The sequence below is a fragment of the Papaver somniferum genome, chromosome 9, assembly GCF_003573695.1.
Source record: "Papaver somniferum cultivar HN1 chromosome 9, ASM357369v1, whole genome shotgun sequence".
NCBI classification, from domain to species: Eukaryota; Viridiplantae; Streptophyta; class Magnoliopsida; order Ranunculales; family Papaveraceae; genus Papaver; species Papaver somniferum.
Genome location: NC_039366.1, coordinates 115617835 through 115689438, shown reverse-complemented (window position 1 = coordinate 115689438; position 71604 = coordinate 115617835). Strand labels below are relative to the sequence as shown.

Here is a 71604-nt window from a genome sequence, read left to right as displayed (position 1 = left end):
TGTTCTAGGGCATATCGTATCTTCAAAGGGTATAGAGGTAGATAGAGCCAAAGTTGACCTTATTAAAACTTTACCGGTCCCAAAAACCGTAAAAGGTATTAGGTCATTCTTAGGGCATGCTGGTTTTTATCGTCGATTCATTAAGGATTTTAGCTTGATTTCTAGACCTCTTTGCAATTTGCTTGCAAAAGATGTTAAGTTTGTCTTTGATGATGCTTGTTTAGAGGCTTTCGAGAAGCTTAAAACTTTACTCACTACCGCCCCCATAGTCCAGGCACCCAACTGGAACCTACCCTTTGAAATCATGTGCGATGCTTCAGATTATGCTATTGGTGTTGTGCTAGGTCAGCGAGAAAACAAGTTACTTCATGTAATTTACTATGCTAGCAAAACTCTGAATGATGCCCAGTTGAACTATACCACTACGGAGAAGGAACTGTTAGCCATTGTGTTTGCCTTAGACAAGTTTAGACCCTATCTCTTAGGTTCTAAGATCGTAATATATACTGATCATGCTGCTTTGAAATATCTTTTGTCTAAGAAGGATACGAAACCTAGATTGATTAGGTGGATCCTGTTGTTACAAGAGTTTTCTCTTCTCTTCGGACATTAGAGACAAAAAGGGTGCAGAAAATGTAGTAGCAGACCACTTGTCTAGACTTGTTGTGGATACCCTTAATGATTCCCTTCCTATAAGGGACAGCTTTCCTAATGAACAATTGTTCTTTGTTACCCAATTACCTTGGTATGCGAATATAGTGAACTATCTTGTTACTGGTCAAATGCCCCAACATTGGGGTAAACAAGAGCGTTCTAGATTTTTAGCTGAGGTTAAGCACTTCTTTTGGGATGATCCTTATTTGTTTAAGTATTGTCCAAACCATATTATTAGGAGATGTATACCTGAGAGTGACCAGTCCAGTATTATTTCCTTTTGTCATGATCATGCGTGTGGGGGTCACTTTAGTGCTAAGAAGACTGCTGCTAAGATATTACAGTGTGGATTCTATTGGCCTTCGTTGTTTAAAGACTCCCACAGTTACTGTGTTACTTGTGAACGTTGCCAGAAATTAGGAACCATTTCCCGTAGGAACATGATGCCCTTGAACCCTATTTTAGTTGTCGAGGTCTTTGATGTGTGGGGTATGGACTTTATGGGTCCGTTTCCTAATTCTTTTGGTAACCTATACATCCTTGTCGTTGTAGACTATGTCTCTAAGCGGATTGAGGCGATTGCGTGTAAAACCAATGACCATAGGGTTGTGATTGATTTCTTGAAAAATAATATTCTTACACGTTTTGGTACACCGCGAGCTATAATTAGTGATGGTGGGTCGCACTTTTGTAATGGACCTTTTAGGTTTTTGATGAAGAAATATGGTATTACACATAAGATAGCTACCCCATATCATCCACAGACTAGTGGTCAGGTTGAGGTTTCCAATAGGGAGATAAAACGTATATTAGAGAAAACAGTTATTCCTAATCGGAAAGACTGGTCGACTAGGCTTACTGATGCCTTATGGGATTACCGTACTGCATTTAAGACCCCCATTGGAATGTCGCCTTATCGGATTGTGTATGGAAAGGAATGTCATTTACCTGTCGAGTTAGAACATAGAGCTTATTGGGTTGTTAAGCAGCTAAACTTTTCTCTTGACAAGGCAGGAGCCCATAGGAAACTCCAGCTCAATGAGTTGGACGAGATTCGTATTGATGCTTACGATAGTGCGAAGGAGTATAAGAACAAAATGAAACTTGTTCATGATAGAAATATTTTAAGGAAGTCATTTTCTCCAGGTCAAAAAGTTATTCTATATGATACCCGCTTGCATCTTTTCCCTGGGAAGTTACGTTCTCGGTGGACGGGTCCTTTTATTGTTCGCACTGTCTTTCCTCATGGAGCTGTTGAGATCGAGACACCGGATGGTAGTAGTTCTTCGAAGGTTAATGGTCAGAGATTGAAACCCTTTTTAGATCCCTTTCCTACAGGTGATGTTGAGGAGGTCCCTCTGGAGGACCCTGTTTACCCTTGATTGACCATCGAGGAAGTTGTATGTTGTATATTAGTTTTTGATTTTCTTCACCCAGGTACTATCTTTCCAACTTCTCCTCGTGTTATTTTACTTTTGTATTGCTCTTTCATTAGAAACATTGAGGACAATGTTAGATTTAAGTTTGGGGGTGGGGAAGAACTTTTTAGTTGCACTTTTGAAACTTCTAGCGTCACATGGTATCCGGTTAGCTAAGTTTACATACTGTTTCTCACCGAAAAGATAGAAATTGGAATGCTAAGGATAACAACCTTTTGAGACATTAGAGAAAAAGACATTGAGATCCTTGAAATTCAGGAGAGAACTTGTTCCGTTTAGAGGGTAACCGTGATGGACCTAACCATACATGATGGAAAGGCAAGTAGGTCAGGAAATACCAGAAAGACAAAGCAACCTCACAATGTAGTCTTAGTTACTGGATTGCGACTCTCTCTCAGTAGAAACTTATCATCATCAACAAGCGGAGCGACATCAAAATCTATGAAGAAAGTTGAAGACGTTTTAGGTTTAGAAGCAACAATAGAAGAGAATAATTCAAAAATCAAAGTTGAAGTTATAAGAGCAAATGATATAATTTGTTAGAATCCATGATACCAAGACATCACAAGTTGCGAAGATCCAAGTTTTGAAAGTCCTTCTCTCATGGCCATGAAATTTTTTGTCTTGTATGTTTCCAAAAAAAAAAAAAAAAGTCATTACGTTCTTTTTGTTCTATAGTTAGTTTTTTTAATAAGGCCATAGGGAAGTAGAAATTTATAAGTCAAGGAAGAAATCGAAGAGATGAGTTAATTGTCAAGGTTCTATGAGGTTCGATAGTTTATCATCAACAGTTGAAGACCGAAGAAGACGTTGTTTCTACTGAGCACTATGAGAGAGTCGAAGAAAGATACATTTGGTTGCTTTGTTAGTCCGCTTTCAATCTGGCACAAGATCTTTCTAGCGCTGGTTTAACTCATCACACGTAATTAGTCCAGCTGTGTAGCAGATGTCCCTCTCATCTTTATCTCTCTCCTAATCTTATCCAGTTGTAAAGCAGCGGACGCATCTTACAATGTTTATCTAGCTGTGTAGCGGAGATCTCTTTATCTAGCAGTGTTGCGGATGTGTCTCCCCTTTTATTCAGTCAGCTTTAGAGCTGACACCTTTTATTTCTCTGGCATTCTAGTTACTTGGAGATAGGTTGAGAATTTGTATGTCCTCATAGCTCTTTGGATACTTGTGACCAATTAGAAGTAATGGTTTTGTGGGTACACCTCTGGTAAACCCTCCCGAGATTAACTCGGTTTTATTTATTTTTTATTAGTTTTGCTCGAGGACTAGCAAATAATAAGTTTGGGGGTATTTGATAGACGCATTTATGTGTCTAATTTGTCCTCAATGTTTCGTATTGTTGGTACTCGTTTTCGTCCTTATTATGGTGTTTTGTGTATTTTTAGGTATTTTTGGAAAATAAATATTGTTGGAAAAATCGGCTCGAAAAATCACTCAGAACACCCCCGGAGGACACTTGCTATACGGAGCCCAGATTTGGTAAGGGGCACCTCAATTACTAAGGGGTACCCCAAAAAGGCAGCTGCTATTCGCACCCTACAGCTGGTTAGGGGGACACCATCTTCTTCGTTTGAAACTTAAAAATTGGCGGGAAAAATGTGGCAGCTCTCTGAGAATTTTCGATTGAAATTTGAAGATGTTATAGTGTGATTCAATGGCTAAAACTTCATGGGAACACTTGACTGAGATATACAGGCGTGGTATGGGTTTCAAAATCATCCGGATTTGGTTGGATAATCGGCAGTGAAGAAAACAGGGTTGCTCGGGTTTTGGGTTCTCCATCATGATTTCTGTGTAGTTGGCGTGTGGATTGATAGAGTTTTACTTCTAGTGGAACGTGAAAACAATGCCCTGAGAGTATATCGACATCAGCAGGCGTGTGAAGAGGCGATAAAGGAAAGAAAATTTCCTTTATTATTTTTTCTTTACTGTCGAGATATGGAAAGATTTTCTGGAGTAATGAGCGAAGATTCTTAGTCCAAAGGTGTATAAATAGGCTACTGGGGTCGAGCAGAAGCGGGACGGAGAGATTGGGAGAAGTTTAGAGCGCCACAAAGTCAAAAAAATCGAATTTGCAGAGAGACCACCTGCTGCTGCTTCCATTGAAGAACACTGAAGAACACGAAGAACAGACTCACCACAACCGTCGTTTTTAAACAGTGACAGCGACTCATTTTGTTGGTCGCAGTTTACAGGCAGACTTAAAAACGCAACAGCAACAGTAACGGCTCTTTGTAACGGCTCTTTGTAACAGTTATAAGCATTGCAAACCCGATTTTTATTATAATTCTCCCTTATTCATCATTTGTAACCCTTTTGAGCATAAATGAAATCAACTTTTGAGCATGTTTCCAACATGATGAGCGGCTAATTCTGTCGTAACCAAGGCAATGGATGAAGCTATTCACACATGAACAATGGGTAACTATTTCATTTTCTCTAATATTTAATTATAATTCACTCAATCACTGCTTTTGCAGAGTTCTAAAAAGTTTACATAATTTTCTTCATTAGTTGTGATTCAATTAGATAGGTTATGCTTTGGTTAGATAATCTATGCTTAGGGGATACAATTAATTTTTGAGAATATGTTTGATTATTTGTGCATTAAGAAATAAAGGATTAAAAGAATAATTAGAGTTATGAAATATTTGACATCATTCATGTGTAATAGTGGATTCTAGTGTCTTGGTTATTTTCCAATCACTTGAAATCAATTTTGAGTTAAGTTTTCTATATTTTTAAGTTCTATTAAGTCTAGAATTCATTGCCTTCACAAGCCTCAACGAACTCTTTACTACAACATCATTGAAAATACCATCACTAGCTTCACACAAATATTTGTAACATAAAACAGAAACGAAGCTATTAACCGATAAAAGCTTCCCCCACACTTATTCTTGTACACACATGGAAGTGTATAAAGAATATAGAAGTCGGGTACTTCCACGGTTTCTTGTCCCAAAATCTGCATAGTTTGAGAATCAAGTATTTCTAATGGCGGAAATCGAGAAACAAAGTCATTCAACAATATTCTCGAAGCACATACATTCAAACCATTAAGAGGTAAAGGAGAAGAAACAATATGCAAAGGGTTAGACAAACGTATCACAATCTCTTGTATCACGGAATCCTCTTCATCCTTGAAAAACTCAAGTGAATTATTCACCTCTTGTATATCATGGTCCTCTATCAAACCGTGCAACCATTCTTCATATGTTTCTACCTTAACTAAAGTCTCGGCATCAACTCTTCATTACAATCATTTGCAAGCTCAATTGGGTCTTCCACAATATTGGTCATATCAGTTTCATTCTCAACACACTCCTCTTTGTTGCAAGGTACATACTCCACTGCGGATTCAAGTCTCACCATAAGGAAATTTTTTAGAACACTCATTGCATCATCCTCAAGCTCTACCTTTTGAATAGGTTCTTGATCGTTGTAAAGATCAATGCTCGAGTAAGCTACACTAGTGTCATCATATTCATTTTCATCTTCACCTTGATCGCAAAAAAGACTCCATTGTACACTCCTCGGGGATGTCACCATAAATTGGTTCAAGCGATGTACTTTCATAGTCATCGTCACTATCATAGTTAACATAAGATTGGATACCACTTCCCAAAGATTGGTCTTTCGCAGAATTTTGCATGTCCTCTTTGTATTCTTCAATGCCTTGTCTTAACATGGAAACACCTTTTTGAAGCTCTTGGAGTGATCCATCCAAATTTTGAAAATAGTGTTCCATTTGTTGGTAGAGCTCGTTCGACAAGAAAAAAGTAGAATCACTTACCTCAGTATTGCTGGGCCAATTATCTTCCCTTTGAATGGTTGAATGATCATAACTACGATCAAAAATTGGGCCAAACATACTATGAGCATATTCGGTCGATGAAATTGGTTCCACGCTCGGTTGTCTACAAACTGACTCCATGTTGACCACAAATTGTTGCATCTCATCTACCAAACTCGAAGAAATATGAATAGGAGTACAACTAGTCTCCCCTCCTTGTGGTTGCTCACTTACATACCTACCATAAGAAGGTTGATATGTATGAGAATAACTCAAAGGGTACGTAGAATATTGACCATAAACAAAGGATTGGTTGTGATTGTATTCCCTGTAACGGTGATAGTTGTCATGTTATTGAGGTTGACAGCCGTATTGTTGTTGAGGTTGTTGAAAACCGTATCCATTGCTCCAATATGCTCCTTCCATAATAGGTACCTGAAACAAGAGTTCTCAAACTATGTTAAGAACCAAAAATAAGAAACTAAAAACAAACAAAAAATAAGAAACCAAAACAAGTGACAACCGCTGCCTCCCCGGCAGCGGCACCAAACTTTGATCGCTGTCGTAGGCGTCAAAAATAATTACACTTTCTTACTACTCAAAATATATAATGAAGCAAGGGCAAGAAATGATCGTTCCCACAGAGAGGACTTAGGTTGTCAACATGTTATGGTTTCCTATATAAAAAAATGGGGGTTTTCTGATTTTTATATAAACTAAACTAAAATAAAAGAAAAAGAATGAAAAGTAAACACGCAAATCAAGGATGTGAAAGTATTGGTCAAGGATTTCGTTTTCATTCACTAACACGTTCTTGTCTTAATAACTAGAATTGATATTTAATCTCTCATTATCAAAAGCCCTAAGATACCTAGTCGAAAGGATATCCCGCAATTTCCTCTTATCATCACACATACATGTAAAACGATGCAAGTATGAATTCTACCAACGCCTTGTGCTAATCAAGTTCAATTCTCATGGATCATTAAGATTCATGAAATTAGGCTAATCAATGCAATTGAAATACATTGCGCAAACAATTCGAACAAAGGTCATGATTCTCATATGATTACAAGGATATATCACTATAACCTACAATCATATTTATGCTACTTGTGTTCAAGGATTATCGCTTGACGATTAATCCTAAACTAGCTATAGATATGAATATGAGTTCTACCAATTTGCAACTTGACAAAACAAATACTCAATCATGTTGTAATACGTCAACCATACAACTATATTTTCAGAGAATCATGAACGATAAATATGAGACAAAACTAATTCATTAAACCCAAAATCATGTTATGTGAAATCAACTTAATCCATAAACAATAATAAAATTAACTACTCATGTTCAAGGAGTTCATAACAAGAAGGAAGAGAAAACCTATCATGTTTCTAAACCCTAGAATAAAAGTAGAAGCAAAAGATATCCTAATAGACTAGAGTTTTTTCTTTTTTTATAGGTGTCCAAATAGTCAAAATCCCATGCACACAATCTCCTGCCAATCTGATGCCACAACTTACCCAAGTCTGACCGTGAAGTTGAGCCCACAAGTGAAGCCCAGTCAAAAATAGTCTATTTGAGTCAGCTCACTTAAATCGTCGGGTTAACTCGCCTGACTCCGATTCAAGCAGAGTTCTGTCTATTTCTGTGTGATTCCCGGCCATTTCAGGCTATTCTTCTCTTATCTTCAATTGCATCCATAGTTACATCTCTGATTCTTTGTTCTACTAACCAATTCCAGCACCACCAGCATTTTCCTTTTCCTGCTCCAGTTCAAATGCAATTCAGCCAATGGATCTGCAATGCTCATTACTTAGCAATTGCAGCTGAATTCCGTACCACCTGTCCATTCCGCTCACTCATTGCGGCATCAACTCATCCTTCTTGTGCACCACCAATTCAACATCAATCTCAGCTTAAACAAGCCAACCATCTGCAATATTTCTGAACACCACTCAACAGCACAGCTCATTACTTCCTGCACAGTTTCCATACACACATCCTAGCATTCATCTAAATCAATTCAGGCATTCTCACATCTCAAACCTTCAATCCATTGGCTATTTCAGCTACAACTTCAATTCTGTATCTCCAGCTGAACTTTTGAGTTTAAGCAGCTTATAATCTTCAACATTTCTCTCACACCTTGTCCATTCATATCACCTGCAATTATAAGCTGCTTCATGAACCAACCAGATACAGTTCACAAGAGCCACCTGTAATCATCCACAACTCCTACAATCATATTTCTACATCTCAAAACCAGCTCCAACTTCAAACACCTGCAATGTCTATCTAAGTCCACACTGTACACAACACTGCCACGGCTACATACTCGCACAACCCCATTTTAGCACCACAGTCGATCCCTTTTTAGCTTCATAATTCCCTGTAGTTCCGAGCTCTCTCCAATCTCGATGCCAAACTCCAGATCCTTGCGCTTCCAGTTCTAACCATCTCCTTCATTCTGTAGCTCTTTCCTGTCTCATTCTTCTCAGATCACTGCCACAAATCAGCTGCACCAATGCCATCTCCTGCAGCTTCATTATCTCATACCTTGGCCTGTCTGTAGCTTGAACCCTAACATACATCTATATCAGCTTCATTTGCAGTGGTTCAACACTCATTGTGCATCTGTTGCGGGACTTCAACTCCAGCTTATGCTCATCTCGCAGCTGCCAAACCATTTGAATCCATTACCACCAGAATCCACAACACCACCTGCATCACTAACATTCTGCTCCCACCAGCTCAAACCATCTCTTTTAAGTAGCAGCACATCTCCATGTCAGGTTCTAAACACATGGAAACAACTCATCTCCATCTTCTTCAACTGAATATATATATCTCAGCCAACAACATCACCAATGCCATATGCGGCTGAGCTCAAATATCTACATATGCAGCTCATCAACAACAAATTCAGAAACCCTTTTTCTTCTTTATTACCTCCTGAGTCTCTCTTCTCAATTCAATGGCAGCAACAGGTTCATCATCTCAAATCCATTTAAACCAATCCCAACTTTCTTGTTCTTCGATTGCAAACCCATATTGAACACCAACAACAACAGAACCTTCAAATCTCTACAAATTATCTCAAATTCGAACAACAATCCGAACCCATGTCTCCAAATGTCCACAACTTCATAACCAGCACCTTTAATCAGTCCTTGCAACCCATTCAAACTCATGAATTCACTGAAACAGCAAGAACATCATCTCCTCCATTACAAACCCTGAATCTCCATTTTCAATTTCCTCAGATTCAATTCTTCGATCTCCTTCTCATAGTCTCTATTTAACAGCAACAACTCCAATTTCTTTTCTTAATTCTTCCCTGGGACTAAAACATCATCAACATGAAGTAGCAACCACCTCTTCCCTTCTTATCTTCTATTGAATTCGAACTCAGTAATTTCTTCCATCATCACTCAATTCCTCTATGAAGAGCCGCAGCCGTTCTGTTTCTCCTTTTCAGGTAAACAAATGATAAGAGTGAGGATAATACTTCTCTGACTTTTAGGGTTGTGTAGGAATCAAAATAGACACAGGAACCCACTGATGGATACGGGTCACCTGATTGCAGTCCCTTATTCCTCTATTGTGCTCCCGATAGTGCTTGCTTGTGTAACAATGATTTTGTCTTCCTTCTCCAAATGAACACTCTTTTCTTCTTTTGAATTCTTTCGTTAACAACAACCGTATTTTACTTCTCAAATCCACTTCTTCTCTTCAATTTCTTTTCATCACTAAAGCAGTCGTGCTTTTCAAACAGATATTTGCATCACTAAAGCCGACATGCTTTTCAGATAGGAATTGAGAAATAGAAGCAAATAATGAGAAATAGTTCGTCCCCAACCGCAACTGCACATGAGATGAGACTTTTCCGTTGTTTCTTCTTCTTTTGTTCCAAATGACTCCAAAGTACCTAAACACTCAAAAGCAAACATAAGATACACAATTTACAAGAAAACTTAGCAAATAAAGCATAAACAATAGATAAATATCAAGGTGTTTTAGACACCTATCAGCCAACCGCACCCTGTCGCGCCACCATACTAACTGACAAGCCAAACGCGCCCTGCCACAACAACATATTGATTGGCATGCCAACATGCCACGCTGTAACGTGCCAACATGCCACTCTGCCGCGGTAACATACCAACATGCCACTTCGTGGCAACCTGCCATAAATAGCGCCCTATGTGCTAACCTACCTCCTGTTCGTGGCCAACGCCATGAAAAGCTTAAAATTAGGGTTTTCGGGTCAAAAGCACGCCTATGAATTTACCAATACCCTAATTTCCGGCCGTGGCATAAATCATGTCACTTCGACCCCACAAAATGCCATGAGACGTGTGGGACCTGGGAAGCCCTGGGGTTGGCGCTATATCATAGCCACCCATGGTAATCCCTACTCCAGCGGCCGTTTCCACACTATGGCCTTGCCATAACTCCTTTGGCATAGCTATGGCGCCATTTACACAAAAGTATCGCCATGTCGCGGTCGCATGCCACACGCACTAGTTAGGGTTTCGACATGCCAAAGACTAATTTGGGCAAAGTTGCTACGCCAACCAAAGCCAAATAATGTTCCCAAAGCGATGGGATTGATGTGGCAACAGGGACAATGTTGCCACGCCACATGTGGGTCCAACACCATGGCGCCAAACCCTAGCCTTGGCCATGCCGCCAAGCCCTAACTTTGGCCACGGAGCCGAATTAGCTTTGGCCATGCTACAACGCCACAGGCGTGGCCATGCCACAACGCCACTGGCATGCCGCTATGCCACGACTACTAGCATGCCACCATGCCACGGCTATGCTACAGGCATGCCGCTATGCCATGACCACGCCATTGGAATGTCGTTATGCCATGGCTATGCCACTGACATGCCACTAGCATGCCGCCATGCCATGGCTCCACCAGGCACCACTATGTTAATGGCGCCACTCCGCTATACGACAAGATGCGACCATAATCCATGGTCATCCTTCCTCATGAGATGCAATCTCGGCCATCCAAGTTCGCCACTGAAGTAACAGACTTGTGGCAAGTTTCTGGCGACCAGCTGCCTAAATCTAGCATGCGCCACTTGCACCACCGTGCCACCGGCATGCACGAGCCATGCCAGCCATGCCACATTGCCACTGGCATATACCACCGCGCCATTATCAGGCGCCAACACAAGGTAGTAATAATCAACGGCTACCCTCCTTCATGATATGCGATCTCATCCATCGAAGTTCGCCACCGAACTGAAAAACCCGTGGCAAGTTTTAGGCGACCAGTCAAAACGAGCCTAATAGCATTACATGATGTTTTCTTGCGGTAAGTCCCTTGACTTTGACTTGCCACACGTAGCGAAGTGCTACATGTTTTCCACGAAAACACTCGAGATATCAAACATGTCGCAAACTGGGGGATACTCATCAGGGTATTGGTCTGGCGGTTTACAGCGTGCGACGTGCAATGCGCCCGTTACAAGAAAGTGTCATGAAGTGGGACAATTAGTGGTGGTGAAAAGTAACGGTGTAAACAAATTCATTTCCTTCATCATGGAAGCATAATGTCTGACGGTTACACGAATTCACTTCCTTCATCTTGGAAGCATAACGCGTGATGGTTACACGTTACTCTTTTCTTCCACCACTCAATCGTTTCCACTTCCTACGAGACCAGGGTACGTTTCAATATGACTTGTATGAATAGGCTTCACCTATTTTCACCAAATAACAAGTTTTGGTCGGCAACAACACAGTATCTAGAAATCACCTGGTAGCTTTCTATTCTAGTAGCCAATTCTACTTTCAGATACAAGTCATAAACAACCACACCTTCAGAATAAACTATTCTGGTCTCAACACTCTCTTCGCTTCCCTCCCTAAGACCAACCCTTCTCCTTCACTTTGTGACCGAAGCAAGCCTGGAACAACCATTTCTTGGTTTAGGATAGGATTATACAGATTGATCTCTCGAATCAAAAGTACTCTCGTGCAGTGCATTGTTTAGGGTTTAGATTCGTTTCTCATCCACACACCCGAAATTACCAAAATCAGCAGAAACAGTTTTCACCCACAAACAATTAGCGACCACAGTGGGAGATTAATCTCTTGGTTGCAAATTCAACTCTCAATTCCATTATCCTACCAGTAAAATGCAATGCTTCGAAGCACATCGTCCAAGAAAAGATGGATCCAGGAGAATTACGTCTGGGGACTAAAGATTCTCCGCCTTACCGTGGATCGACATGAAGATGTTCCACAGACAATAAAGAATGACTGGGGAATTCTCGCGGCAAGGAAAGCGTCACATAAAGACTCGGATTCACTCCCTGAATATTCAATTTTGGTGAAAGACCCTAAAGTGAGTAAGTTTTGTCAGACAATGTTTACACGATCTGTTGTTTGGGTTTTCACATTTGCAATAGAATCCGATAACCCAATCATCCCAATATTTCATATCTTTCCTTTTCTCATACAATATTCACGATTTCGCAATTTTCCCGGATGATTTTTCTACTTACATTCTAAATACAGATTTTGACATATTGATTGATCAAAGGGCCATTATTCCAAAATAATCCAAAAACTCTTATAAGAAACAATCATCTATCAATCCAAAAACCAGAAAATCAAACCATAAACTAGGCGTTTCTTTTTCCTTTCAAAAAAAAAAAAACTTAAGAAAAGGAAGTTCAGAAGACAGAAGATATTCAAGGGAAATCATTCAACAACGGTTCGTTCTTCTAGGAGAAATCATCCTTCACGCTTTGAAGAGCCGCCTGTTTCAGCTTCAACTCCTGAGATAACCTTTCGACTTGCTTCCTGTTGGTTGATCACATCCTCAAAGGGACCTTCGATCGTTTCAGCCTGCAACTTTTGGATCTCGAAAAAACCATCACAGAACCAGGAGACGTTAAACTCAAAGTCTACACATACATCCCGGTGAAACTTCCAGCTCGAAATTACATCTCCTGAAATAGTGTGGCCGGTTACGTTGCACATGTCATGAATTGAGGATAAGGCTTCTTCTACACGCTTGACCAACGCAAATCGGCTGGTGATCTTTTTAGTTGTTGCGATATGTCCATACCTTTCCCATATTTTGGTATACAGCTCCGCGTATTTTATTGGCACACTGAATCCTCCAATCAACACGTGACCCTCAAAAAGAGCATCAAACAGAGGATCGAAAACGATACCTGCTGCTGGATGTGCAACTAGCAAAGATTCTTTGGGAACAATCACGTCCTTCGTCACAATAGCGTTTTCCTCCATTGGGGACACAACAACATCTTCACGACGATCAATCTCCATCTCCATATTACCAGCGGGTACGGTTTCCATGATTGGAGACACAGTTATATCTTCACTGCCATGAATCTCCATCTCAGGTTTATTTTCAGAAGCGGATTTTTCCTGTGATATCACCAATTGAATATTTGCTCCATATAAATAAATAAGTCCAAAAGGAAAAACGTGTGAAAACTCACCGACTCATCTGTGGGCCCGCTGGAACTAGAAGAAGACCCGTTGCTGCGCTCTGAAGTGCTTTCCCCGTCATCACTGGATTCTGAATCTTCTTCTTCTTCACTTTCCTCCTCATCGGTTGAAGGCTCAGTATTACCAGACTTTTCTTCAGAAGCCATTTCCTGACCACGTGCAAGCTTGGTGAAGGTGTTTGAACTGTCGAGACCCTGAGTAAAAAGAAGAAAAGATTTTCAGTGGAAACGATCCAGAATGCTCACGCAATTCAGGAAGAGAATCATACGTACTTGCATGTTGGAAGGACTGAAGGTCACCGGGGCAGTCGAAGCCGGTTGAAAACCGCCTGCACGATTTTTCGACCTTCACTCCTTTTTCTGGGGACTGTCTTCACTTGAGTTAGAAGATTTCCACTTACACGGAGAAGGAAATCTCAACAACCCGTGCTTCGCCAAAACTTTAGAGGAGGGCTTGCCGCGAGGATCTGTCACCACATTCTGCACGAATTGCTGGATGGAAAGGAACTCTCCCCGCCAGAAAGCATTATATTTGGGGGTTGCCACCGATTTTCTCCCTGAAAGCAGAAAAGGAAGGCTCTTATGCTCTGCCAGGGCACTGCTATCAAAAACAACTGGCAACAATTTTTCTGGAGGTGTTGATGGACGGCAGAATGGAACCCCCTGATCAAAGCCCATATGACGAGCGGACCTGTCAATATTATATGGGACCGCTTCCAAAAATTCCTTGAAAAAGGATGGTACGTATCCAGGTATGCAGCTTCGCATGAATATGACTTCTCTAACGGTTATATCCACTCAATCAGAATGCAATGTTATGTCCGGGGCGGAAGCAAAAGTGTTTGGCTGAACTTTGGACGCATGGACCGGAGCCCAGGGACGGAAGTTTATTGCATTCACGTTGTCGAGAAAATCGACGAGTTTTGAGCTAGGTCTTGGACGCTTCTTCGACCAACGAAGTATCCTAGAGCCGCCATATGTGTCAGAAAGTGAAGTTATTGGATCAGGAGCGTAGTGCTTAAAATGCTCCCACAACCATGCTTGGAGAAAGGCGACATGGACATACGAGTCCACCTTCATGTACCAATTAAATGCATACATGTCTGTTTCTAAGCAATCCAGATGAATGTACAAGGAGACAAGGAACAAGCTGCCTATGGGAAGAGCCACTCCTTTCGCCAATTTGATAGCAAAGTTGATGAGATTCTGCCTTATTTATTTCCTACTAGAGCCATCATCAAAAATATCTCTAGATAACCACAAGGCTAAAAATGCAGCGACATGGAGCGTATCGTCCAACACAAAGCCGGCTCCTTGGGGAACCATTCAGACACCCACCAAGTATAAAAGCACTTTTCCTCATTGTTCTTCCGAACATATTCTTCCGACTTCCTAACCAGAGTAGCGTGCATTTCCTTTTCCTCCTTGGACAAGACGACATCAAGATTCCCAATTATTGGAAGATTCAATAGGACGGCTACGCTCTCAAAATCTCGCCCCACCTACATATGGCAGTATGAGTCTCCATACACCACCTAGAGATGAAAGTGATCAGACCTGCAATGTCTTTCCTAATCTAAAGTGCCGCAGACGCCATGACAACATTCATGATTTACGCCTTAACCAGATTAGCTTTGACGTGGTCACCAATTATCAAGAATCTCATCCATCCTTCGTAAGAGCGCAATGGGCTTTGGAAGATTTTAAAGTCGATAGAAGAAGTTGGATACACTTTCCTCTGGAGACAAAAACGTATCACACGCAATGGTGAAATCGACTGAACCTCTCCTTCTTTCTCTGAGCCAGTCAGAAAAGTTGCCACATGACTGGGATGCGTCCTTACAGCTATGCAAGGTTCTGTGAAGAATTCATCATCCATATTCGGCTTGTCCTTGGAGTTGTTAGCATTTCTCGGCACGACGGCAGAACTGTTTCCAGGTGACATCTTAACAAGAATCTCTTACGCTACTTTTCACTTTTGGAATAACTACAACAGAGTAAAAATAGGAAAAGGGTTACTACTCTGAAGAAAAACCATGTGTGAGGATTTTGTCAGAAAAATTGGATACAATGATCAAAAACCAACCACAAGTTTTCTACAGGAAATTTTTTCTTTGGTCACATGTTATGGCACTAACGGCCAAAGGCAATGGGGACTGACGCTTACTCAGCGCAAGGACATGTCTTGCCGCGGGGAAACATGTTTTTGGCCAAGACCGTGCCTTGCCGCTGGAATGATGCTGATGGACAAAAAAAAAACCTAAAGCTAGGTTTTATGGAGGAAGGAGCCAGTGGCGGCCACTCTCCCATGCGTGCTCGCTTTGCACAATATTTAGCTTCGTTGTTATTAATGTTGTGGCTAACGCTATTACATGCCACAATACTACTAGTAGGGGAGAATCATTCATATGGAAGTATTTCTACGAGTTCATGGAAGATATGCTTATGGCCAGGGTTTACACCAACACAGAAGAGCAAACAAAAGAAGAAACGTTCAGGTACGTACCTGAAATATGCTCGCCTTCTTTGTTGTTATTGCTCTGCCGCTAGGACCAAGACGTGGAAACAAGGCCAACAATACAAAAACAAAGAAATAGGTAACGCCTTTTATAGGCATAGCACTTTTGGAGTTTGAGTGGAAGAAGGGTTTCTTGTTTGAGCTATACACGGAAAAAGGCAACCGGGCCAGCGCTGGCAACGTTCCACGTCGCCAACAGTCCGCGTCCAAGCTAGCAACATGCCCAGCGCAAACTGTCCGCGTCCAAGCCAAGCAGCCATCTCTGTCTATTCTGCGGCCTTGCCGGCTCCATCTTCACTGTTTGATAGCCAAAGTTTCAAGTGTTATTCCCACCATTCCAAGCTAGTCGTGCCATCAACCACTCTAAGCTAGCTGCGCCATCCACCTTTTCCTAGCCAGCCAAAACGGCGCCATTCTAGCTGTTCAAAGCAGCGCCATCTCCACCAACCAAGGAAGTGCCATCCTGGCCGTTCAAAGCAGAGCCATATCCATACGTTTCGTGACCTAGCTAGCTAGCGTCATTCACCGATTCACAGGCCAAACTGCAGTGCCATCTCTGCCAATCAGTGGCCAAAGTTTCAGCGCTGACGCCAACACCCTATGGCCAAGTCAGAATTACGCAGATCCGCCAACACATGGATCACGTATTCCTCATGCCCTCCGCAAAAGGTTAGTTGAATTTCCTCGGCAATCTCTTCAAGTCTTGCCCTTTCGATTTTACTTTTGTCTGTCACCATATCATGTTTACCCCGCAACGATGCCACTGTTACGTGCTAAGCAGGGGACTTAATGTTGATGGTGGTTTTTAGCTTAGGGTTAAAATCGTAAAACCTTGCATCTGATGTGACGTCACTTTGTAAGGAAACAAAGTCGTGAGTGCTAACCTCTTCGCTGGCATATCTATTGAGCCGTTCAATATATATACATGAAATTTATCCAGACTGGCGAATGTAGCAACCATCCCAAATGTTCTGTAAATTTTGGCGCCTTGCCTATATTCACTTAATATAAGTTCCTTTGAATGCCTTCTATGTTATATTCCTCGGCTGAACCCTTAATGTTGATATGGCATGACGATTTGTGTTCACTCGCAGCAGAGTAGCACGAATTTCCAAATATCAAGGATAAGCTCTTTGCATAAGGTATTCAATCAGAAAAGCATGATGCTCTCTGGCAATGAACTTAAAAGAACTCTGTGTCAACACATAGAATTCAATCAATTGCCCTGACTAACTTGCCGAAGTTAGGGTTTCGCGCCTCGCGCAGTATACCAGACCTTGCTTGACGAAAGTAAGCCTAGGAAAACTAGAAAATTAATCCTCCATGGATTAGTAGGTGCAAATCCCTGCCCAGAATCATAAAAAATAGGGAGCCGCAGCAGCAAAGGGAGGCGTGGCCATGCCTTAGGCCAGCTGGCGCCACTTTTCATTGGCCACACCCCATCCTAAACCGGCCCTATTTTCCTCGACCAATCATGTCGCTTTAAACTCTCCACACACACATAAGTTGTGGCTGGGCCCATACTTGCCGACCCCACTTCCCATCGACCAATCAGGTCGCTCTAACGCCGCCACACTCTCGCTAGAAGTGTAGCCACGCCCATGCTTGTCCGGCCCTCTTTTAATCGACAAATCAGGTCGCTCTAAAGCCGCCACACTCTCACCAGAAGTGTAGTCGCACCTTATGTTTGGTCGGCCTCCTTTTCTTGGCCAATCAAGTCGCTCTAAGATTACCACCATACATTAAAGGCCAACCGCACCCTGTCGCGCCACCATACTAACTGGCAATCCAAACGCGACCTGCCACAACAACATATTGATTGGCATGCCAACATGCCACTCTGTCGCGGTTATGTGCCAGCATGCCACTCTGTCGCGGTAACATACCAACATGCCACTTCGTGGCAACCTTCCATAAATAGCTCCCTATGTGCTAACCTACCTCATGTTCGTGTCCAACGCCATGAAATGCTTAAGATTAGGGTTTTCGGGTCAAAAGCACGCCTGTGCATTTACCAAATCCCTAATTTCCAACCGTGGCACAAATCATGTCACTTCGACCCCATAACATGCCACGAGCCGTGCGGGACCCGGGAAGCCCTGGGGTTGGCGCCATATCATAGCCACCCACGACAATCCCTACTCCAGCGGTCGTTTCCACACTATGGCCTTGCCATAACTCCTTTGGAATAACTATGGCGCCATTTACACAAAAGTATCGCCATGCCGCGGCCGCATGCCACACACACTAATTAGGGTTTCGACATGCCAAAGACTAATTTGGGCAAAGTTGTTATGCCAACCAAAGCCAAATAACGTTTCCCAGAGCGATGGGATTGATGTGGCAACATGGCCAATGTTGACATGCCGCATGTGGGTTCAACACCACGGTGCCAAACCCTAGCCTTGGCCATGCCGCCAAGCCCTAACTTTGGCCTCGGAGCCGAATCTTATCTTTGGCCATGCTACAACGCCACAGGCGTGGCCATGCCATAACGCCACTGGCATGCCGCTATACCACGGATACTGGCATGCTTCCATGCCACGGCCACGCTACTGGCATGCTGCTATGCCACGGCCACACCATTGGCATGCCACTATGCCATGGCTACGCCACTGGCATGCCACTAGCATGCCGCAATGTCATGGATCCACCAGGCACCACTATGCCAGTGGCACCACTCCGGTATACAAAAAGATGCGGCCATAATCCATGGCCATCCTTCCTCATGAGATGCAATCTCGGCCATCCAAGTTCGCCACTGAACTAACAGACTTGTGGAAAGTTTCTGGCGACCAGCTGCCTAAATCTAGTGTCCATGGCTACGTCATGCGCCACTTGTACCACCGTGCCACCGGTATGCACGAGCCATGCCACATTTTCACTGGCGTATACCACCGCGCCATTATCAGACGCCAACACAAGGTAGTCATAATCAACGGCTACCCTCCTTCATGAGATGCGATCTCAGCCATCGAAGTTCGCCACCGAACTGACAAACCTGTGGCAAGTTTTAGGCGACCAGCCAAAACGAGACTAATAACATTACATGTTGTTTTCCTGCGGTAAGTCCCTTGACTTTGACTTTCCACACGTAGCGAAGTGCTACATGTTTTCCACGAAAACACTCGAGACATCAAACATGTCGCAAACTGGGGGATACTCATCAGGGTATTGGTCTGGAGGTTTACAGCGTGCCGCGTGCAATGCGCCCGTTACAATAAAGGGTCATGAAGTGGGACAATTAGTGGTGGTGAAAAGTAACGGTGTAAACAAATTCATTTCCTTCATCATGGAAGCATAATGTCTGACGGTTACACGAATTCACTTCCTTCATCGTGGAAGCATAATGCCTGACGGTTACACGTTACTCTTTTCTTCCACCACTCAATCGTTTCCACTTCCTACGATACCAGGGTACGTTTCAATATGACTTGTATAAATAGGCTTCACCTATTTTCACCAAACAACAAGTTTTGGTCGGCAACAACACAGTATCTATAAATCACCTAGTAGCTTTCCATTCTGCTAGCCAGTTCTACTTTCAGATACAAGTCATAAACAACCACACCTTCAGAATAAACTATTCTGGTCTCAACACTCTCTTCGCTTCCCTTCCTAAAACCAACCCTTCTCCTTCACTTTGTGACTGAAGCAAGCCTGGAACGACCATTTCTTGGTTTAGGCCAGGATTGTACAGATTGATCTCTCGAATCAAGATTACTCCCGTGCAGTGCATTGTTTAGGGTTTGATTCGTTTCTCATCCACACACCTGAAATTACCAAAATCAGCAGAAACAGTTTTTGCCCACAAACAGGTGTAAAGACCAAAATTGGAAGATATTAAAATAAAAACATATGAATATGGTAGCGGGACCGTTCATTGGTGTATTGTATGCTCTTTGAAGCAACATTTGATAAGATATGGAATAAAGACCAAAATTTACTAGAAAGCGGAAACCCTAGGTAAAGCAATAAAATATATGAAATAATATTTTAAAAATAAGAGTGTGGGATTTTTAACTAAAATCAGTTATCAGATATCTACCTTGAGGAACCACAAAGTCTGAGACGAAGAGAACTTTGCGATTTCTATCTATCTTGCCTGAAAGAGATTACGAGAACCTCGATAACAAAAAAAGCAAGATCATGATTCACGAACTATCAAGATGAAAATAGTCGGACCTGGCTTCACGAATCCCTAAAGCGAAGTCTTTTAGTCGTAGACCTAATTATGTTTCTCAAAGAAAACCTAGGTCTCCTCTTCTTTCCATTTAATCCAAATTTTGATCTTTAAAACATTATTGATATGAGCACCCACGTCATTTTGTTGGGGTTAACTGGCTTTGGTCAGAAAGGCGAATATTCATTATTAATTCATAATGAAAGGCGAATATTCATTATTAGTTCATGGAAGAAAATCCAGAAATGGAAGTAATAATATATTTTGGGAAAAACGAAATTTTTTTTATGAATTCAATTGATAAATATAACACTAGAATTAATTAATTAATCGATCTCTAGACTATAAGAAATCTATCTAGGAGCATTGCATTGCTTCAAAACGAGGTACAAGATAGTAGATGCATTATACCCGTTCTGAATGCATATTATGTATAATGATGAAACACTTGGCAAGTGTGGAAGAAAGCACCAATGATGTTTTGAAGTCTTAACAGAATGAGTTTTGGATATAGAAGAGGATACTAAGTCATTCAATATGAATTATAAAATATATAGAATATTGAAAGCTCTGTCGAGCGAGGCTCTAATATTTCTGGTATATATTTATACTTTAAAGAGGTTACATGATCAGTTGGAGATGCTTGTAACAATGGTTTTTATTTCAACTCTCTCGCGGAATGCAAAGTAAGAAAAATCCACCATCAATATCTTCTTAGTATGGGACAGTATTGTTCTGCAGTAAATGTTAGAGCATTGCTCGATTGAACCCACAAGTTTTTCTATCTCAAACTTGTTGTCAATGTAGGTTTTAACCTCAAACCTTGGATACATAAGTGAAATTTCAATTGAACCCTAGCTTGCTTCAAAGTTAGCAGGGAAGTCAGGCTACGGCCCGGTGGTTATTAGTATGTAATTGCCGGTTGGACGCGGGAACAAACATTAGGCTGACGTGGTACTCTTCATCAACACCGAATTCAAATCCTTTTACTCTTTATTCTAGTTCCAGTTCAACATCCAAAGAGCCTGAGAAAGAAACTAAAGCTGAGAATGGCTGTTTTCAGTTCTTGGAGTACTGCTCAATCTCAACGGGTTTTTCTTTCTTTCACTTCGAATTCAGTTGACTTCATTTCCAATTCAAAGAGTAGGAAATCTATTTGTTGTTCTTCCTCTTCTTCAGAATTGAATCCAGTTAGGTAAAGTTAATCATTTCACTCTTAATATTTTACTACTTCATTGAAAAATTTTCAACTTTTTCACTGTTCTTCATAGTTTGAGTTGCCTTTGTGCTGAATTAGGGTAATTTGTGAGATAAGTAGAAGGTACAATGTTAATTTGGGGGTTTACATTCACTATATTTTCATGTCATACAGGTTGGAGGTATGTTTCTCTGTTGGAACTCATCTCATACCACATCCGAGTAAGGTAGGATTTCATTTGTTTCAAACTTATTAGGGTGAAACAATTTGGAAATTTGTTCGCCACATATATGTCAGCTCAAAGTTGCTGCTGTTGGTATCCACAAGGTTGAGAAAGGTGGGGAGGATGCTTTTCTTGTGAGCAATTTCAATGGTGGTGTCCTTGCCATTGCAGATGGAGTTTCCGGGTAAAAATCTCAGATGCATTCATTTCACATTATAATTTTGCCCTTATTTTAATGAGGGTCTTTTACAGCATTTGCAATGGAACTGTGCTTAGTTTCCTATATGAGCATCCATTTGAATACATTCTGATTCATGCCTTACAGCTTTCTATCAAGCTTCAACTGTTTAGGCTGAGCTTAAGATTGAATTTCAGGTGGGCTGAAAAAAACGTAGACCCTTCATTCTTTCCAAAAGAGCTGATGGCTAATGCTTCATATCTAATTGATAAAGAGGAGGTATATGTCTATTTTAAAACTTCACAACTTGTATTGGGAATAATTCAAATCTTGTTTGTGATTGTTTTGAAGCGGCAACTGTTCAAACTTTCTTATTCATACTTTTAGTGTGTTAACAATGGAGTATTCCGTTTGACAGGTAGAATATGAACCGCAAATCCTTTTGGGTAGGGCGCATGCTGCAACCTCGTCTAGAGGTTCAGCTACTGTGTAGGTTTTACTTATCTTACCTCTAGCTGTTTAGCTTAAGCTACATAAGAGGATACCCTCTCACATCATTGCTAATTTTTCCTTATTTCTGTTAACTAGAATTGTTGCGATGTTGGAGAAAACTGGGGTCTTGAAAATTGCCAATGTTGGGGATTGTGGCTTAAGGGTTCTTAGAAAAGGTATCACTTATAAACTGTATGCTCAGTCTAATTTATTATTTATCTATGGTTTTCATCCTACTGATTGGTTTGGATTTGGTTGTGTTTTTTCTTGTTCTTTTCAACAGGACGACTTATTTTTTCTACAGCTCCACAAGAGCACTATTTTGATTGTCCATACCAATTGAGCTCCGAGGCAATTAGTCAGACATACCTAGATGCCGCGGTACAGCAATATGGGAAATGGAAAATTTTCAAAATTCTTTGATTTTCTCAAGAAAAAAAAAATTCAGAATGAACTGCCTCAACCAAATTAGTTTCTGCTGGTGACCAAGATTTTTCCTTTTGAGTACAGGTTAGCAACATAGATGTAATGGAGGGAGATAAAATCATTATGGGTTCAGATGGGTTATTCGATAATGTTTACGACCGTGAAATTGTTTCAACAATCTCCCGAATCAACAATGTTGCCGAAGCTGGTATACAACCTGCTCATTCAATTGCTTCTGGTGTTCAATTTTGCTCTCTAACTCAGTCTTCTCATCTTATTGTAGCCAAGGCATTGGCTGTTCTAGCAAATGAGCATTCAAGGGATGCCAATTTTGATTCTCCTTACTCATTGGAGGCTCGAGACCGAGTATGTCAGCTGAAACATTTTAAGTACTATTGTTACTTATCATGATCGTAGTGATTTAAGTTTATTTGTGCGTGTTTTCCTTTTTTGGCAGGGTTTTGATGTTCCCTGGTGGAAGAAAGTTATTGGAAGGAAGCTAGTAGGCATGATGTTGCCTTAAACTAATAATACAAGGTTTCTACAATTTCCTATTGTGTATCCTCTCAATCCTAGTTCTCATTGTCGCTTTTGCTGCAGGTGGGAAGCTGGACGATATCACTGTGATTGTTGGGGAAGTCGTAAGTTCATGAAAATAGTTTTTCTTCAGTCTGAAGAGAACATGACAAATACATGTTGCAGAATTAGTATTTGATATTGACGATTTATTCTTTTCTTGATGACAAAGTGAAGGAGCTTATAAGATTATCAACCCTTGAACAACTTGGGGACTTCTCTGAGGAACACATACATTACATTATATCGCCATTGAACGAATGTACACTCCTGTAAAGTTTCTCCTTATTATATGTATTCAGGGATGGCGGCAGCCTGCAAACTGGAGCAACTATTTCTTCTTGCCAGTTTTGACCACCACCTTGTGAATACTTGCTTGTCAAAATATAAACCAAAAAGCCCACAAATTTCTTTTACAGTTTTTCTTAAACCCTAAGCTTACTGAAAATGTATAGGAAGTACATTCAGTGGGAAGAACTTAACAATAAGGTTTAGAAAAATGAATGTATTAAGTTTTTGAGTAAAATATAGTTGTCTGATAACAAGTTCTTTAAATCGTGTTGCAGCAGAAAAATCTGATCTGTATACAGAATTGAATTTGGAAGAAACCTTGTAGCTGTTTTTCTTAGTCCCGAACTGTGTCCAATATCCAACCGAAGTGGCACCACCCCCATACTGTTATCACAGGACACAGGTGTATGCCACATACACATCAGTACAACCACAAAAAGAAAGAAAACTTATATCAACATAAAGAAACTTCAATGTAGAGAATTTCACTGAAAAAACTTCTTAGTTCATAACCCAATACAGAGAAGAGTAAAAAGAGGTATTCAATCACCTCAAAAGATTTCTCATCAACATTATTGAAGTCAAAGATAGTGATTTTACAATAATACAAATTAATATCTACCCGACCAATCAATTTATCACCCACTAAATAAAAAATATCAGCTTCAAAGAGATGCTTCCAAGACGTTTTGTTTGCTTTATATCAGTCGGGACGAAGTAATTCTGTGGCTCTCCCAAGGGCAAAGTAATCCCGTGTTGTCTTTTGGTTACACTTAAGTCATCCTCCTAAGTACAACAGGAAAAGAAGAGTCCACAATACGTTCACCTTTTAAAAGAAGATTACTTGCTTACTTATTGGCATTCATTCCGTGGAAAAATGTTTTTCCTGCTTCATATGTAGACCAGCAGATAGCCGCTGCAGGGGCATGGAAGAGCATCCTGGGCTTCCACCCTCTCATCAATCCTCGATATCCATCCTTCTGAACTATGCTTCGAATAACACCCCTAATAGAACTATTAGTAAATCTGTCGCATCCACAAACACCCTGTACAGAACAGAATATTTATCAGCTTGTATGAAGTTTGTACACGAGGAAAGAAAAGTATAAGGAAGTATAAGAAAGTATAAGGATGATATCATGTAGTAACTTAGCTGACCATTTACCTAAACAACTTAGCTATCAGGGTCAGTGATTGGAAAAGAAATTAAAATGCAATGAATTTACCATTGCAAACTTTTACGTGTGCAGGTCATAAGAGAGTAAAAAATCCGAAATCATGGCATGAAAGAATCATTATAATGACACCTTAAGTGCAAAGGCAGCTGAAATTACGCTTCTAAAAAAGGCTGATGGCAGATGATAACCGGGTGAGAGTATGCACTACGCTACACAAAAGGTTTCATCTAACTAATGCGCAATTCTACCAGATAGCTGCAAACTCAGCCCCTTTACGAGAACAGGATGGAATAACATTGAAATCCAGGGCTAAAAACACTTTGAAATCACAAAAGATGAAATCCAGGAAAGATTCCAAGGTAGGAGAACTCTTTTAAGCCTCCACATCAGAGTTCTGTTCATGTGGGCACGCGTCAAAAGATTTCAAAACATCATTCTAGATCAACTTCTTCTCACATAATACTAAAATAAATGAAACTCTCAACCTTCTCCTTTCTATCAAAGAGTCTGTTTAGATGCTTGAACAGCTATACACACAACTTATATGGCAGTAACTGCATCCAGCTTTCCCCAACTGTTTCATAATCAGTGATTTTTGAAGGTTCATTCAAGATAGGAACTAAGGTAACCATGTCAAAAGCAACCCTCATCTGCTACTTATTCACCCCAATTTTCATACAGAGTTTGACACATGTCTTTACATGAACATGAAATTTATCCCTAGTCATAAGTTTTCCTGAATCTAAAGCCAAGAGAGCGGGCAAACAATCAAAATCTTAAATGGTGCAACACTTCGGATAGTAAAATAACATGCCAAAGAAACCACCTTGAAGTAAATATAGTAAATACATATCTCAATAGATAGCTAAAATTACCAATTTACTAAATCTTAAAAACAAAGGAGAATTCAAAATATTCAGAAAGGGCTTTTACCTGGCACTGCAATTGGGTCTTGACAACATCGAGTGGAGTTGTGACTGCAGCAGCTAAAGCTCCAGCAGCAGCACCAGCAGTTGCATGAACTACTAACCTTTCGTCACTAGCAGTATCTGGTGATATCTCCATTAACCCAGTTTTTGCAGCTTCATAAGTAGCGAAATGAACAGCAGTGAAAGGAGCATTCATCAAAACAGTAGTTCTATAAGAAGCATAAAAAGCCCCAAATCCTTCTTCCTTCAAAACCCTAGTTGTACAATCCCATAAACCCTTATAATGAGTACTACTCAATTGCAGTCTTTGCTTCACCACATCCATTGGTGTAAAAACAGCATCACTCGCAACCGTAGCACATACACCCGAAACAGCATGTGCAGCAGAATTATTAGGGTCTCCTTTAGAGAAATACTCTTTACAGAATTCATAAACAGAGAAATAAACAGCATGAGCAGGACCAGCACCAAGACTCATAGCCCCAATACCCCTATAAAATCCCAATGGACCTTCTTTCTTTATTAGTGATGTAAAAGCATGTCTAAGACCTACTGTTTGATTTGGGCATGAAACTAATGCTTGCATACGAGTTTTTAGTGTATCAACTGGAAACATTGCTGTATGTTCTACACATCCTGCAATTGACCCAGCAACCATAAATTGCCAAAATTCAAGACCATCATGTGATGATTTGACATCCTCAGTCTCCGTTTCTCTATTCTTTTTATGAAACTCAATTGGCTGCTGTTGTGGTAGTTGTGACCTGAAATCTGGGTTCTTGAATTTCGTTGAAGCTGCTGCTTCTGTTGTAGCCATTTAATACTACAACTATAATAAGATAAATAAACACAAACTGAATCAGAGATTTTGATTTTTTTTCACTTACAATTTGGTTGCTTCCATGCACAAATTCATGAATTTATAGGCGATGGCGATTTCTAAAAAAAATATACCTAAAATAGAGAGCTTGAGAACAGAAGAACAAAGCTGCAGGCTTTGAAAGATATAGATAGAAAGGAAGGGGAGATTGAAGGAAGGTTTAAGGAGATAGATCAAAGAAAGGTACAGTTTAGTTATTTTTGTTTTGTTTTGTTTTGTAGAGAAGTTAGGGTTTTTTTCGAAATTGACCGTTTTTTGTTTTTTTATTTTTGGGGGTGAAATGAAATCTTCCTCTTTTTAGATCTTGTTTATTTTTTCAACCCAAACAGTTGTTTACAGTAACCTTGTACATCGAGAACTTATGATATAACCGTGTTTAGGTTTTGACACGTTTTAAGTTCTTACAAGACATGTCGGATTAGGGTCAGTAGATTTTTTCATCCAGTATCTAATCCAATGGTTTGGGAGGAGTTCCAAGATTTGGAAACTCTCTTACGAGACCCCACGTTAGTTGTGGTTCTCTTGTCGGACGTGCGGCTAAAAATCTACTAGTACTAGCCAATGTCAAAAAGAAACGCTAACACAAAGCTCGAGAAAAACATGGAACTCGGGAAAATTTTCACAAAGAGCTGCATCAGAACCATTGAAAATAGTCATTTCGTTTCGTTTCAAAATAATAGGATGGTTTCATGTATGATTTATACATAATTCAGGAAGGTAGTATAAGCCAGATGAACAATTTAGTTTATACTATAACATTTAATCAATTCAGTTAATTTTGGACAAAAATTCTACTGTGTCTGGAAACTGGCATTTTGAGCCAGATGAACCATGGCAAGAAGCCATTCTACACTGTCATACTCGAATTATAGAAAAGAAAAATATCTGGGAAAAAAACAATGAAGGGACAACGTGGTGGAGAACGCGTGTTATCCACAACCCCCTCTTCTATAGCATCCCTTGGTTTGCCTGTCCATTTGGTACATCCATCTTTGTTTTTCTGAGATCATTCTCTTTCAAATAACAATAGTGTCTCAGTCTATCGAGACAGTAACGTTAGTGTCTGTCCTTATATGAGCCAGTCTCGTTCGCTGTTTGTTTTCTCGCTTTTCTTTTGATTGCCATGGCTGGTAATGACACTCTCATTTGTCTGCGCCTTGATGCCTTCATTGAGCAAATTTCGGGTCACAATTGTGTAGGTGCTGCGCTTAGTAAGAATTGTTGCTTTTTCATCAGACCAGAAATTCAAGCTCTTCTAATGCAAATAGATGACCACTGAAGCCATGAAGCAGAGGAGCTCAATTTGGGTAGCGCCTTCAATTATTTATCAGCTACAAGACCCCAGCAGGACCTCCAAAACTCAATTAGTGCTTATCCAATTCACAAGTTCATTTTGTACTGAACAGCATATCTCAGTTATCCTTCTCTCTCAACCAAAATTCTCATCCTTGATGGGTCCATGAGTCATTTTAGAGGGGTCGTGCAGTTTGTTTATACAGTGAGTGAACACACAACTATGTACCTAAAAGCAGAACAGTGAATCGAATGTTTAACCATCTGGTATGTATAAAGAGATTACACAGCTCCTTTTCTGCAAATGAAATCCTCCAGTGTGAAGCATAGGGATTTCTTTGGGTAAAAGGAATTAGTGTTCTAAAACAAACAGAGATGTTTGTGCCAAGATGAATTGAATCAGGTAGAACTGACAGAGGAAAAAAAATAATACAGGGAAAGAGTAGATATATCAAAGAAACTCCACAAATTAAGCTACAAGGTCTTTGTATTGTTGGAAGAGTTTAATTATGTTCAAAAAGTAGGAATGGATTAACACAGCAAAGGTTTAGTTAAAAGTAAGATTAATTTCCAAGCAACAAAATAAAATACCTCGTCATGATGGGCGAAGCTTCACTGAGCTTAAGCCGTGGCAGCACCTTGAGCAGCAAGCCTTTTCCTTGCCTTTTCAATGATAGACAACTTGATAGCCTTGCCCTTAGGGAGTGAAACCCATGGCTTAGCACCTTTCCTGCGATGAATACATTGGCCAAGCTGGTGGCAAACTCATTAAGAGCACTTGTGATGTGAGAGGGAATCAGACAATCAACAAACATACAACCAAAGAAACAATCGCAGATCTCCTCAACCTGCAATAACATAATAAAAACCACGTCAGTTCTACTTAAGCTGGTTGAACTCATCATAAAAACAAATTCTACTTAACTGGTTGAACTCATCATAAAAACAAATTTCCTTAACATATGAAGACACTATACATCACTTCTAGATGCCCATGAAAAGTAAGGTACTTACTCAATTCCAGTTTTATCAAGCATTTACTCCATATTGCAATTGATCGACTCTCAAGCAGACCCTTGCACCGATGTTTTTCAGAAGTTGTTAAACACCTTCATTTTGATCTTCCAGGAGCAAGAGCTTTTGGTTCCCACAATAAAATACTTTCTGCTAGCAACCCTGTCTAAAAATAGCACATGGCTAAGGGTAAAGTTTGAGGGCATAAGGATCCATGGGCAGTGAGCTTCTAACTAACCTAGAGAAAAAAATTAAAAATTAAGGATCATAATCAATTCTAATAAGCATTGTTAATACCCTTTATCAGCTCGGCCCAACTTACAAGAAGCCGAGCCTGACTACCTGTCTGATAAACAGGTAAGTGGACACATTAAACGTATTATAGCAAAGAAATTGATAAACACCTTTTCCTTCTTTCTCAGTATCACACCCCACACTAGGAGAACAACCATGATTAGCTTACTTCCTAGAAATTAACATTATAAAGGCTTTTTAAAGACATTTGTAAAGTTTTTACTTCTGTTTTCCTAAAAGTTGATAGTTTAGGAGTTAATGTCAGCTGTCTTCTGCTTTCAGATCAACCTTCATTCATTTCCTTCTCCGTGGGCTAAAATGCTCTTTGCAATGAAGGGACAGGTTCAGAATTGCCTTTTTTATCACGTTGAATACTCTTTCCTCTCTCATGCTCTTAGTATTATGGACACATCAATACAACCCAATATTAACAATAACAAAATTGATTCATAATGTTAGGAAATTCTTCATAAAAAACGTCTAAATTCTCAACATCCATAATATTAATAATGGATGGAATAAAAGATAAATACCTGTAGTATGGCGTCCTGGACCATTCCAGTCCCCCTGTAAAAAGATAACAACAACGCGTAGTTATGTCAATCATAATTTAAAGTGGTTGGGTATAGTCAAGAACACATATTGGGTATGACAAATTACCTCAACTGGTTTTGAATCAAGAGACAGAACAACAGCAGCTTGTTTCGTAGTTCTCTGTTAAAGGAGGGGAAAAACATAAGAATAAAACAGAGACAGAACAACACCAGCTAGTTCCATAGTTCTCTATTAAAGAAGGGTAAAATAACATAAGAATAAAACATACAAAGTTAAAGTCTCTCAATACTTCTTCACAATCCAAATAAGTGAATTATCTCAAGAATATCTTGAACACCAAACAATATCTCCAGCTTCAATGGCCACACCCGGACCCACTTGATACTCCCAGTGCATCAGAATTTTGTGTGTTAATATCGATGAAGAATATGAAAAATGGGTGTAGAGAACATAACTTACAGATCCAGGCTGCTAATTGTCAACTTTAATATACAGTTGAATAGATTCATGTACTTGTAATAGCTAAATTTATAATATGGAATTTCAAGTATGTTGGGCGATGTTGTGTGTAAAAAAGAATATGAGAGAGTAGTGAGAGAGAAAACCTGGCCAGGCATGGCATTCTCCAATAGAGCCACTACTGTTAATCCCAGCATATAAGCAAGCTTTGTAGCGAGCAACTGAAATGTCTCACCCAACGGATTTGTCAGCTCCAGAAGCACAGTAGTAAGGCCCCTGAGAAAGAAATTACAAATGTTATTGACTCAGAAATAAACTGGTTAATAATATTGAAACAAAAATATTACCAGAGGACCGGGGAATCCTCCAATTGGCCAACCAAGAGGCCACTTTACATTGGACTGGAGCAAGGTGTATTCCAGCTCAATACCCGTACCTATTTTGCAATAACCATCATTGACTCAATACGGGAGATTCGTGGTTTAGTTTGAAAGGAACCAAAATATCAAGATAATACCCTCCCAACAGCCACTAGAGCAACAGCCGAACACCACCAAAACAACAGCAACAACAAAAGCACCAACAACAACAGCAACAGTGGCTCCAGCAGCAGCAAAAAGAAGAACAGTAACAACAGCAGCAACAAGAAGAAGAACAATAATAATGACAACCACAAAAGCAGCCAGTTACTGCAGCTTGGAGCCAAAAGGGCATAGGTGCGAAGGTACCAATGATATATCCCCCACGGCCCCACCTCAGGACAGTTATAGTGATACCCAAGTTGAATCACCCAAGGAACTCATAAGAAGTGACTCATTAGCTAACGATGGCAATGCCCTAATTGTTTTTATGGGTACGAGACGGTAACTCAAATACTCCCACCAAGTGAGCATCACTACCGCACCTTGACTGCATCCTCAATAGATGGAGAGGAGCAACGCGTGCCTGGTACGCGGGCAAGAAATGATCATTTCATAATTGGTTACAGTAGAAGTTGGTTATATCAATTACATAGGTTTTACAAAGGCTTTGTAGTTCACCACGGCGTATTACTATTACTACTCTCAAAATAGTAATACGCCGTACGGCACCCATAAAGAGTCTGAGTTTTAGAGTGTTACTGAATTATGCAAAGTGGGATGCAAACAAAACGTCAGCTGCGCTTTTGTTTCATTCTCCCTTTAGGTTCTGTTTTCTGCATTAGATCTTTGTCCATCGGTTTTTCTTAATATAATGTAAATTGAAGCCTGTTGTGAGCGTTATAACATTTGATTACACATTGAGATGTATATATAACGACAAAAAGTAACACTGATAGATCACAAATAAATAAATAAAATTGTTAGAAGCTGATAAAACAAAGTGCAAGTCCACAAAGTAAATCCATAGAGCACTGTCAAACAGAGAAGCCATTTCGTTGACTATGAATTCTGTTAAGTGAAACTGTATAACATATTTCTGCAGGTTCTTCTGCAGAATTACGTTTACTAACAGAGAAAATCCGCTAAAAATTGGAAAAAGCTTTTGGTTCAGTGCAATCAAATTTTCATTTTTTTACATTGCATTTATACATTGGGGTGTTTTAAACTGTGTGAGTTTATCTTTCATTTACGTATTGATCAAACTATGCCGTCTTGATCCCATAAAGGAAGAAGATTAGCAGAGCATAAGATTTATGAGGGACTGTAACTTAAACCAAAAAACAGATTACCTCCTTCCACATGAACAGTAGTGCAACAAAAGAAAAGAATCTTACGCGGGCCTCCAAGAAGAAAGGGCGAAGAGAATTCTCCCCTTCCATCCCAGCAGCATCCACTGGCTATCTGCATCTACAATAAAATCCTTGTGGTAGTCTGATTTCACTCTTTCTTTCGCCTTCTTCATTATATCTTTGTGCAGTGGGAGTTGCACGAACCCAGCCCTCGTATTCCTTGCCTGCCATTGTTTATAAGTCTCTGGCCTCTCAACCCTCTGTGATCCTTCACATGCTATAATGTTCAAAGCCTCCTTCCCGAGGATGTCTCTCTCGATCAGTATCCTCTCGGGATGTTCACGGGGAATATTTGTATCAAGCACATCAAACAAAGATGAAAAGTGAAAGAGAGCCTCCCGGAATCGAGTAACAAAGAATGGGGAACTGTAGGCACCATTTGAAACCCCATGGATGAAAACATCAGGATTCATCTTCCTTATGAGGTTCAGAACGGCATTTCGTGGACTGTCCAATATAACAGTTTCATCAAGCAAGTTTCTAGCTCGAAACAAGAAGTTGACAACAAGAACTTCATCTTTAGCAATATTGAGATCCTCAAGTTGGATGGTTTCCCATTTCTGAGCAATGGCATGGTACTCGAATGGGACATGGAATTTCTCAGCATAAGATTTTAACCGACGACCCGTTTCTTCAACCAATTCAGATGGGCGAAAACCAGGTTCGGGCAATTCTATCCCAGTAATTCGAATTTTAGGTGGGCCACCTTTTCTTTTCGAAAGACGCTGGATAAGGCAAGGCCATTGAAAACCATAGAGGATACCAAAATCTACTATATGGAGGGTAGTAGCCTTATCAGCCAGATCATCAATTGTTTGGTTTGCAAAGAAATTTGATATCTTCTTGAACGGGACTGTACCCATAAAGAGATGATAAGCTTTCAAGATATCAGCTGCTGATGTTCTCTTGTGCAGGAGGGTTGAGTAAATCTCACTCCCGGATCCAGCCAAACGTGCCTCAAGTCCATTAGCAAAGCAATGGGCTAACCTTTGTGAACCATCTCCATCAGGGGGAGAATGTTGTCTAATCTGCCTCAGTAGCTCACTAGCAGTCCTACGATCATCAGCAGAAACAGCTTGTGCACAGTGAATGAGTAGTGTCCGCAAATCCACGACATCCCCTTTAGACTTCTGTTTCCTACCACGGGGCTTTCCACCATTAGACCCTTTTGATTGCCCATTCTGCTGCAAATTCTTGGTTGCTTCAGTCTTCAAGGATTTGTGGGGAGTTGAATCTTCTTTATCACATTTTTCTTCATTCCCACAGAGCAATACCATATCAAACATTGCTGATCGTACCGTTTCTTCGGAGAACACTGCCGGTTGCTTATTACTCCTCCCTTCTTCTAAACCTGTATCCTCCCTGTGCAGATTCTTCTTCCCTCTCGAACCAGTTGGCGAAGTCTCTTTCTCATCCTTCTTCTCCAACTTCACCTCAACATCGCCAGCTTCTTTGTTTCTTTCGTCATTAAGAAAACTATTACTTTCTAGGTCAATAATCAGGTTTGTATCATCTGGAAGAAACTTATTTGCTTCCTCGACGCCTTTTCTGAACTGCCAAATGAAATCACTCTCAGAATAGACATCATGAACCTGAACCTTATCCCCGGGCGAATCCACTTTTCCTTCCACAACAGAATTGGAACCGTTTGAAGGATCGAAAGCTGATTGAGGAGTCATCTGGAAAGTATAATCACTCAGAACACTTTGGGAATGAGACAAAGGTTGATACTCACCGAGTGCACCAGCCCAACTAGTTTCAGCTGCATTGTTACTACTACTACCACTGCTACTGCAATTGTTACTACCATGGTACTGAGTAGAGTTGTCAACTTGACCTTCTGGGTTGCAATGAGGAGAAGGGGGATAATACTTTTCACCCAGAATTTCATAAAAGGGTTTCTCTGTTGCCAGGAGAGCTGAACAATCTTGAAGCATACAGTTCTTCTCTTCAATGTCTTCTTCCATAAGCATTTGGGTTATGTACTTAAGAACCACATCTGAGAAATCATATTCTTCCCCCGGAGAAAAATCTTCTTGAAGACTAAAATTTGAGGATGAAGCAGTCATACTATGGTCAGCAAAACTATTGCTACTACTACTAAAATTAGGATTCTGATCTATTGAACTTTGATCAAGGCTATTATTATTATTCTCCTCTGACGTAAAGAAATTCATATCAGAAACAGACTCAGAATTTCCATTAATTGAATCAAGTAAACCTCTTAAACGTGAATCCATATCCATTAATAATCTCTAGAAAAAAAAGAAAAAAATAGAAAATCTTAACTTCAGATTAAACACTAATTTCCACAGTAAAAGCTGAATAACTCACAAGAAATGACCAAATCTGATGCTGCAGCAGTAGTAGTTGATTACAGTGAAATTTGGTGGATACACAGAGAAAAGGCGTACCTCAAGATATCGAAAATGGAACCCTAGAAATGAAAAGCAGGAAGAAGAAGAAGCCAAATGTTACAAAATGTTGAGAAGCTTTAAACTCCTCTCATTTTTAAAGTACAAGCTGTATAGTCAAACGAAATGTTTTCTTCCGATAGTCACCTTGGCATATGGGACCATAACTGCCTAGTTTGACTGGCCATCACTGAAACTTGTGCTCAGGTCACAGTGTTCATAACTTAAACCTGCATTGTCTATAGGAAGAAGTAACTTTTCAATGATTGGTAAAGAATTTGGTGCTCACCAGTTTGGAACTCATGTCAATGCTATCGTTATTCACAGTGACCTTACCATTATACTACACTGACATCGGCAAAAGTTATTTCTCAATACGTGCATAACGGGGAAAGCAGCATGAAAGTATTCTTTATATCGGAAGAGAGATTCGTTATGTTCCTCCATTCACATTGGTATTGCTTTTGTCGTACAATCTTCAGTACCTACAACCTAGAAATCACGTGAATATTTATGAAGCTTCTAGAAGATTGCCGAAGAAGTCGCGTATGGAATGTGCAAGTTGTATTTGGCTTGCCATTATTTTGCAAAATCATTTTCATAATTCAGTTTCACCTTTTAGTGTACCCTAAACCGAGCATCAATTTCTTGATAGCAACTGCGATAACACAATGTTTTTGGGAAAACAATAATGTCTCGGTCTATCAAAACAGGAGTAGCATTTATAAGTACCCACACATGAGCCACTCTCATTCACTGTCTTCTCGTACTTCTTTTGATTGCTATGGACAGGTATGACACTCACATTTTCAGCAGTATGCTATACTGTATACGTATGTACATGATTCTAAAATATAGAAAAGCGTAGGAGAAGATGCAATGCAAGTACATCTATAAATGCCCAAAAGCAAGCATTTATAGCATAAATCAGATTTGAGATAATAAAGACCTCTCTTGTTACCTGCAATATGATGATAACTTCATGCAAGCGCTTAACTGCTACAACTTCTCTCTCTAAAACAATAACCATTACACATTTGAGTATTACACATTTGCTAAGACTATAACCTTCAAAAATTGGTTATGAAATTGGTCATTTTTTCCCCAATCAAAATCGGAGAGAAAGAAATCAAAAGAATATAACCAAATGAACAACAGGCGTCAGGGAGAATGAATTGAATATTACTAACACAAAAAAAATACAAAAACATTGCTCTTGGGAGTTGGCACTTAGATGAGCCATGCTGCTGGTCGCGTAGCTCCACTTTTTTATACAGAAGACATGCAGCCGCTCAGAAGTTGACAGGAGAATAAGAACTTCGATGCCCTTCAGTGGGCCCTCTAAACCTTCGTACGAGTGACCCAAAGAAAACCTGGTAGAGATGAACGTTAATAGAGAAGAGAAAAAGGGTAACATACAGGTCAAACGTGGATTTCATATGGTTTGAAACATGCAAACAACTGATCATTCTTCAGAAGAAATCAATAGTTGGATCGTTTTGAGGGTCACACAAGTGGTGCAAACATTAGAAAAAGAAATGCAGGTATACCTGAGTTCTATGTGGTAAACTGAGCCAAAACTCCAAATTTGGGATAAGCTGCACAGAGAAATAGAAGAGAGCAGTTAAAAGATCTGACCAAAGGATAATCTGCACCAAATTTGATATACACATGGTATAACTGACAACAAACAAGATTAGAGAAAGAAATCATACTTCTATACCACGAATGCCAAGGGCGAAAAACCGATAAGCTGTACCAGCCACCAGATACGCTCCCAAAAGGCACAAAATACTGAAAATGAGAGCAACAACTTCATCAGGGAAAGTTTCCCTCTAAAAACAGCAACTAACTTAATGCAACTAATATTATTCTTGAAAAAGGAAAAAAACAGTTCTAACACTCACATGATAAAAAGAGTACCCAACCAGCTCCACCCGCTTCGATGAACAGATATAATCTTCGCACAACCGTTAGGGTGTCTTAACTCTGTAGTCTGCAGGAAAGAATTTGTTTTAGTTTTCCATCCAGCAATTAGGAATCAAATGACAAAAACAAGAAAGAATATAATACTTTCATGCACTCACATATTCACAATCTCCTATATGTTTCAATGCATTTGGTCCCTGAAATAACGAAAATGATTTAGGAAAGTCACATTCCACAAGAAGTAGATCATCAAAAATTATGAGAGAGTAAAATACTCACTTTAACTCCATTTGCATCACAGTAAACAGATACAGATAGTGAACAGTTAACCCTGAGACCACCACTTGACATTTTAACAACAACACCTGTGTGAGGCTTCGCTTTATCTGCCAGCCAATGCAAAAAAAAAAGGATAGGTCTAAGAGAGAGGATATGACAGTTGGCATGCACAACAGGAGGAACTAAGGTCGATAGTTATTTTCAAGGTAAGTTTATGTGAATAAAAGAATTCCTTCCTCGAGTTTTCAGGTTGTCCAGAAATTTCTAGCATGCGTATTGTTTTTTTCATGTGAAAGCCCCTAATGTTTTCTATGTTGACAAGGGATGGATGGCTTGGCTACTGACACAATTAAACAAAATTCAAATCCAGAATAATCTTCTTTCAAAACCATACTAGATGGAATAAGAAGAGCAAGCTAAAATCAGTTTTCCACAGAAAAGTTCATCCACAAATGTACCAATTAGACTTATTTGAATGCTCGAGGCTCGCCCAATAGTTGTGCAAACATCATATCCTGCACGTATCAACAATATATTATGAGTACGACAGTGATTCGAGACAGAAGGAATGTAACACCTTAAAGTGACTACACCTGCAAAAAACTTCATAATGCCCATAATAAACTGGGATGAAGAAACAGTACAGCTGAGGGAAACAGAAATAGCTCCAACTCATCGAAGAAAGAACTATAGAAAGTCAAATGACACGGTTTGGACATGTCCAGCAAGGACCAATGACATGAGAAGATGAGTGATTGGATAAGAAAGAATTTCTATAAACAATGAGCAAAATTGAAAAATGAGCGGAGTCCAGACTAGAAGCCATACCCAAATCCTCAATTTTCACCCTATTCTTCAACATAGACTACACTAATGGTGAAGTACAAGAAATATCTACTAGCAAGATAGCTAAATACTGCCTAAAAAAAAGCATCTACCTCCTAAATTTTCAGACACGAGCGCACTACATTCCATTCCACAGCGGGCTGGCCCCCCACAATCCTACAATATAAGCCAAGACAATCAAATCAGAAACACCAACAGCAACAAAAAGGTGACCATGACAACATTGACTTGGATTAGCTAGCATACAAAATAAAAACCACTAATAATTTTTCTTATCAAAAACAATAGACAAAAGAAAAACTAGAAAATCGGGAAAGAAGGGTAACAAGGGACACAAGATCATATACTCAAAACGCTTCCACATGCATCAATCTTTCACGACAAAAACATACCATATATGCCACCTTTAGCAGAATCATATCAACTAGTAAAAAGAACGAAAAACTAATACAATTGCTCTTAAGAATTAAAATAAAAAAAGACTTTACCAGGCAGCCAACACATCTAGGTGGGTTGTGGTTGAATATCATTCCATCACAGAGCTGTTCCACATAACCCAAGAACAGAAAGTCAGCAAGAAGTTCATGTGAAGCAAAATAGTCCATGTATAAATTAAGAGACCAATATACAACAAAAATTTCAGATTCAATTTATCAAGAATTATTTTTGCAACTAAAAGTAGAAAACAAAACCGAAACCACCTATGTCCACCTAAGTTGAACGTAATTCATAAAATAGTTGAATTCTACAATTGAGCATACAGGATTTAGGCATATAACGCGTGAAACCAGCTTAGCTTATTGGTCACATATGCATTCTTGTAAAAATAAATCATCTATCTATGATGCATGAAACTGGAAATTGGTATATTTCATGTTCCTTAAAAGTCTATAATATCACAAAATCTACCTAGAGAAGCAACTTAAAATAAAATAAGACATAAAAGTGTGACCTGATGAAGCCAACCTGAAACCAAAGAACTGTCTTATTCGCCGCCACCTTGTAAAATCTGCAAATACAGTAGTGAAATCCAATCAACATTGAAATTAATCAACAAGGAAATCCTGAAGCCTTTTACTATTTAATTTCCAACAAATTAAACTAGGTCTAACTCATAAATTCCATTTTTGAACTTAATCAAAGCAAATCCAAAGCAAAATCAATCAATATAACAGACTAAATAGAAAATAAGGAATATGCAGATATTAAAATGATGATATTAGGGGAAATGGAGAGTACCCATCTTCGCTAAGAACCCCGTGAGGATAATTTGAAGTAGGAGAATCCAAGCTATAGTTGTAAAGCTTGTTTTGTTGTAAAAAGCTGAAATCACAAACATTCGAGATCCGGTTCGACTCAACTCGGTTTAGAATTGACAATAAGAGGAAAAATGTCAGAAAATCGTTTAGAATCGCCATGATTTTAGAATTCGAACGACCTCAGCTGTTGCAGAGATCGTCCGAAGACTCGGGGAAAAGAAATGGAACGAAGGGGAAGAGAAAGAGACACTGAGAACCCCGCATCAATTTCGGAAAAATTCTGTTACCATTTCTGTCCTCAAAACGTCTTCTTGTCTTACGATGATTTTTTACCGGGGATGGAAAGGTATATGTATGCTGATACGGACAAGCGGCCCTTGGGCAACAAGAAGTAAGGTGGCGCAGATAAGAGACAGCTTCATGCACACCCTTGTTATCAGTTTGTAAAGAAATTTTTTACACTGCAGTTATTTACGCTCATTGTAAACTATTTGTAACCGCTAAAGCTTCAGCTGGGTCAATGTTTATCTCCATATTTATTCATCCTGTGTATGGAGGTTCTTTCTAGACTCCTCTGTCATTTGGAATCACTGAAACAGGTAATAGATATCAAACTCACCCCAAAATCAACACATATTTCTCATTTATTCTTTGCAGATGATTTTTTGCTTTTCACTAGAGCTGATTTAGGTAGCTGTAAAAATCTTCTGGAAGCTATTAATCTTTTTAGTAAAGCCTCTGGGCAAGTAATAAATTTTGCAAAATCTGGTCTGTTTTTTAGTAAAAAAATTCATAATAAACACCAAGGTATTATTTCTAGGTTAATGAAATCAAAAAAATAAATATCAGAGACACCCATTTAGGAGTACCTTTATTCATCGATAGATCAAAACTTAAGTCCTTTGATAGCATTATAGAAAAAATGGAACAGAGAGTTAAGAACTGGTTAGCAAAAAATCTATCTCAATCAAGTAAGATTGTTATAAATAAATTTGTTATTTCTAGTATGCCAATTTTTAGCATGGGATGTTTTGTTTTGCCTAAAAAATTACCAAAAGAATAAATGATATTCAGAGAGATTTTTGGTGGGGAAAACATACTAATTATAAAGGTATTTACATAAAATCTTTTGACTTCTTATGTAAACCAATTGACCAAGGGGGTTAGGTTTCAAAGAGGTTAACAAAGTAAACCAGGCTATGATTAGCAGGATAGCCTGGAGATTGGTGAGTAGTCCTGATGATTTATGGGCTCAAATTTTAAAAGAAAATACTTTAAAAAAATAGGAGCTCTTCAATCCAAAAAGAAATCAACAGCTTCTTAGATTTGGAAATGCATTTTACAAGGTATTGAGCATATCAAAAAGTATAGTGTTTGGGAGGTAGGCAATGGTTTCTCAATAAATATCTGGGATGACAAATGGTTACCAAATAGGGAACAAACTCTAGCTAGTTTTATCCCTGGAAACTCTAATATAACACTTGTGTCTGATTTGATAAATCATGACACAAAGAAGTGGAATGAGTCTTTGTTACTTTCAACTTTTGATAGATCTTTGGTCAGTGAAATAATGAACATAAGATTATACACACAAAGGTATGGAAAACTGAAAAAAGATAAATTGAGATGGTTACTTACTAGAAACGGTGAATTTTTTGTTAAATATTTATATGCAAAGTTACTGAATCCATCTAACACCATCCCTGACAAAACAAAGAAGTTTTGGAAAGGATTATGGAGCATGGATACTTCGCAGAGAATCAAACTGTTTATTTGGAAATGCCTGCAAGATGCATTACCTACTAAACATGAGTTAAAATCAGTGGACAACAAATGCATTTTCTGTAAGACTGTGGTGGAATCTACTTTTCATCTGTTCCTTGACTGTGACTATGCTAAAGCTGTGTGGAATCTACAGCCAATGGCAGTTCAGGGAGTACCTCACAACTCAGCTTCTGTTAATACTTCTTTCTTGCATAAATATAATGAATGGTTAGCAGGAGATTGTAATTTCATCTCAATGGCACTAGCTGCAACCAGGTACTGGTTTATTTGGAAAGAACGGTGTCTTAGGATATTTGAAGATAAATCTAGAACACCAATTCAGTTAGCACTAGATATATCAAGACACTGTGAGTACTGGCATCCAATGACTTTGAATAGTTTAAACCAAAAACAAGACAGAACTATCAAACCAATACCACATTGGACATTCCCAATCACAAATACTTTCAAACTAAATTGTGATGCTTCTTGGTTATCTGAAAAAACCGATGCAGGCTTTGGTTTTGTTCTTCGTAATTGGACATGAACCTTCAAAGGAGCAGAATCAGGTATCTTCAGGTCTTCCACTACTGAAAAAGCAGAATCTCTAGTTCTCCTTCAAGCAGCTAAATAGGCCAAACTACATAACATACAACATCTGGTCATAGAAGGAGATAACAGGGCAACAATTAGGTATTTACAAGGAAATGAATCAACTATCCAATGGCAAAGCATTGCAATTCTATATGAAGTTAAGAAGCTAGTAGAACAAATGATCTCTTTTTTGGGCTTCCAGTATGTAGACAGACGAGCAAACAAAGTGGCAGACCAATTGGCAAAGAAAGGAAGAAAAAGTACCACTACAATTTCCTGGTTAGACCAAGCTCCTTTATTTTTAATTCCAACCATTGCTTTTGACACTGTCAAAGCTTATGAATATTGTAATATAAGTACAAACCTTGTATCAGTTCAAGATGAGGTTAACCTTACAGATTAAGTCATCAACATGACAACTCTATCTGAGCTCGCTCCTAATGAGACTGAATCAGATGCTTAGCCATCTCCGTTTCCAGTAATATATTTCTATTTTTTTTAAAAAAAAAAAAGCTTGGTCAATGTTTGTCGTAGTAGTTAATATAGCTTTGGCTTCTAAGAACTCTCCCACATCATTACAAACATAATACCCATGCTAGCAAAGTTATTATTAGGACCCATAAATGTATCAACAGTGACGAAAATCCAACCTACATGAGGAGGAGACCGATGCATAAGATGAATCCTAGGAGGTGAATCATGCGCCAGCTGACCTACGTTAATATCTATGTGATATGAGGTACAAAAGTGATAAATACATTGGGAAGTGGTAATTGGATTATGTTTAGTATGTTGAACACAAAAGAGCAACAAGTTTTACATACATGCCATATTGTAACCACCACCAAATTAATCAGCGGAGATTTTTTGAACGAAATTGGATTTTTCTCATTTGATCATGAGAGAAACCAACCCTGCAAATGACATACTGAATGTAAATGGTGTAGAATATATTCTGAAGTAGGAAACTAAACAATTCCGACGGGCGGATAAAAAAACGAAGAGTGGTCTCATTTGCATCACCATAAAAGGGTCAAAGCTGATGATGTTGTTGGCAATATCTGAACACCAACATAAAAACTGAGAGATACTATGACGAAGTTTCCATAAAAAGAGAAGCAGTTTGTATGATATCTTCATCTTCCAAATTTTAAGCAAAAAAAAGTTTAGAAAATGGTGTGTTAATATGCATTGCGTGTTGTTCTTTCAATATAAAGTGGTGATAAGTAAAACTTACAGAAAATTATGCAGACTTGGTGAGAGACTACTTTAGTAAATCTGTAGTGTATGGAAATAAGGGTATCAGTTGAATCTGCTTAATATGCTCAGGAGTGAAATAATGATTAAGATTAATCAAGATTCCAATTGCAGTTGTTAATAAAATGTGAAAGAGTGGTTGGAAGAGACTGTATGTATCCTGATTTGGTGGACCAATAGCCGAGGTAGATACCCAATTATGTTGCCAAGGATTATTGGAATTGACATCTGCAACAACCCAGATATAATGTTATTTAACTATTTGTAGACCCTTAAATATACTCCGCCAAATCCAAGTATCATTACTAAGTAGTTTATTAAAGAGGACATCTTTGTCTTTGAAATATCTTGCTCTTAGAACTTGAACCTATTTAGCATTTAGTTTTGTAACTAATCTCCAAGCTAATTTTATTAACATTACTAAATTAAATAAGTGAGGATTTTTTGAAACCAAGACCTCCAAGCTTCTAAGGGGAACATAATGAATTCCAGGATTTAAAATTTCATTTGGAAGAATATTTGTTCCACCAGTGTTGACGTTGAATTTGATTCAAGTAGCAAATGATAGACTGGGGCATAAAAAAATAATTCATATGAAAAGTTGACATAAAATTGATAATTGATTGTATTTGAGTTGATTGTCCCTCCTGGTTTATAATTTGTTGCCAGCCTTTCAATTTTGATTTAATGTTGTCAATAATATAATGCTTTTTCAAAGAAGGTGATATATTGAAAAATATTCTAACTCACCAGTCACCACCTAACTTTGGACATTGTCAAGCTCTTTAAAAGGGTTTAAAGGTCCATAAAAAGATTATAACTGCTACGTTAGTGGATGTCGTTGTCATAAGATCACGATTCCAGAGGGATTAGTGGCAGCAACAGAAGCATGATTAAAATTTAGGTGGGCTAAAATAATAAGATGCGTTTAAAGAAAATTTTTGAAAAATACACATAATAAAAAAATGAATTTGAAGTGCATTTTTAAAATTTGGGGGTGGTAGGAGCACCCCCTACTCACCTCATAATTCCGTGACTGATTTGGGGATGCATCTTGTACTCGTGTTTTTTTTATCTGTAGCACGATGTTTATTCGATAGAAAAGTAATAAAAAGGCGATTGACAGATTTGGTAAAAGAGGTAAAAGAATTATTTCAGTTTACTGAATTACAAGGTGAACTAATTTACTATTTATAACATTTTCAAAACATGTGTAAGACACCGCAACATCACACGCTGGACTCACACATGTGTATAGATAGACAGACAAATTGAACAAGCAGAAAAAATTTATTGTTATACCATACATACACTCATTAATCTCCAAACTTGTAAGAAATATTAGCATGAACACAAGAGTATAAAAGAGTGAAGCACCCACGTACCCCTTTGGTGAATAGTCATCCAGTCGATGCAAAGAAGGAACATAATTTAATCTTCAAAAAAAAATTGAGTCACTAAATCCCTGACAAGAGATAGTCAATCCTAATATGCTTGGTACAAGCATGGAAGACGGGATCAAAAATCAAGCTTTTGACATTTTGATTATCATAATAGAGCACCGGTGGAAAAGTCAGAGAAGCATCAAGTTCTTTCAGCAAAAAAGATATCCAAAGTAATTCAGAAGAACTGACTGCAATGACTTGTACTCTGCCTTACTTGATCTTCTAAAAATAGTAGGTTGTTTCTGTTAAAGCAATGCTCGGTTGAACCCACAAATTTTTCTATCTCAAGCTTATTGTCAATATTAGATGATCAAAACTATTTCTTGATTTCTAGTATACTAAGTCAACTCTCATACTAGGTTAGAATTTGGTAGTTCAGTATAGTACATCATCCCCGAAGACTGAAGATCGACGAAGACATTTGACGAACTTATTTATCAAATATGTGAAGATTGAACCAATCTATTTTACTTATTATCTTACCATTTTATATATTGAGACTATGTTGTATGACTTCTAGTAGATTTACAAACAAGAAATTTTGAGTCAAGTTTGTCTTGTTAATTATAATCTCGAAATATGATTCTAGCATAGATGTTCAAAGATCCTTAACAATCTTAGTTCGAAACAATTTATCGTTTGAGAATTGATTTGTGGATCAATCTATTTATCTATCTATCTATAACTAATAAAAAGAAAAGAGGTTTGGTAGAAGACCCCTGAAATTACCAAGTTGTCCTCATATAAATTACTAAGCTCTATTATATCATGTATATTCAATATTTACATATTTACATAAATGCCATTGTTCTAAAAATAGATCAAAATATTTAAAAACTTGGTATATTTATAAATATACACCGAATTTTTATAAAATTTATATGCTTGAAAAGTTCTTTGAACTATCTACGTAACGCTACAGATAAGTACATTAAACTTTTAGTTTACTCAAAAATTTCATTGTTTTCAAAATTCATATTGTTGAATGAGTCAAATTCAAGCATGTGCATCGCATATAAATAATTAGAATATGAACTGATTTCCTATAACTTCAAATTAGCAAGTGATTATGGATAGGGATGAGTATTTCGTGATCTCTAATATATTTTCTTTCCATATTGTCAGGCCCGTCTCCTAGGTAGGCGGGATGGCAGACCGACCTACGCCCATAAAATAAGGGGCAAAAAAATGCCTTTCTACTTTCTTTATATACATATGCAATTTTGTTTTACTTTATATTTAATCATGAAAAAATTAAATTATTAACTTGAGAAAGTACTATTGTTAATATTTTTCTTTTTTAAGTTTTTGGTAATATTACTAGGATTGTCTTAATTTTTTTTTGTATTACTAATAATAAACATCTTTTATGGTAACATACAAACATTTTACACAATATAAGTCTCTTAAAATTTATTGTTTCCCATATGTGATTCATGTGGTACTTTTATATGCTTAAAAATATAAATGTATGTGATTCACACGATACTTTTGCATTTCAAAATGTAAAATACTACATATATCTTGTAATTGCCTTTGAATAATCCTTTTCTTTTTGTAGATTTTTTCGTCTGTTGAGTTTCTTACTTGGAATCAATTTTTTTTTTATATAAATATATTGAAAATGCGGGGGTCTAACAACCTCACCCAATATTTCGATTAGCAATCTGTATGGACTAACTCGAATCTACTTTTAAGAGAATCAACTAGACAGTCAGACTCAATCTTAATAAAAAGTATAACAAGGAGTTAATATCTCGATCTCTTGATTTGATCTATACTCAAGCAAATAGAAATATGCGAGTCTTATATCAAATACAAGAGATATAAACTTGGATGGTACCAAAGACCAATATCCAATGATCAATCAATTTCCAATCAACAACCAAAGGATGGATTTCACAATTGATCAATACAACGCACAACCTGTGATATTTCAATTATATAAAAAAATATAATGCGGGATAGAAATAACACAGACACCAGAAGTTTTGTTAACGAGGAAACTGCGAATGCATAAAAACCCCGGGACCTAGTCCAGATTGAACACCACATTGTATTAAGCCGCTACAGACATTAGCCTACTACAAACTAACTTCGGTCAGGACTTAGTTGAACCCTAATCAATATCACACTGATTCAAGGTACAGTTGCGCTCCTTACGTCTCTGATCCCGGAAGGATACTACGCACTTGATTCCCTTAGCTGATCTCACCCACAACCAAGAGTTGCTACGACCCAAAGTCAAAGACTTTAATAAACAAGTTTGTATCACACAGAAAAGTCTATGATGATAGATAAATCTGTCTCTCACAGATAAATCTATGAGTTTTTTTCCGTCTTATGATAAAATCAAGTTGAACAGGAACTAATTGATAACCCGGACTTATATTCCCGAAGAACAACCTAGAATTATCAATCACCTCACAATAATCTAAATCGTATGGTAGCGAAACTAGATATTGTGGAATCACAAACGATGAGACGAAGATGTTTGTTATTTCTTTTTATCTTTCCCTATCGGAGATATAATCTCAAGTCAATTATTCAATTGAACTCGTACGATAGAAAATGGCAAGATCAGAACGCTCAACTAAAAGAGAAGTGAAAAGCGGGGGTCTAACAACCACACCCAATATTTTGATTAGCAATCTCTATGGACTAACTCGAATATACTTTTAAGAGAATCAACTAGACAGTCAGACTCAATCTTAATAAAAAAATATATCAAGGAGTTAATATCTCTATCACTTGATTTGATCTTTACTCAAGCAAATAAGCATTTGCGAGTCTTTATCAAATACAAGGATAATAAACTTGGATGGTACCAAAGACCAATATCCAAGGATCAATCAATTTCCAATCAACAACCAAAGGTTGTATTTTACAATTGATCGATACAACGCGGAACCTGTGATATTTCAATTATATAACAAAATATAATGTAGAATATAAATAACACAGACACCAGAAATTTTGTTAATGAGGAAACCGCAAATGCAGAAAAACCCCGGGACCTAGTACAGATTGAACACCACACTGTATTAAGCCGCTACAAACACTAGCCTACTACAAACTAACTTTGGCCTGGACTGTAATTGAACCCTAATCAATATCACACTGATTCAAGATACAGTTGCGCTCCTTACGTCTCTGATCCCAGCAGGATACTACGCACTTGATTCCCTTAGCTGATCTCACCCACAACCAAGAGTTCGAACCGAAGTCGAAGACTTTAATAAACAAATATGTATCACACAGAAAAGTTCACGATAATAGATAAATTTGTCTCCCACAGACAAACCTACAAGTTTGTTCCGTCTTTTGATAGAAATCAAGGTGAACAAGAACCAATTGATAAACCAGACTTATATTCCCGAAGAACAACCTAGTATTATCAATCGACTCATAATAATCTAAATCGTATTTTAGCGAAACTAGATATTACGGAATCACAAACGATGAGACGAAGATGTTTGTGATTCTTTTTATCTTGCCCTATCGGAGATATAATCTCAAGTCAATTATTCAATTGAACTCGTACGATAGAAAATGGCAAGATCAGATCGATCAACTACAAGAGAACTAGTTTCGTCTGCCTTCACAATCCTAATGAAGTCTTTAAGTCGCTAATCGATAGGATCTCGAGAAGAAACCTACGGTTAAAGGAGAATCGACTCTAGCAAAACCAACTACTATCACACAGGAGGTGTGGGGATTAGTTTTTCCAGTTGCTAGACGTCTCCCTTATATAGTTTTCAAATCAGGGTTTACAATCTAAGTTACCTTGGTAACAAAACATTCAATATTCACCGTTAGATGAAAAACCTGACTTATCCAAGCTAATATTTTTCAACCGTTAGATCGAAACTTAGCTTGTCACACACAAATGAAATGTATTTCATTTAGGTTTGAGTAACCGTACCTAAACGTGTACATTGGGTTGGTTCACAAATAGTTAACCAATGGTTAGACATATGAGCACTTTCATATTAACCGTATTCATCTTTCTCATAACTAGTTCAAATGACTCATAAGAACTAGTTCAAGAGTTGTTCAATTGCTTAGATCTTTATACATAGACACAATTGAAACAAAATCAGTTTGATTCACTTGAATCAATTCATGAACAATATAGCCACGGTTTGCAAAGATTGCATTCCTTATAGATTTATTGTTTAAGTTCATGAACTTCCGATTTGAGAAATATAACCAGCTTAAGTACGCGTACGGGTACGTGTACCATAGCTACCGGACTTGAGTTTGGAAACTCAGCAAAAAATTTCGGTTTGAAAACTTCCATGAGTACGCGTACGGGTACGCATACCTAGGTGACTGGTTTTCAGTTTATAAACATCACAAACTACAACAAAAAATTTCGGTATAAAAACTTCCGCCAGTACGCGTACGGGTACGCGTACCTAACCTGTCTCCTTCACCAATACCGCATGCACACATATGCACACACTTGGTTTCCGGCACATGGATTTATACACTAATGTGCGGACACACTATATATGCTTATAACCATAGTTGGTTACGTAATCTCAACTCCACATTTCAATCATTGAAACATTATTCTATAATGTTATAATAGTCGTTAGACAAAAAGAATCGACTATCGTCATCAAAGCTATTTTCAAGATTGAAACGTCATCATGACTTTCGTCACGGGTAAAGATGAAAATGGTTAAAGCAAAAGCTTACCAACACATATTTCGAGAAAAAGATAGGCGAGTAAACTCGGCTCAAAATAGCAAATGTGTATGTATGAAAACTATCATACTTATACGACTTTTGTCTCAAGAGGAGGAGATAGAGTAGATAGACTTTTAAGTGACAGATGAGTTCAAGTCTCCACATACCTTTTGGTCGGATGAAGTTCAACTGGTTCCTTGATTAGTTCTTCGTTTTCGTAAGATAATCGCCATGGAGTATGGAGCTCAACTATACCTAACTATCCTAGACCGAGACTTAGTCATAAGTAAACTAGAAATCAAGACATATAGTTTTGATCACTAACATTGACAAACATGCTTGAGATATCAAAGTATGCGAGTTCGACCGAGCAATGCTCTAACAATCTCCCCCTTTGTCAATTTTAGTGACAAAACTATCAATACATATGAATTACAAAATAGATAAAACTTTGTAGCTTCGCGTCCACATGCTTGATCTCCTTGGTGCTTCAACATTACTCGAAAACTTCGTCTTTTCCAAGTACTCCCATGATTCCATAGATGTTCAATTCAGCATCATAGTTGTTGAATTTTCGTAGCCATAACAATGAGAAAACAAAATCTCTCGATCATTGTTATACAGTGTCATAGTACTATTACACAACATCAAAGTTCTTATATCACAACTTCGATAACAATACTATGGTGATATGTATCACTCCCCCTTAGTCAATACTTTTGTCTCAACATGAAAACCACTCCCCCTTACATAATGACCCGTAAAACACGTAAATCATATGTATTTGTAGTGTGAACTACATTTTTATTCTCCCCCTTTTTGTCAATAAAATTGGCAAAGGTACGAAAACGAGATCCTAATGAAATTTCCACGAAGACGCTTCAAGATCAAAGAAAGGTACATATCAACTTATTTAGATGCAATCATAAAGCCGAAGCTAAATGTATTCATCAAGGAGTTTATAAAGATACAAGATAACCCCTAAATAATTCCACAACCGCACTCCCCACAAATATATGGAAATTAAGCGCAAGTTCAAAAGAACTCTCCCCCATTTGATGTCATTCCCGAAAGAACAATAAGATCGACCTTACTTTTACAAGAAAAGAAGGATTTTATTGGACACCAAAAACCATAATGAAATAATTTTCTATATCCAAAATTCTCAATTAAACTAACCACAAGTAAACCCATGATTAATTTAATCGGAATACTCAATCAAATTAAACACAAAAGTGATCAATTTAATTGAACATGCTCGACATAAGAGAACTTACGGAGCTACGACTATATTAACCATAAAAGAATGATTAACTCAATCGTTTTTATGCTCAACACAAGAAAACCTTATGGAGCATTGCAGTATACACATAAAATATGGATCAGGGAAAGATCACTACTGCGGCATGTACAAAGATTCATTCTATTTTCACCACTATTTGCATAACGACATATAATAGACATAATCTTTGTTAACAAAAGATTTTAACCTATCTTCCATCAATAAATGACATAATAGGCTTAACTTTTGTTTGTCAAAAGTTCATCGATCTTGTATCAATACTTGCATATCGACATATAAAAGAGATTCCTTTTAACATCGTATGGGACAATAATAGTTCACGGACTCAAACACACATATCCCATAACATATTGCAATATATAAAACCATAAAGATTAATACTGCAATCATCATCTTCCAAATCAACTTTAGAATTTAAATAAATAAATCTAAAAATATTGCAAGATGAAAACGTTGGACATCGCTATGTGTACTCACAATAATGGCTATTCCAAACCCTAGTTATCCTTATTAAACAAAAACAAGAATAAAAATTCTTTTAAGAAGTTTCACTAGACATTAAGATCTTTGAAAAATTCCTTGTCGTCCCCGAACTCCTTGTCGTCAACATCCATTGGAACATATGGTTCATGGAGGAAGGAGTCAATACCAGTAAACCTTCTTGGCTGATGATGTCGAACCAGGGCCTTCTGAACTTCCAATGATCTGAAAACACAAGCCTTTATTTGTTGAATCTCTTTTCTTGCCAGCTTCAACTCTTCAAGAACATCAGAAAACTTCTGAGAGTTTGAAGGAACATGTGACGCCCCAAATACTAAACCTGCTTATCTGATAGGATTACAACCTAATTGAAGCATCAAAACTAGATTACCGATTTTAAGAATCATAACTATAGAAAGTGGTAAATAACAAAACCCAAACTCTCTGATATTGAATAAATGAAAGTCTTTCGAGTTCTGAGAATATGTAAATGTGTTGTTTACAGAATAAGAAAGAATACATATAGTAAAAGATGCACAACAACATTAGATTTAATAAATAGCTACGAAACGGATATCTTCGAGCGCTTCATTCCTTCAGATTACTGAAAAACTGATGTGGGAACAAGTGAGCACATCATCCAAAGAGGTGCCCAATGGAAACAAATAACCTCAACTAATCACTAACATACTTCACAGTTTTAAAGATAAAACAGTAATTTAAAAGAGACAATGGTGAAAGGAAACATTCAACAATTCACGTATCAAGAAGCAAAGGTTAGTCAAACAAGCATAATATTCACGCGAGTGATTTCCCTTAAATAAAATAGTATATATAATATTCTGACGGATGGCGTACCGCCCTACTAATACTATTGCCGACGGATGGCATACCGCCTTACTATCTTAATAAGCAGAAAATATAATATTATTGCCGACGGATGGCGTACCGCCCTACTAATACTATTACCGACGGATGGCATACCGCCCTACTTAACTTAGCAAGGAGCTGTGGGGAGTCACAGACACTCCTCGCGAGGGAAACCACATAACGCATATCGCCCACATACAATTACATTCAATACAGACAACGTTCAATGCAATTACAATATACATTCATATAGATAGTAAAAGCACATCATGCTCGCAAAGGAAAGAAACTCAATGATTACAAGAAGGTTACAAAGTTCCCACCTGATTTGATGACAAGCCTCGCCTACCTCGATATCTACAATCCACTGATCCATCCTTTGAACCGATCGTTGTTAATAAAGACTAACTGTTAATCACACAAGCACTCTAAAAGATTAGCCAAAAGGCTCACACAAGGCTCATAGCATAGTCCATATAATTCTCTAATTATAAGTTAAGTGAACTATCTAATGGTTCTAAGCCACTTATGTAACTACACCTTTCATTATCTATCCTTATCACATAATAAGGTTTACTAATTCGATTATATATTCTATTAGATATGTCCTAAGAATATCTACAACTGTGTAGAAGGAACCAAAGGTAAATTCAGACCATAAGGGTCCAAAATATCGAACTAAAAAAATATGGCATTAAGCCCAAACCCATTGGGCTTGAACTGGCACGACCCATTAATCTAAGGCCTGGTCCATCACCGTCAAAAAATGGTCACTAACAGTCAAAGGGTTCAACTAGCAGTCAACGTAAGTCAAGTCCATATTCAAAGGTCAAGGAAAGTCAATTGGTCCACGGTCAGGTCAACGAGTCAAAGTCCACTGAGTCAACTGATTCAACTCAGATAGATTCATAGAGTCAGCTGAGTTGACTGGGCTGACTAACATGCCAAAGCTACTGCACAGGCCAGATCCAAAAGCTCAAGTCACAACTAATGCACAAACACAAAACCCAAAGCATAATCAAACACAAATACAAACACACAAACTCAACAACATTCTAACTAAACACAGTTCTCTAAGTTACAAACTAACGTCCATCTCCAAAGTCTTGTTTTCAGCAAACATTACACACTGATTCCTAACTCTAGATAACATATTCTTCATATCTATACATAGCTTTATAATCTGGCATAACCCACTTGTACCTGCAGTTGTTCTTTATTTCAATCTCTTACACAAGATCCTACACTCATAGCCAGCCAACAAGATTCTTTTTTGTAACACCATTCACTTCTTATCAAACAACCTTGTATAACATTCACAGACCAGCATCATCACATGTAGTTCAGTTCCAACACCATCAACTCCAACACTTCATTTATACTATTCTCAACTGCAATTTCAGCCTCAACACTCAAGCACTACCATTATCAGTTCACCACACCTGCAACTTCAGATACAACTCTTGGTCTCCCTCTTGCATTTTATCTAACTACTTCTCATTCCAACCTTTCCACCGAGACAACAACTTCATCTCGGATTATTCAACATTGGAACACTACCAAAACGAGCTCCTGGAAGTTCAATAGCTTCAACTGCAACTCAATACAATCACCACTTCTATACATACATCTAACTGTCATCATCACCAGACTATACTTGCACCAGCCTAACACAACCTGCGCCACCTGATCAGCTGAACTAAAACCAATCCCCTTTACAGCTTCAAGACAAGAACACAACCACAGTGTTAGAGCATTGCTCGGTCGAACTCGCACGCGTTGCTATCTCAAGCATGTTTGTCAATATTAGTGATCAAAACCATAAGTCTTGATTACTAGCCTATTAGAGATAAGGTCTTGGATTAGGATAGAAAGTGTAGTTGAGCTCAAGACTCCATGGCAATCATCATACAAGACGAAGGACTACTCAAGGAACAGATGGATCTTCATCGACTAAAAGGTATGGGAGACTCGAACTTATCTGTCATTCAAAAGTATATTTACTCTATCTCCTACTCTTGAGACAAAAGTCGTTTTGATATATAGACTTTCATTGTACACATTTGCTATTTTGAGACGAGTTTATCTCGCCTATCTATTTATTAAAATGTGTGTTGGTAAGCTTTCGCTTTAGACGAATTCATCTTTACCAAGTGACGAAAGTCATGTTATGTTTCAATCACTTTGAAAATTGCTCTGACGAAAAATGGTCTGTGAATAACGGCTATATAACGTTCTCTGAGAAAGTTTCAATGATTGAAATGAGAGTTTAGATTACATAACCATTGTTGTGGAAACACATATATGCATAAGTCATATTCCTTGAACCAAAGTTTGCGAACTTTGTTGATCAAGAGAAATGGAAGTGGCGTGATCCAAGTCCGCGAACTGGGGGAACTTCTCGGCCCGAGAATTTCTGTTGGAGTTTGTAAACTCCTTCCATGAGCTTAAGTCCGCGAACCCAGTCCGTGAACTTGATCAGGTTATATCTAAAGTCGGTTGTTCTTGAACTAATGTTTAGATCAACTAAGGAATACTTTTGCAAACCGTGGCTATAAAGTTCATGAACCGATTCGAGTGAATCAAACCGATTTTGCTTCAATTGTGTCTTGTGTAGTTACATAAGATTTCCTTGCAATTGAACAACTCTCTAACTAGTTCATTTGAGTCATTTGAACTAGTTATGGTGAAGAAGAATAAGGTTGATATGAGAGTAATCATATGGCTAACCATTTGGTTGACTTGTTGAACCAACAAATTTTAATGTTTGGGTACGGTTCATAAACCCAAAATTGGGCTTTTCATTTGTGTGTGACAAGCTAAGTTTTTGATCTAACGGTTGAGAAATATTAGCTTGAATCTAATCAGGTTTTCATCTAACGGTGAATATTGAATGCTTTGTTACTAATCTAACATTGATTGCAAACCCTGATTTGAAAGTGTATATAAGGGAGAACTCTAGCAACTGGGAAACCTAATCCCCACACCTTACGTGTGATACTAGTTGCATAGCTAGAGTCGATTCTCCTTTAACCTTTGGTTTCTTCTTCTGAACCAGGTTAACGACTTAAAGACTTCATTGGGATTGTGAAGCCAAACCGATACTACTATTCTTGTAGTTGTGTGATCTGATCTTGCATCTTCTATCGTTACGAGTACAATTGTAATAATTGGATTGAGATTGATATCTCCGATAGGCAAGATAGAAAAGTAATCACAAATAAACTTCGTCTCATCGTTTGTGATTCCGCAATATCTTTTTTCGCTGCGTCGATTAAGATTATTGTGAGGTGATTGATAATACTAAGCTGTTCTTTGGGAATATAAGTCTGGTATTATTGATTGGTTCCTGTTCACCTTGATTTATCAAAAGATGGAACAAAACTCGTAGGTATATTCGTGGGAGACGGATTTATCTATTATAATATACTTTTCTGTGTGATACAGATTTGTTTATTAAAGTCTTCGACTTTGGGTCGTAGCAACTATTAGTTGTGGGTGAGATCAGCTAAGGGAATCAAGTGCGCAGTATCCTGCTGGGATCAGAGGCGTAGGAGCATAACTGTACCTTGGATCAGTGTGAGATTGATTGGGGTTCAACTACAGTCCAGACCGAAGTTAGTTTGGAGTAGGCTAGTGTCTGTAGCGACTTAATACAGTGTGTGTTCAATCTGGACTAGGTCCCTGGGTTTTTCTGCATTTGCGGTTTCCTCGTTAACAAAATTCTGGTGTCTGTGTTATTTCTATTCCGCATTATATTTGTTTATATAATTGAAATAATACAGGTTGTGTGTTATTCAATCAATTAGAATATTTAGAATATCCGACCTTTTGGTTGTTGATTTAAATTGATTGACACTTGGATATTGGTCTTTGGTACTATCCAAGTTATCTCTCTTTGATAAAGACTCGCAGATTTCTATTTGCTTGAGTAAAAACCAAATCGAGAGATTAAGATGTAAAATTTTTGATATAATTTTATCTAGATTGAGTCTGACTGTCTAGTTGATTCTTTAAAAAATATATTAGAGTTTGTCCATACAGATTGCTAAGCAAAATATTGGGTGGGTTGTTAGACCCCCGCTTTTTCAATTGGTATCAAAGCAGGCAAACACGTTCAATACCTCACAAGTCTGTGTTTGTAGCGATCTGACTCTATGGACAGAGGTGCTATCTCTATTAACGTACCACCAGTCTTCCATGTCTCTAATTACTTATGGTAGAAAATTGCTATGCGAGGTTTTATTCAAGCGCGTGATTTTCAATCATGGGTATATGTTGCTAATGGCTATGATCCTCCCGTTGTGGCAGTTGGAGATGTAAACCTTCCCAAACCTATTGGTGAATACAGCCCTGCTGAGATACTTGCTGCAAAGCAAAACTCCGACGGTTTAAATGCGATCACACATGCCATTAGCCCAAATCTTCAGCACCATGTGACTAATTGCACTAAGTCGCAAGAATCTTGGTATATCTTGGGAACCGTATTCGAAGGTAAATCCAGTGAAAAGGAAGCTAGGCTTCAAAACCTTAATTCTGATTGGGAAAACCTTCGTATGGCAGATGAAGAAACATTTGATGAGTTTAATCACAAAGTGTCTGAAATTGTTAATGCATCTTTTGCATTGGGTAAGACTATTCCTGAAAAGGACATTGTGATGAAAATTCTCAGATCGCTGCCATCTAGATACGATTCTAAGAAGCATGCCATCGTTGAGGGAAATAACCTTGATAATCTTTCCAGAAATACGCTGGTTGGGAACCTTAAGATCTTTGATCACGAACATTCATCCAAAACTAAGGATGTTGCATTCAAAGCAGAAAAGGACACTAAATTACTTGATAAGAGTAAAAAAGTGTATATCTCTGAAGATGATCATTCTGAGACAGATTTATCAGATGAAGATCTTGACAAGTCAGTCTCGATGATCACAAGACATTTTATATATCTTCTGTTAAAGAGAAGTAAAAGGTTCTCCAGAGATAAGCCTAAAGCATCAGTTAAACCTCATAATCGTATTCCTCCTAAAAACAGGGAAACAGATGAAACTGATGATGAGGATATGCCTCAGTGCTTTAAGTGTAAAGGATTTGGTCATTTTGCAAACGAGTGCCCAAATCGTAGAAATACACTGGGAACAAAGGTCTTGCTGCAACTCTTGATGAAATGTCTGACAGCTATGATTCTAATAAAGACGAGAAATCAAGTGTTGCACTTCTTGGTGAAAATATTGATTTTGATAACTGTAGCAATACATACATCAATTTCAATATTCTTTCAGAAGATAATCCAACTAATCTGGAAGAAAAAATTGACCCATTTCTCGAAAACTCTGTTTGCAATGTTTCAGGTCCCACCATGTGTCTAGCTGCGTGCACATCTCAGAAACCTGATTTTTATCTTAGTTTGACGTGTTCGTATTGTTCTCTAAAGGGTCATGAACTTTCAAGGTGTTACACGTACAAACACCAATTGAGACACGTCAACAAACTTCAACGAAGAGCAAATCATTTAGCAAGGAAGCTTAAACTTGCTCAGAAGACCGCTGAGGTATGTAGGATCTTATCTTCGTCTAAGAAGTTAGTTTCCAAGGATAAACCAAGACCATTAGAGAAGAAAGTATGGTCAAGTCGGTTTGATAGACAGAAGTCTGAGGATTCCTCTCAAGAGAAAAATGGTGGACAAATTGTTGTTCACCACAATGCAACTTGATTGTGTTGATTTGGAAATCTTGTCTCATATGCCTGATCAAAAGAGACAATGATTTTGTATTACTCAGGCTTTAGGAAAACTTTTTTTTCTTAGTGTTTCTTCGTTTTGTCTATAAAAAAAACAAAAGAAAGGGTATTATCGACAATTTTACTCTTCATAGGGTCAAGAGTTGATCGTGTACGAACCTAGTTAAAGGTTTCGAAACCCTACATTATTGTTTTCCTTTACTGTGACTTCTTTTTATCTCAAGGCTACTTGTTGAGAAATTTGTGATTTCCTCTCACAAACCCATACGTATGGATACTCCAAGCATAATTTCTTCTGATGGAAAAGATGTTAATATGATTGTTAAGCCATCAATCATGAAGGAAAAACGAAAAATCTCTGTTAGCTCCGACATTGAAAAGAAAAAGAAGGAATGTGAGGAAGCCAAGAGCCGGTCCTTCAAATTCTCAGAAGTTTTCTGATGTTCTTGAAGTGTTGAAGGAGATGCGAAAGGAGATTCAACAAATAAAGTCTTTTGTGTATAAGACTCATGAGATTCAGAAGGCCCTGGTTCGACAACATCAGCCAAGAAGGTTTATTGATATAAACTCCTACCTTAATGAACCTTATGTTCCAATGGCTGTTGACGACAAGGAGTTCGGGGACGATAAATAATTCTTCAAAGGTCTTAACATCTAGTAAGTCTTCTTTTTTTCTGTTTTTGTTTAGAAGAATAACTAGAGGTTGGAATAGCCATTATTGTGATTACACATAGTTAAGTCCAACGTTTTCATCTTCATGTTTTTAGATTTATTGGTTTAAATTCTAAATTGTTTGGAAGATGATTTTTGCAGTATTGATCTTTATGGATATATATTGCAATATTGTTATGGGATATGTGTGTTTGCGTCCGTGAACTTGATTGTCCCATATCTTCTCAAAAGTAAAGTCGTTCATGAATTGATATGCATGTATTGATGAAATAATTAATGGACTTTTGACAAATACAAAAGTTAAGCCTATATGTCAATTATTGATGGAAGATAGATTAAAATCTTTTGTTTGCAAGGATTATGTCTATTAAATGTCGTTATGCAAATAGTGATGGGAAATAGAATGAATCCTTGTATATTCCGCAGTAATTGATCTTCCCTGATCCACATTTTATGTATTACTGTGTGGCTCCGTAATGTGTCTTATGTCGAGCACGAAACAAGCAAGTTAGTTATTTTTATGATTAGCTTTGTTGTTGTTCCGTAAGGTACTTTATGTCGAGCATTTTGAACTAAATTAATCATCTTGTTTGGTTATTTAGTTATGACTCCATAAGTCTTCTTATGTTTGAGCGTTCATGACTGGGTTGATTCTTTTCATGATTAACTTAGGCATTGCTCCATAGACTCTCTTATGTGAGTATGACCAATTAAATTGATTACTTTTGTGGTTAATTTGGTTGTGTATTTAGATTAGATTAATTATGGGTTTACTTGTGATTAATCTAATTGAGTTGTAGTTGCAGGAAATCCTACACTACACCCCTCATATGATTTCATTAATACACAACCCATTTTTAGGCTTTCAATCTTAATTTTATTGATGAATCTTTGAATATTATTACAAGAAAAGATAAAAGAATCAAGAGTAACATCTGCTCTAGACTTTTTCTCTCCTCTTTACTTATTTCTTACTCAAAAAAAAAGATCTCTCCCTCTTCTCAGTTGAACGACTATTTATAGGGAAATACATAGTGGATGACAGCTAATCTGTCCTTTATTTTCGGATACGGCTTGCGACATTCTCGCAACCTTACAAATGTTAATCTCGCGAACTCTCTAATTTTCACAGGATCATCATATCTTTCTCATGATTTTAGCTGATGTCGTTTATTACATCACTTCTAAAATTGTTTTGCGACGCTGTTGTGTTGTGTTGTTGATAATTTCGCTAAGATATTATTGTTGCGAGATTCTTATCCTACATCTTGCCTATTATCATATCTTTTCTGCGAAGTAGAGAATGATGTGAGAAATTCCGCAGTTATCCACCGTTTCATATTCTGCATTTATCACACGTATTCTTTCTTCCATCCGTTTCTTGACACGTCTTCTGTAACCGCTGCTTTTCAACCGCTTATGTCTTTTCGTCGTAATAGTGTTTATTTCTTCGAGTAAAAAATCTTCCTTATATATTCTTCTTACTCTTCTTTTCACTTTCTTTTTACTTTCTCTTCTCTTTTAATTCTCTCATCTCTGCAACTCTATTGTTCTTCCGTAAATTCAGCTACTGTAGTTCTTCCTTCTTCAATCTTTTTACTTTTCATTCATTCCCATACTCTATATTCAAATATGCCTCCTAGTGTCCATAAACATGAGCAAAACTTAAAAGACGTTCAAAAAGATCTTGCAGAGAAAGGTTTCACACTTTCTACCATTCCTGGTGAAAGTGCCAAATCAATTCTTTCTATCAAACTTTTTTCTGATCAATATTGTGATGATCAATCAATCATAATTTCGCTAGGTCAAATTCTCGCAGGTCTTCCCATTCCTCTTCTGTTCTATGAAATTCTTGCTCATTCGGGATTTTCGCGAGCTACCTTCTAGTTGAGTGGGGATTGCATCCGTCTGATGCTAGAGTTCGCTAATCGTGGTGCTGGTAAAGGATCTGTGTCCTCCAAAGAACTTAGGGATCCTAAATTCGCAGACTTAGAAATAATTGCTGAGAAATATACAATAGCGAGCTTCTTTGAAAATTATGAATTGATATCCATGAAGAAAGAGAATACTCGTTGGGGTATTCGTTTGAAAAGGAAAGATAACATTGATGAAGCGAAAATACTTATGCAAGATATTGATTGGCATTCTGGTAAGAACATAACTCCTCGCCAATCCAAAGATGATAAATGGTGTGTTTTTCCCTTGATGCTAAGAGGGCCTTATATTGCTGGATCAAATATTCTTGGCCCGAGAAGGAGAAAGAGGTATGTTTCTTCCAGTTTTGCTCACTTTATATTTCTTTATTTGTCTTTATTTTTTTGTTCGCTGACCCTTGCGATATTCTACAGATCCAAAAACTGAAAGATAGTTATAACAGGACTGGGAGGGCTAGTACCTTGTTATCTCTTCGCTCGTATACAGATGAGGTAAGAAATTTTTCTCTTATGATTTTAAACAGTATACTGTTGCTTCCCTTTCTTATTTCTATCTGTGTGTGAAAATTATTGCTGAAATAGAAGAACCTGCTGATGTTGCGAAGACTAGTGATAAAAGCAAAGGTGTTCTTCGCAGAGAAAAATCAACTGCTCCTCCTTCAAAGAAAAGGAAAGTCCGTTCTTCTTCTCCTTCAAATATTCCTTCTCATGAAAATTCCGAAAGTGACAAGGATGATGAGGACAATGATGATCTTGCCGCAAGTGAAGATTTTCCACCTGAATCTTCTATGGCTAAGTTCTCTGGCCTCTTTTCTGATTCTCTGCAAGGAATGGGAAATAGCCAATTTGCTAATACCTTCAAAGCTCTTGCTACCATTTGCGATGTCCCTTTGCTGGATGGTGATAGTTCTCTTTGTGGAGTTTCTAGATCAATGACTCCCGACTTCTTGCATTCTCTTAATAGTCTGGTAGACTTTCATCCTTTTACTTCTTCATTATCATAGCTCAAAATTTCTTTCTATATTAATACTTTTTATATTTTCTCGCAGGCTGGAAAAACTTCTTTTGCTGTTGCCTCAGATCTAGAAAGGAGACGCGAAAATCTTGAAAAGAAGAATCTTCAATTTCGCACAAAGAATGAAGAATTGGAAGCTGAAGTTAAAGGTCTTCGCGAGAAAAATAGACAACTAGAAATTGATTCTTCTTCGTATAAGAACAAAATCTCTAGTCTTCAGCAAGCTAATAATCATCTTTACGGTATGTTACTTTTCTCTTTTCCCTTCATTCATTCATCCTGTTGTTTTATCTTATTTAAATGATCCTTTTTGCAGACATTTATGGTCTTTCTGATGAAGCTACCCTTTTTCGTTCATTTCCTAATGCCTTGGATAATGATACCCTTCTTGGGCGTCTTAATAATTCCTTAAATAGTTTCTCAAATGATAGAATTTCATCTCTTTCTCTGAATGAGCTTAGATCTAAATTTCTCCTCTTAGAAATTGACCACAGGTCTAGTTTAGGCTTAGCCAACCGATTTAAGCGTCTCTTTCTTGATTCTAAAGAGAAAACCAATGAGTTAAGAACCAAAATTAGCGGTCTCATAGATGATAAGGATCATATCTCTGATCAAGGTGCTAAGGCTTTGGTGAAATTCCAAGAGAATCTTCTTGAAGTTCAACTTGAACGAGATGAAGTATACCGCAAGAACATCGAGCTCTGCGAAAGGGAAAACCAAATTCATTCTCGTCTTCTTATAAGTAATGAGGATGAATTTGTTTGGGCTGAGAAAATCTTAGATGATGCTAGAAAAGATTTAGGTGTAAGTGTTAGTCTCCAAGTTGAGCATACAGCCTTGATTAGAGATATGATTTCTGACATGGAAGGTTACTAACTGCTCTTCTTTACGAATCTTTTGTTTCTTATGAATTTTCATCAAGTTAATAATTGATTGTCTTTTGCTCGCAGATTCTGAAAGTAGATATCGTGAAAATATTGAGGAATTCGAAGCTGAAAAGGAGGAACTCGCAAAGAATCTTTCTTCTCGCAATGACAAGTACTCTAGATTAAAGAATCAAATCAAGATCACTGTTGCGAATTTTAAGAATGATGCTATGCATTTTCGAAATCAAACTATCCAAATGGTTTGTGACGATCATAATATCCCTCATTCTGATTATCCTTGTCTCTTGGAAGAGATCCCACAGAATACTCCCAGTCTGATTATTTCTGATAGTGAAGCTGATGATGAAGAATCTGATGGTGACAGAGGTTCTGATGGTGATGAAGATTCTGACGCAGACGAAGAAGGGAACAAGTCTGATGAAGATAATGAAGGATCAACTAAGAAGTAGTCTTTGTTTCTTTCTTTGATTCTCTGTAATACTTGTACATTTATTCCTTCTTTCTGTATATTTGTGTTTCTTTCATTTTGACCTGCATTCGTTAAAACAATTCTTCCTTGCAATACAGTTAATCAATATAATCATTAATTTTTGAATCTTTGAGTAAATCTATCATATGGAGACAAATAACATTTTCTAATTTCATTCATTCCCATACTTGCCTCTGTTATTTGTATCCAAATGAGAGATTTTATAAATTTTTCTTATTTTATTCTTCAATTTCGCAGTTAATTACGTAAAATTTCGCTATCTTACGCGAAATGAATTTTGATTCTTTTCAAAATCTCATTCCTGTGTGGTTTTATTTTGCCTTCCTAATTAAAGGTCTTATTATGCCACCTCTTGTCATTGCGACAAAATCGCAGGACGTCCTTGCACTTTCATGCAAAAACCCATTGATCTTGCCTTAACTTTTTCTTTTGTATTGTGGCCTCTTCAGGAATGTTGCGACAATATGACAGGCCTAAATATTCTTGCGAAAATAAAGCCCCATGACATTGCCGTCGTGCGACGAAATCGCAGGACGTCTTCGCACTTTCATGCGAAAACCCATTGATCTCGTCTTATCTTTTTCTTTTGTATTATTGCCTCTTCAGGATTGTTGCACAAATATGACAAGCCTTAATACCCTTGCGAATAAAAAGCCTCATGACATTTGCGTCTTAAGACACTTATCAGCTCCCTAATGGAGGGTGCCGCCCTTATCTCCCCCTGGTTCCCCTTCAAGGAGGCGTACTTCTACCATACAAGGTTAGCTCCTCCCATCCAGTCTTAACAACAACCAGTTGTTTTCGCAGCCTCTTATCCCTTTTACCTATAGGGCTTATGGTTACGAGACTGCACCCTAAGTGGGGTTTTCTTCAGGCCGAGTGCAGTATAAGCCAAGACTTGTCAAGAATGGCAAAGTACGCTTCAAACGTCCCTGGCACTCTTGACTCAACCGTGTACCTCGGCGCCTTGATCAGATCTGCACTCCTTGGGAGAGTCCTTATTACCTTAGTCGCCCAACCTAAGTCATATGCTTAAGCTGAGAATCCAAGGTGCCTCTCCCGGATGGGCTTTATTGACCCCAAATCTCCATGACTCAGGTTCCGGTGGCGGTGTAGCCTTTCCCTGAGCCATGCAACAGGTACCCCCTTATATGACGTACTTTAGGTCTTACATTTCCTCTTGCGAAATTGTATTCGCGAACTAGGGTGTACGCCATAAAGGTTCGCCTCTTTCCTTTTGTCATTTTCTCTGATTATCTTCTGTAAAATTCATTATCTCTGCGAGAGTCTCATCATCATATTGTATTTGCATTTCGCAATCTCAATTTTGTCATTCAATAAATGTATTCTTGAGAATTTTACTTATTGCGAGAGTGTCGCAACAACTTAATCATTCATACATTTCCTGTTTTTATTACCTTTGCCATCCTCTGCTTCTTTATTATTTTCTACTACTGCTTCCTTGGTAGTGGTATGTTCATCATTTTTATTCTGAGCTAGCATTAGTTTCGCAACATCTCTTCTTTTTTCTTTCGATTGATCCACCATCAACCTCTCACTTCTCTGTGTATCTTTGATTTTGTGTCGCCAATTTTCCTTCTTGTTTGCTCTTCCTTCGCAAGATTCTATCTCAGTTTCGTAACACCTCTTTCCTTCAACCCAATCTCCCTTTATGATTCCTACACCACTGGGGTGAGGGAATTTGATGCACTGGTGGAAAGTTGAAGCTACACCTAGAATCCCATGTAGCCAAGGTCGACCAATTAACGCATTGTAGGGTGATTCTACATCAACGACACAAATAAGATTTCGGAAGATATTCCCTTCAATGGAATTCGCATAGTAACCTCCCCTTTAGGCTTGTTAGCAGTACCATTAAAACCATATATCTTATATGTTGATGGTATAAGATCATCTCTTCCTCCCATAGTTTTATAAGTATGATAAAATAAGATGTTCACAGAGCTTCCAGTATCGATTAGAATTCTATTAATTTCCCATGAATCTTCAGCTTCATCATCCTCATCTTCTTTCGGTTTTGGATTAATTTCTAATTTTACTACCAATGGATTATCATGCACCTCTTCACCTTCGGGAATCTCTTCTGCGGTAAAAGAAATATGTTTCTGCCATTCCTCTAGTGGCGAGATTTTCGCAATCTTCATAATTTCTCTCCTCGTTATCTCTTGCGCACACTCTACTCAAAACATTGTCATGAAAATCTTCGATTGTCTATATGAATGTACGATAGAGTGACAATAGATTCTTTGCTTTTGCACCAACTTCTATGAAGAATGTTTCCTTCTTTTTCATCGTGTTTACTTTGTGATGCTCTGGTGGTGGTGGCAATGGTGTGATGAGTTGTGGGTGCCCTACCAAAAAGTGGTTTAGTTTTCCTTGATCTATCATTCTCAAAATAATTCTTTTTACATTTCTGCAATCATTTGTTGTATGTCCATGAAAATGATGATAAGAACAAAACTCATGGCTTCTGTGGTTTGGAGGTGGTTCCGTTCCCATGTTCCATGTGTTGGTATATTCTCCATCAAAATTATAGCTTCCCATATTTTCTCCACACTTGCATTTAGAGGTGGCATCTTGATTTCTTCCCATACTACCTTGTGACCTCCTTGTCCTCTATTATAGTTTTGTCTTTGACCTCCATAAGTTTCTTGTGGTTGATCGAGTCTTTGAATCTTGTTATTTCCACCACGATTGTAGAAATTTCTTTCTCTTTCATACTCCTCTTGATCTCGGCTTCCCATAGCCACAGTTTCTGTTGATTGTTACCCGTCACCTTCTCTGTTGTACTTGCGAAGTATTCGCTACTGTGTTTATTAGCTTGGGTAATAAGCTTGCATTCGTTTGTGAGCTGGTGTTCGCAACTGGATATGATTCCATTTCATTTTCCTTTCCTCTAGAGCAATGTATTCTTCTTGAAGTTCTCGCAATTCAGTCATTGTGATCGTATTCTTGACTCTGAAAATTTGGACATACAATAGGTTTGTTGCAAACATAGCATTGATAAATGATAATATAAGATATCTTTCATCTACACGGCCAGCCATTTCGCTACACATAGTTCTCCATCTTTTAGTCAGGTGCTTCAAACTTTCGCCAATCCTCGTTTTAATCCAAACACATCTTCTATACCAGGTCGCGAAGAATTATTACTTATATATGCCCCTAGGAATGTAGTCTGCAAATGATTGAAGGATGTTATTGTATTCTTTGGTAGACCTTCGAACCATTTTAACGCCTCCCCTGTTAAGCTGGATGCGAAATACTTGCATAATACATATCATGATTTTCCCATTGCAACATGCACCTCACGTAGGCTTTAATGTGTTGAATTGCACAAGTTGTTCCATCAAAAATGCTGGTTAATGCGGGTAAATTGCATTTCGGTGGTATTCCTCCTAATTGTACTTCCCTTGTAAATGGAGTTTTCGCAGCTTCTTCTATAGCTTCATCCAATTGTCTTCTGCCTACTTCTCCTCTATTATTTAGCATTCCTCTCATTTCTTCTAACTCTTTCAAGATTTGTTTATTTACACCTGAATTTTGATCCATTGGTCTTTTTAATTTCGCCTCTCTTCTTCTTCGTTCATGTCTTTCTTCTCTCGCGAAATTTTGCATTTCTTCTTCATTATCCTCTCGTCTTCTTTGCGAGTTTCTTCTTCATCTCTATCTTGAATTCGCAAATGATTATGTCTTCATTTTCCCCTTCATGATTTTGTTCATTTCTTATTAATTCCATTCGCTGCCTTTCAGCCATCCTCTTTATTCTATCGTACTCTTCATTGATATTACCGTTATTCCGGTTTTGTGTACGCCTTCTTTCTCGATTGTCGTGATTGTTCTGGCGAATTGTCTCCTGAAGCTCTTGTTCTTCCATTTCCGCTCTCAATCTTTCACGTTCGCAATTAAACGTGCTTGTTCAGCATAATGTCTTTCAATTTCTTCTTCAATCGTCTGTTGATTTCTTTGAGTTTCTCTTTCATGTAAAATTCTTCTTCCTTCCTCTCGATTTCCTTCGCCATCTTGGTCATTTCGTCCCTGACGTTGTCCGTTCTCTTGATTTCTACCATTTTCCCATCATCAAAAGTTTCATTTTGTGGAACGTAACGATCATCAGCTCTTTCTCTATTTTCGCGATATTCTTCATTAGGATTTGATATTTCTTCTTGAATATTGTTTCCAGCATTATTGTGGGTGAGTTTCGCCTCATTCTCTTCTAGTCGATCTTGAATATGATTTTGTAATACTTCTCGATCTTCTATCTGTAGTCTTATATTTTCCATCCTCAATTCGTGATTTTGCCTTGTTAGATTTGCACGTTCTTCTGCCTCAGCTCTTCTTTCTTCGTATTCTTCGTCTCAACGTTTCTAACGCTCCAATTTCCTCATCTCCATGAATTATTCCTTCATCTGCTTCTTGATTTCTCTACCTGTCTATGGTTTCTGTTTGTTGCTCTTCTTCTACTTCTTCTGCCGAATTTGATTGCCAAGTGTGTATACTACCCTATCATAATCTGTATTCCTCCCTTGTACTAGTGTTTGTTGAATTGGTGGTTGAATTTGATTTCTCTATAATTCTCATTCTAGTAGATTCTATTTCATAATTCTCTTTTTTTCTAACAGTAGGGTTGTTCGGATGTATTTCTTCTAGCCATTTCTTCAATGTTAAAAATTGCAAGAAATTATGTAAAATTCTTAATCAATCACTCTAAATCTACAAATCTCAATATAATCTTCAATTTTTTCTAGAAAATCTTCACCTCCCTGTTTCTAGCGCCATTATGTAGTTGCAGGAAATCCTACACTACACCCCTCATATGATTTCATTAATACTCAACTCATTTTTAGTTTCAATCTTAATTTTATTGATGAATCTTTGAATATCTTACAAGAAAAGATAAAGGAATCAAGAATAACCTCTGCTCTAGACTTTCTCTCTCCTATTTACTTGTTTCTTACTCAAAAAAGATCTCTCCTCTTTCAGTTGAACGACTATTTATAGGGAAATACATAGTGGATGACAGCTAATCTGTCCTTTATTTTCGGATACGGCTTGCGACATTCTAGCAACCTTACAAATGTTAATCTCGCAAACTCTCTAATTTTCGCAGGATCATCATATATTTCTCATGATTTTAGCTGATGTCGTTTATTACATCACTTCTAAAATTGTTCTGCGACGCTGTTGTGTTGTTGATAATTTCGCTAAGATATTATTGTTGCGAGATTCTGATCCTACATGAGCTCTATTAAGTCTACATAAGTTTACTTGTGTTGAGCATTTTCGGATAAATTAATCATGAACTTCTTGTAGTTAATTTAATATTTTGGATTCAAATTCGTACTTGTATGTGATTTGTTATGTCCAAAGAAATCGTTATTTTATCTTTCGACATTAAGGTCGCTCTTGTTGTTCCCTTGGGAATGACATTTTTATGGGGGAGAGTTCTTTTTGAACTTGCGCTTAATTGCCAAATCTTTGTGGGGAGTGCGGCTGTGGAATATTATAGGGGTTATCTTGTATCTTTAAACTCCTTGATGAATGCATTTATCTTCGGCTTTATGATTGCATCTAAATAAGATGATGTGTGTTCTTTCTTTTGGTCATGAAATGTCTCTTTCGGAAATTTCATTAGGATCCCGTTCTTGTACCTTTGCCAATTTTATTGACAAAAAGGGGGAGAATTAATATGTAGTTCACACTACAAATACATATGGTTTTCAGATCATTATGTAAGGGGGAGTGGTTTCCATGTGAGATGGAGTATTAACTAAGGGGGAGTGATACATATCACCATAGTATTGTTGTTGAAGTTGTGATACAATTGAACTTTGACGTTATATAATAATACTATGACACTGTATAACAATGATTGAGAACTATTGTTTTCTTGTTGTTATAGCTACGGATTTTCAACAACGGTAATGCTAAACTTACAACCTTTGGGATTATTGGAGTACTTGGAAGTGACGAAGATTTCGAGTAATGTTGAAGATTAGGCATGTGGAATAGGAGCTACAAAAGTTAATTTATTTATTTTTTGTATTCCATATGTATTAATAGTTTTCCCACTAAAATTGACAAAGGGGGAGATTGTTAGAGCATTGCTCGGGCGAACTCGCATGTGTTGCTATCTCAAGCATGTTTGTCAATATTAGTGATCAAAACTATAAGTCTTGATTACTAGCCTATTAGAGCTAAGGTCTTGGATTAGGATAGAAAGTGTAGTTGAGCTCAAGACTCCATGGAAATCATCATACAAGACGAAGGACTACTCAAGGAACTGGTGGATCTTCATCAACTAAAAGGTATGTGGAGACTCGAACTTATCTGTCACTCAAAAGTCTATTTACTCTATCTCCTACTCTTGAGACAAAAGTCGTTTTGATATATAGACTTTCATTATACACATTTGTTATTTCGAGCCGAGTTTATCTCGCCTATCTATTTCTCGAAATGTGTGTTGGTAAGCTTTTGCTTTAGCCGAATTCATCTTTACCAAGTGATGAAAGTCATGTTATGTTTCAATCACTTTGAAAATTGCTCTGACGAAAAATGGTCTGTGAATAACGGCTATATAACGTTCTCTGAGAATGTTTCAATGATTGAAATGAGAGTTTATATTACATAAGCATTGGTGGATATAAGCATTATTGTGGAAACACATATATGCATAAGTCCTATTCCTTGAACCAAAGTTTGCAAACTTTGTTGATCAAGAGAAATGGAAGTGGCCTGAGCCAAGTCCGCGAACTAAGTCCGCGAACTGGCGGAACTTCTTGGCCCGAGAATTTCTGCTGGAGTTTGTGAACTCCTTCCATGAGCTTAAGTCCACGAACTTGAGCAGGTTATATCTAAAGTCGGTTGTTCTTGAAATAATGTTTAAATAAACTAAGGAATGCTTTTGCAAACCGTGGCTATAAAGTTCATGAACCGATTCGAGTGAATCAAACCGATTTTGCTTCAATTGTGTCTTGTATAGTTACATAAGATTTCCTTGCAATTGAACAACTCTCTAACTAGTTCACTTGAGTCATTTGAACTAGTTATGGTGAAGAAGAATAAGGTTGATATTAGAGTAATCATATGGCTAACCATTTGGTTGACTTGTGGAACCAACAAATGTTAATGTTTGGGTACGGTTCATAAACCCAAAATTGGACGTTTCATTTGTGTGTGACAAGCTAAGTTTTTTATCTGACGGTTGAGAAATATTAGCTTGAATCTAATCAGGTTTTCATCTAACGGTGAATATTGAATGCTTTGTTACTAAGCTAACATTGATTGCAAACCCTGATTTGAAAGTGTATATAAGGGAGAACTCTAGCAACTGGGAAACCTAATCCCCACACCTTGCGTGTGATACTAGTTGCATAGCTAGAGTCGATTATCCTTTAACCTTTGGTTTCTTCTTCTAAACCAGGTTAACGACTTAAAGACTTCATTTGGATTGTGAAGCCAGACCGATACTACTTTTCTTGCAGTTACGTGATCTGAACTTACATCTTCTATCGTTACGAGTACAATTGTAATAATTGGCTTGAGATTGATATCTCTGATAGGCAAGATAGAAAAGGAATCACAAACAAACTTCGTCTCATCTTTTGTGATTCCGCAATATCTTTTTTCGCTGCGTCGATTAAGATTATTGTGAGGTGATTGATAATACTAAGTTGTTCTTCGAGAATATAAGTCTGGTATTATTGATTGGTTCCTGTTCACCTTGATTTATCAAAAGACGGAACAAAACTCGTAGGTATATTCGTGGGAGACGGATTTATCTTTTATCGTAGATTTTTTTGTGTGATACATATTTGTTTATTAAAGTCTTCGACTTTGGGTCGTAGCAACTCTTAGTTGTGGGTGCAATCAGCTAAGGGAATCAAGTGCGTAGTATCCTGCTGGGATCAGAGGCGTAGGAGCATAATTGTACCTTGGATCAGTGTGAGATTGATTGGGGGTTCAACTACAGTCCAGACCGAAGTTAGTTTGGAGTAGGCTAGTGTCTATAGCGGCTTAATTCAGTGTGTGTTCAATTTGGACTAGGTCCCTGGGTTTTCTGCATTTGCGGTTTCCTCGTTAACAAAATTCTGGTGTCAGTGTTATTTCAATTCCGCATTATATTTGTTTATATAATTGAAATAATACAGGTTGTGCGTTATTCAATCAATTATAATATCCGACCTTTTGGTTGTTGATTTAAATTGATTGACACTTGGATATTGGTCTTTGATACCATCCAAGTTATCTCTCTTTGATAAAGAATCGCAGATTTCTATTTGCTTGAGTAAAAATCAAATCGAGAGATTGAGATATAAACTTTTTGATATACTTTTGTCTAGATTGAGTCTGACTGTCTAGTTGATTCTCTAGAAAGTATATTAGAGTTTGTCCATACAGATTGCTAAGCGAAATATTGGGTGTGGTTGTTAGACCCCCGTTTTTCACACAGAATTGTAAGCTTCTTTGAATCTCAAACCCACTTCCTAACACATCATCATCCCCTGTAACTCAACATACAACTTTAACTTCTCAAGTCATAAATCTTATAATTCAAAACCACCAACTAACAGCTTCACCTGCCACCTGAACTTCACCAGTAATATTACCACCAACCTCAGCTTCATTTGAAACTTCCTTGTTATTTAAATCTGAACCAGACCACCACCAAGTCATATCATAACCTTATTCAATTGAGAGTCCCATCTCATAACCACCCTCTTCAAGTTTATAACTTCATGCCACGACAACAACCTATTCAAGATACTAATTTCATTCTACTTGCGACTGTTTTACTAATGGCAACTGCAATCTAATCAATCTCCAGACTCTCTGCAGCATCACTACCACCAACCAATATAATAAATTCATCACCGCCTGCAATATCAATCACCAGTTCCATTTCTGCATAAATAATACCAACAGATCATTCATGTCCTTCACCTGTAACTTGAATTTCATCAACACCCATTACCTGAATTCCTTTGTTCTTCCCCAATTTCCGAACTCCATTGAAATCCCTAATTTTAATTTGTCTTCTGCAAAAGTCTAAATCAGCAACCCCAAATCAGTAAACAACTCTAGATTTAACAACCTCAAATCTTCCTCGAATCACCACCGATCGATTCATCCCCTTCATCTAAGATTATACATCAACAACTCAATTCTATAAACCCTAATTTCTAATTCGATTATATGAGAAACTAAAATTAAGCTTTATACAATCATCTCCATAAAAATTAAGATCACACCCACCTATAATCTATCAAAACATAACAAATTCACATAACAACTTCAATCAATTTGAAACCAAAAATATTAAATCTCAGATTTACCTTTTCCGTGAACTCTGAATACGATAGTCGTATCATCACCACCTCTATCAGATAACCCTTGACCATTCCCTACCTCCCTCGATCTCAAAAGTCTCGATTTCAATCTCTAAAATCTCCAACAACTGAAGAACAGGTAAGAAGGAAAGAGAAGAAAGAAGAAGAGAAGAAAAGAGAAGAAAAGAAGAAAATAGAAGAAAAAAGAGAGAAGAAAGATAAGAGAATAAAATTCTCTTCGATCAAATTTGGGGATAAGGCCGACCAAATTACTGAGGCATCCAACGCTCTTGGATAAGGGCTGCCAAGGCGGCTAAACTGCAAAATGATTATTTTGCTCTTCAAACAAATCTGATGATATCTTCTTCGTCTGTTGGATGTGAATCTTCGTCCGATATCCGAATGACACGTTCGACTAGTCAAATCCGCATAACTTTTTGAGATCTATCTAATAGTGCTAGTCTCGTATCTAAATCGTTGTAGATTAATTTCTATTAATTAAACT

At 37.9% G+C, this 71604-nt stretch overlaps 5 protein-coding genes across 9 annotated transcripts; 1 reads left to right on the top strand and 4 right to left on the bottom strand.

The window, feature by feature from the left end:
- Nucleotides 1-20999: 20999 nt before the first annotated feature.
- On the top strand, nucleotides 21000-23756 carry LOC113309610 (probable protein phosphatase 2C 26). 3 transcript variants are annotated; one of them, XM_026558063.1, is made up of 12 exons: nucleotides 21000-21312; nucleotides 21490-21541; nucleotides 21643-21722; nucleotides 21914-21995; nucleotides 22135-22205; nucleotides 22305-22384; nucleotides 22492-22589; nucleotides 22719-22842; nucleotides 22918-23000; nucleotides 23092-23140; nucleotides 23235-23275; nucleotides 23383-23756. In XM_026558063.1, the coding sequence occupies exons 1-12, from the start codon at nucleotides 21167-21169 to the stop codon at nucleotides 23383-23385; spliced, it is 909 nt and encodes a 302-aa protein (XP_026413848.1). In that variant the 5' UTR covers nucleotides 21000-21166; the 3' UTR covers nucleotides 23386-23756. The 3 variants fall into 3 exon arrangements, with proteins under 3 accessions (XP_026413848.1, XP_026413847.1, XP_026413849.1); XM_026558062.1 differs by having other exon boundaries at nucleotides 23235-23753; XM_026558064.1 differs by lacking the exons at nucleotides 21000-21312; nucleotides 21490-21541; nucleotides 21643-21722 and having other exon boundaries at nucleotides 21937-21995; nucleotides 22135-22209; nucleotides 23235-23754.
- Nucleotides 23757-23953: 197 nt separating this feature from the next.
- Nucleotides 23954-26761, bottom strand: LOC113309609 (mitoferrin-like). Its single transcript, XM_026558061.1, has 2 exons — nucleotides 25613-26761; nucleotides 23954-24547 (listed from the first exon to the last, which is right to left on the bottom strand). The coding sequence occupies exons 1-2, from the start codon at nucleotides 26423-26425 to the stop codon at nucleotides 24350-24352; spliced, it is 1011 nt and encodes a 336-aa protein (XP_026413846.1). The 5' UTR covers nucleotides 26426-26761; the 3' UTR covers nucleotides 23954-24349.
- Nucleotides 26762-27292: 531 nt separating this feature from the next.
- Nucleotides 27293-31305, bottom strand: LOC113310040. 3 transcript variants are annotated; one of them, XM_026558593.1, is made up of 7 exons: nucleotides 31225-31305; nucleotides 31008-31048; nucleotides 30250-30379; nucleotides 29750-29803; nucleotides 29623-29656; nucleotides 28796-28961; nucleotides 27293-28629 (listed from the first exon to the last, which is right to left on the bottom strand). In XM_026558593.1, exons 2-6 carry the CDS (start codon nucleotides 31016-31018, stop codon nucleotides 28873-28875), a joined length of 318 nt encoding a protein of 105 aa, XP_026414378.1. In that variant the 5' UTR covers nucleotides 31019-31048; nucleotides 31225-31305; the 3' UTR covers nucleotides 27293-28629; nucleotides 28796-28872. The 3 variants fall into 3 exon arrangements, 2 of the variants coding, with proteins under 2 accessions (XP_026414378.1, XP_026414379.1); XR_003340883.1 differs by lacking the exons at nucleotides 31008-31048; nucleotides 31225-31305 and having other exon boundaries at nucleotides 29913-30638; XM_026558594.1 differs by lacking the exons at nucleotides 31008-31048; nucleotides 31225-31305 and having other exon boundaries at nucleotides 30250-30639.
- A 151-nt stretch (nucleotides 31306-31456) lies between these two features.
- LOC113310039 (scarecrow-like protein 14) lies at nucleotides 31457-34381 on the bottom strand. The gene is made up of 2 exons (XM_026558592.1): nucleotides 34289-34381; nucleotides 31457-34129 (listed from the first exon to the last, which is right to left on the bottom strand). Exon 2 carries the CDS (start codon nucleotides 34118-34120, stop codon nucleotides 31856-31858), a length of 2265 nt encoding a protein of 754 aa, XP_026414377.1. The 5' UTR covers nucleotides 34121-34129; nucleotides 34289-34381; the 3' UTR covers nucleotides 31457-31855.
- Nucleotides 34382-35285: 904 nt separating this feature from the next.
- Nucleotides 35286-38904, bottom strand: LOC113308554. Its single transcript, XM_026557019.1, has 11 exons — nucleotides 38582-38904; nucleotides 38309-38351; nucleotides 37831-37884; nucleotides 37435-37498; nucleotides 36955-37011; nucleotides 36497-36603; nucleotides 36376-36414; nucleotides 36196-36284; nucleotides 36004-36082; nucleotides 35839-35886; nucleotides 35286-35661 (listed from the first exon to the last, which is right to left on the bottom strand). The coding sequence occupies exons 1-11, from the start codon at nucleotides 38758-38760 to the stop codon at nucleotides 35581-35583; spliced, it is 840 nt and encodes a 279-aa protein (XP_026412804.1). The 5' UTR covers nucleotides 38761-38904; the 3' UTR covers nucleotides 35286-35580.
- Nucleotides 38905-71604: the final 32700 nt, after the last annotated feature.

What these genes read in the sequence shown, in the direction of transcription:
- LOC113309610 (XM_026558062.1), top strand. Translation starts at nt 21,167, where the DNA reads ATGGCTGTTTTCAGTTCTTGGAGTACTGCTCAATCTCAACGGGTTTTT. An exon ending in TCATACCACATCCGAGTAAG is followed by an intron (nt 21,542 to 21,642) that starts GTAGGATTTCAT and finishes GGTATCCACAAG; the next exon opens with GTTGAGAAAGGTGGGGAGGA. An exon ending in CTTAAGGGTTCTTAGAAAAG is followed by an intron (nt 22,385 to 22,491) that starts GTATCACTTATA and finishes TCTTTTCAACAG; the next exon opens with GACGACTTATTTTTTCTACA.
- LOC113309609 (XM_026558061.1), bottom strand. Translation starts at nt 26,425, where the DNA reads ATGGCTACAACAGAAGCAGCAGCTTCAACGAAATTCAAGAACCCAGAT. An exon ending in AGACCCAATTGCAGTGCCAG is followed by an intron (nt 24,548 to 25,612) that starts GTAAAAGCCCTT and finishes TGTTCTGTACAG; the next exon opens with GGTGTTTGTGGATGCGACAG.
- LOC113310040 (XM_026558593.1), bottom strand. An exon ending in AGAATGCCATGCCTGGCCAG is followed by an intron (nt 29,804 to 30,249) that starts GTTTTCTCTCTC and finishes CTCCTTTAACAG; the next exon opens with AGAACTACGAAACAAGCTGC. An exon ending in TCCAGGACGCCATACTACAG is followed by an intron (nt 28,962 to 29,622) that starts GTATTTATCTTT and finishes TGCTATTTTTAG; the next exon opens with ACAGGGTTGCTAGCAGAAAG.
- LOC113310039 (XM_026558592.1), bottom strand. Translation starts at nt 34,120, where the DNA reads ATGGATATGGATTCACGTTTAAGAGGTTTACTTGATTCAATTAATGGA.
- LOC113308554 (XM_026557019.1), bottom strand. Translation starts at nt 38,760, where the DNA reads ATGGCGATTCTAAACGATTTTCTGACATTTTTCCTCTTATTGTCAATT. An exon ending in CATTCAAATAAGTCTAATTG is followed by an intron (nt 36,604 to 36,954) that starts GTACATTTGTGG and finishes ATTGGCTGGCAG; the next exon opens with ATAAAGCGAAGCCTCACACA. An exon ending in TTGGGTACTCTTTTTATCAT is followed by an intron (nt 36,083 to 36,195) that starts GTGAGTGTTAGA and finishes TCTCATTTTCAG; the next exon opens with TATTTTGTGCCTTTTGGGAG.